The 71,608-nt window shown below is 32.4% G+C and overlaps 5 protein-coding genes and 1 pseudogene across 10 annotated transcripts in view; 2 read left to right on the top strand and 4 right to left on the bottom strand.

The window, feature by feature from the left end:
• Window positions 1–21,054: 21,054 nt before the first annotated feature.
• Window positions 21,055–34,178, bottom strand: LOC145193773 (sorting nexin-20-like). 5 transcript variants are annotated; one of them, XM_090068770.1, is made up of 6 exons: window positions 34,047–34,178; window positions 30,644–30,759; window positions 29,628–29,734; window positions 28,876–29,528; window positions 27,548–27,786; window positions 21,069–21,217 (listed from the first exon to the last, which is right to left on the bottom strand). In XM_090068770.1, exons 2-6 carry the CDS (start codon window positions 30,732–30,734, stop codon window positions 21,165–21,167), a joined length of 1,143 nt encoding a protein of 380 aa, XP_089924896.1. In that variant the 5' UTR covers window positions 30,735–30,759; window positions 34,047–34,178; the 3' UTR covers window positions 21,069–21,164. The 5 variants fall into 5 exon arrangements, with proteins under 5 accessions (XP_089924898.1, XP_089924896.1, XP_089924897.1 ...); XM_090068772.1 differs by lacking the exon at window positions 34,047–34,178 and having other exon boundaries at window positions 21,055–21,217; window positions 30,510–30,646; XM_090068771.1 differs by lacking the exons at window positions 21,069–21,217; window positions 34,047–34,178 and adding an exon at window positions 27,283–27,515 and having other exon boundaries at window positions 27,624–27,786.
• Window positions 30,955–33,789, top strand: LOC145193776 (uncharacterized). Its single transcript, XM_080071299.2, has 3 exons — window positions 30,955–31,490; window positions 31,797–32,041; window positions 32,811–33,789. The coding sequence occupies exons 2-3, from the start codon at window positions 31,909–31,911 to the stop codon at window positions 33,296–33,298; spliced, it is 621 nt and encodes a 206-aa protein (XP_079927425.2). The 5' UTR covers window positions 30,955–31,490; window positions 31,797–31,908; the 3' UTR covers window positions 33,299–33,789.
• A 12,288-nt stretch (window positions 34,179–46,466) lies between the features above and the next one.
• Window positions 46,467–48,067, bottom strand: LOC149880636 (uncharacterized). The gene is made up of 2 exons (XM_090069216.1): window positions 47,223–48,067; window positions 46,467–46,677 (listed from the first exon to the last, which is right to left on the bottom strand). The coding sequence occupies exons 1-2, from the start codon at window positions 48,065–48,067 to the stop codon at window positions 46,467–46,469; spliced, it is 1,056 nt and encodes a 351-aa protein (XP_089925342.1).
• A 13,506-nt stretch (window positions 48,068–61,573) lies between these two features.
• LOC149880635 (uncharacterized) lies at window positions 61,574–62,510 on the bottom strand (annotated as a pseudogene).
• Window positions 62,511–62,517: 7 nt separating this feature from the next.
• LOC149880634 (zinc finger MYM-type protein 1-like) lies at window positions 62,518–63,432 on the bottom strand. The gene has a single exon (XM_090069212.1). The coding sequence runs from the start codon at window positions 63,430–63,432 to the stop codon at window positions 62,518–62,520; it is 915 nt and encodes a 304-aa protein (XP_089925338.1).
• Window positions 63,433–64,703: 1,271 nt separating this feature from the next.
• LOC145195603 (trimethyllysine dioxygenase, mitochondrial-like) overlaps window positions 64,704–71,608 on the top strand; it is a 9,895-nt gene continuing 2,990 nt past the window's right edge. For both annotated transcript variants that reach the window (XR_016445564.1, XM_090068615.1), the window contains exons 1-10: window positions 64,704–65,086; window positions 65,289–65,373; window positions 65,677–65,737; window positions 66,252–66,336; window positions 66,413–66,482; window positions 66,621–66,665; window positions 70,304–70,351; window positions 70,442–70,611; window positions 70,787–70,934; window positions 71,030–71,106. Coding sequence is in view for 1 of the 2 variants with exons in the window: in XM_090068615.1 (XP_089924741.1) it covers window positions 64,896–65,086; window positions 65,289–65,373; window positions 65,677–65,737; window positions 66,252–66,336; window positions 66,413–66,482; window positions 66,621–66,665; window positions 70,304–70,351; window positions 70,442–70,611; window positions 70,787–70,934; window positions 71,030–71,106 (980 nt within the window). In the remaining variant the exon portion in view is untranslated. The remainder of the gene's footprint in view (window positions 65,087–65,288; window positions 65,374–65,676; window positions 65,738–66,251; window positions 66,337–66,412; window positions 66,483–66,620; window positions 66,666–70,303; window positions 70,352–70,441; window positions 70,612–70,786; window positions 70,935–71,029; window positions 71,107–71,608) is intronic.

Raw genomic sequence — 71,608 nt, 5'->3', positions numbered from 1 at the left:
TTACCAATTGACGTCATTTGCAAGCATCTTGGATATTTTTATCATCAGAAGATCTTCTATACGTCTCATTTACATGCCATATTAGGCGAAATGTTGACTCGACGTGTAATCAGGTTAAATTGTAACACTTCTGGTTTTGCTGTAGGATCCAGGTATCTCCATAAAATCCGTTTCTAACTTCGACCAGCTTGGGGTATTTTAAATGTTAATTATATTTCTGTTTTACTACAACCCAGCGAAACTATGTGTTAATAGATCTTGTTGAAGCTCGGGACCTTGATAAATGACGTAGATTATTGGATTACTATAGCATTTTGCAGAACTATGAAAAACGATTCAATTTTTTGTGACTGATTTGTCCAGATGGATAATTTGAAAATGTGGTCGGTACCTGCTATCGGATATGTTTCTGTTACTAGTTTTCTCATGTTATTCTTCCTCTTGATATTACATTATAATGTTATTATAGGCACTACCTAGACTTTTATTCTTCAATGAACGTTTTTCTCTGTTTTTCAAACAATTCAATGTAGTCGTATAATTATCACCTTCACTTTCACATAAACTTTTTAGGGTTTTAATCCGCCATCGCATGTTCATCTAACTGGTGCAAGACGAACATTTAGTTCGTTATGCCTCTTTTTACTTCCTTTTTTTCACAGGGTAATTTAGAATAGTATAAGTATTCGCTTGAACGGACATACGCAATTTCTTGGTAAGAGGGAAAACAATCTTTCTAAAGCTTTCATAAAAGTGAAATTGAAAAATGACTACGAGGTGACTTGAACATGCACGGTTCGGATCTAAAGTCAGACGCGCTACCAACTCACCACGTAGCCATGAGTGACAATCGAAATACGTCAATATTTGTTAAAGCTCGTTTCAAAATATGTTGTCGTTTATCACTGCAAACTTCAGATGGAAAACAACGAAAAGAAGTATTTTATTAAAAATGGAGAAAAACCTGGAGAAAAAAGGAAAAGAAAAAAAAGAAAAACGTCAATAGAATATCTACTAGCGTGCTACGGTTTAAAATGACTCGCTTTCTCACTTTACCTTCTTATCGGAGTAACAAAAAATGAGTTTACTGTGATGGTGCTCCAATAATTCCATTAAAGGGTGAAGTGGTCCAGAAAAAAATCATGGTTTACGGATGAAAACCTTTATAACCATTTCAAATGAGTCCATCCTTACAAATCTGTTTAAAGTCGAACAGGTTGTGCGAACACGCACAACCTGTTGGCAAAAGAAAGCGCTCTTTTTAAAATATTTCTGAGTGAAAATGAAAAGTGATAAACAGAGGAGTTGAACATTAGCCCATCTGATATAAAGTCAGAGGTGCTATCAACTCACCAATCAGCCACGAGTGGTAATCGAAATATCTCGAGGTTAAAATTATTTTGCTGTATTTCCTGTTTTAAAAGTTGGGAGAAAATTATTTATTAATTTTAGTAAGGAACGATTGCTTTAAAAATACGCTTTATTTTCAACTTTTTTCTAAATAATTTGTTTAAACATAAATTATTTAAAGCGTAAGTTATTATTTCTTTAGAACTCAAAGCTAAAATTTTAAATAATTTTTCTTTAAGAAAAAAATCTAAACTTTATCCGTACGTTTAAACTTGGAGATAGAACAAAATAATTCTCACCTCGCGAAATGTCAACATTTGAAAAAGCACCTATCAAAATTTGTTGACTTTTATCATTGCAAACTTTAGTCGGAAAACAGCAAAAGATGTATTTTGTTAAGGTTCGAGTTAGAATCCTGGAAAAATAAAAGTTACTTAAAGTTATGCTGCGTTATAAAACGATCATTTATCTTCCTTTGGCTTCATATTGGAGTAATAGAACTAGACTTTAGTTTGTGTGTTAAGACTGTGTTACTGTGACGGCTTTCCAATAATTTCTGTAAAATCTCGAGGATTAAATACTGATTGTTTGGAGAGACTATGCATTTAAACTAGTACAAATAAAAGAATGTGTACACTTTCAATCATTAGATAATAAATATCACTTTCAACATGCTCCTTTGCAACAATTAAACTTAAACTGTCACTTTTAACAATTCCTTTCAAAAAACGTGAAATGATCTAGGAAAAAAACTTCGCTAACGGATGAAAACGTTTATAAGTATTTCAAATGAGCTAATCTTTACTTATGTGCGTTAAGTCTAATCACTGCTTACGAAGTGACCTAAATTTCATAAACATTTTAACAGTGATTTGTGCGGATTTGGCTTTTTGTTGAGACACGAATTTCGCATTTTGAAATGTATAAAATAGAAAATCAAACTAACTGCAATCTTTTTTTTACAATGAACCAAAAGCTTATATTAAACGAAATGTAATTGAAATATATTTTATTAACTTGATTTTTTTGTTGATTGGGCTTTTGATTTTCATAGTTTCATTTGTTCGTTTTCGGCCCTGCGATACAATTATTTGATTCAAAGAGCTACTCTCTCAGGAATTTCTCTCAAAACGCAATATCACAGCATCCTAATCCCACAGTTAACGACTGCTTTCCGAATTCCAGCACCAGGTATAGTTCAAACGATATACAGGTTGACTTATGTACACTGGGTAGTGCATACTAGACTCAGAAATCAAAAGGATAATAGAGCATGTTGATCGTTGGATGCGTAGATTGTTTAATGATGAATGGTAGAAACAGAAGTTGAAAGTTCTGCAACTTTTTACAAAGTTTGTGCTGAATGATAATCCGCATGGTATTAAAAGCTAGAGGTTTAAAAAACAAACATAGAAAGACCCTGGTTATCAGTCAATAAACAATGCATATATTTTCGTCAAGTAAAATCCAACTTAACTGACTGAAGTTGAAACTTTTGCCTTACCTCGGCCGTTAAATGAATATATAACTGCATATACTTGCTTCACTGTTATCACAAATGGCCATAGTGATAACCAACCTGACCCGAGAGTTCCACTTACATGGGGTGATATTATCTAATATACGCTAGACCCCTTGATGCCTGATTTGAAATCTTGATTTTTCGTCCGCGGACAAAAGTTGCTTTTCAATCTTTCGGTACAATAAAGTTTCAACAAATTCATTTGTCACCTAAAACCTGAGCCAAATTAAGAAAATCAATAGAAGTTGGTGGCAATGCACCTATCGAGTGATACAACATGTGGGTAAAATCTCAGGTGGATCGCAACTGTATTTCTAGTTTTATGACAATTACAATTTTGGCTTTTTGCGTTTTTTGCAACAATTGCCAAGAGAGTTCTTCGTTAAAAAAAGTTTTCTTGATGTCAGTAGGTATGATGGCGGTTGAAGAACTTTATAGTAATACACCAACAATTTTCGTAAAAACACTTTCATTACCACTATAATGATAAAGGCCAAGATTGAGTTGAAACAAAAACTCTTCTTTTTTGCTGCTAAATCTTCATCTTTAACAAGCTTTCTTTTTTCATTTTTGAAACCCTAAAGGTTAAATTTGATACCATACTATGGAGAATTTAAACCATCGCAACTGAACTTGCATCACAGGTGCAAAGTATTTTCATCCATTTTAGCTCTAGCGGTGTAAGAAAAACTTTAAAAACGTATGCTTTTAACCTGGATTTATGGGTTTACTTTTATAAGCAATTAAATATACACTTCTGCACCTCAATATTGATACAAGTCATGTTCATAAAAAGCATAAAAGGCAATCTCGATCAACATATTTAGATAAATGTAATGATTCTAATGCTCTCACTGTAGTTTTATTTTATATATTATACTTGAATACTCTAATAGCATAAAAAACGCATCAACATGAACAAATAAATTGCAAATTCTTTTATTCTTATACATCTTTTTATCATGAAACGAAAACAGATTTTACGGGCTCGAAGTAGTTGAAAACTTCCGATGTTTCTTCCAATGAGCATTTCTTAAACGAACTCAACACAAAAAGAAGCTTCTTTGATCAGAGAGGATATTTTCCTGCGATTAACAACAGTCGCACAATGCTGAAGTATACGTTTTCTTTCCAATTTGATAGACTAAAAAGATCTCATTTCTTTCGCCTTTCAAAAACTAGCTTAACTTCTTAAACATAGTTTCCACAACTAGGTGGATAACCTTTGTTCCTGGAATTTTAAAGATGCTTGCTACTCAACTCCAAAATGCAGCTCTGCAACCTACTTTTAAATCATATGTTCTTTTTCACTCTTTTAAAGTAGGACCAGTGTTGATGACAGTCCTAGTGAACCGATCCCAAACTTTAGAAAGCCCTTTCCACCTTCAATATCAAACTTTACTATGTAGCTGCCTGTAACAACTTCGGACCGAACAACCTGATTTTCAAGACTCGATAACTCTTTGCATTGAACAGCCAGGTGGCTTGTGTTTAAACCTGTTTTCGCATCAAAGGTTTTACTTTCACTGGAGGTGAGAAAATCAGTCAACTGTTGTCCGTTTCTTTGAAAGTTCCTGTAAAAGTTGGGCTCACTTACCTGGCTGTTTGCTGTTTGGTTAACAGTTCTCACCGATTTATTTTGTTATTTGATATTCCAGTGTTTATTAGGACGTTGCTGAAGATTGTATAGAATTATAGCACGGATTAGACTTGTAGAAGTATTATTTATCAATAAAAACTTTGTTTTATTGCAAAAGCCTAAGCTATCCAATTTTTAACTCCGATGAAAAAAATCTTTCGTTTGTTTTTGATAATTGATAAAATTGGAATCCCTTATGTAATAAATACCTTTCAATACTAAGGTGAAATAAAATGATTACAGCTTCATCATGATTTCATGCAACTAAGATCACTTAACTGATTTTACAGAGCTACAATAAAGAACTGGCAAATAAATGACATTTTTAAAGGCTTTTGCGTTTTTCATATAATCACCAGAACATGTAAAGGCTTTATGACATGAATTCAAAGATTAAATAGTTCTAAGTGAGCCTTTAGTTTTGTCGCAACTCATCAATGAGATGACAAAACTATTCTCTTCAAATAAAAACCTATCTTAACAACTTTTAACCTTCTTTTCTACCGGTCAATATCCTTAAAAAAGTCGTAAAAAACAACACATATACAATGAACAAATGTTTACAATTATTTTTGTATCAACATCCGTATTTATTGATTCCGTAACGTTGTTAAACGTTCTAGCAATATACGCAACGGAATTACAGAGTCAGTATGACAGAGACTTTTGAACAGAACACCACACCAACAACAAGAATGCATACTTACGTATGATTGAACCCCACAAAGAATACTTGCCACTTTCATATCGCATGAGAGCATATCCTTCATGAGCTTTGATCAAGTGGAGTAAAATGGCTACATTTTCATATTTTTCAGAAAGATCTTGGCATACTGTCGTTAAAAGTTGCTTTTTTAAAGCAGAGCCTTTGAATTTGTTCTCTGTCAGGAATCGCTTTAAGGGTGTTGGATGTTTCTTTCTTTTTGACACCTAAACTGGCCTTGAGAAAACCACTTCCCCCATCAGTACCTAACTTGACAATAAAGTTAGAAACTGATTCCGTTTTTTCGACCATTTTTTAAAGAATTTCTTTAATCTCTTGCAGTGCGCAAAAAACATTCTGGCCAGAGCCATTTGAGATTGTTGTGATGAGAAAATCTTTAGAAAGTTCTTAGCCAATGTTTAAAAACATGGCAGGAAAGTTTGCCTTTGAGATATTGAGATAAACCTAATATTTGATTTGAGATGTTGTTCAGTGCAGATGCCAGTGTTCTCATTTTCAAATTATAGACACCTGTATTAACCTGCACTTGAACAAGATCTTTAGCAGTCAGCATAGATCTTTCTTTGCTTGAGTTTGAAGATGGACCAAGATGTAATTGAAAAGGGAATCCTACCTGCTGTTGTTTTAAAGGAATAGCTCCACATGGTGAAGCAAGAGTAGCTGAAAGTACACTTGACCATTGCTACAGATTCAGTTTCATCCCTGCCAGCAATTTTTCTTAAACTTTGATATAAAGATGATGTAGTGCAAGAATGTGAAATACCTCTACAAATAACGGAAAAACAAGCAGAACAACGTGTTTCAATACCTACTTTTTGACTTGATGAGTTGCTGAAACTAGTTTTAGGGGATTTAGACTTATTTAAAAACCCCTAACTCTGGATATTTAGCACACAAAACATTCACATGTGCTCCGTTCTCGAGCAAGTTTTGTTAGGGTTAACTTTATGAAATCAGTTTAAGGTGAAAAGCTTACTTCCTGACATTCTGAAGCTCTTCTTCAAGTTAACCTACGGCATTCACGAATACCTCTCGGATCTCTTGAATTACATAGGCTGACGGATCTTTGTAAAATCGAATTAATGACTTCTTTGTTGAGGTCAACAAGTTCTCTGTTAGCTTTTTTGAAACACAACCCACTCACGGCTTTTCTGCTTTGTTCGAAATCTTTTGCCATTTAATAATAGGAAAATGTCACTAAAGTTTGAAAATAATTCGATATTGAAAGCAAACAAAAACAAGTTTTGCTCGAAACTCGAGTTTCGCAAAATAATGTAAAATGGGCCAAAACTCATCATTTTTTTACTTGATGAAAATTGTTATAACCTTTTTATTTATAGATTGATTTTCAAAATTCAAAGACCTATCCATATCAGAAAGCAATTTTCAATAGTCCTAAACGCTTAAGTTTTCAGTTAACTCCGTTTTCACGAGCACCTAAACTTTAATGTAGCAATGAAAACCCATAGTTGTGAGGTGTGCAAACTTACTGATGTTGCAGATACTGATTCAACATCATAACTTGTTCACATAGTTGAACTTTTTTACTCTAAATATCTACACTTGAAATGTTGTGCTTAATATACTGTAAAAAATGCAAAATACAACTGTCAATTGTCGCTGTAAAACTTGAGTTCAGAACTAATATTTTATAACGAAGTTATCATTATTATAAAATATTAATTCTGAAATCAAGTTTCTAACTCCCGCTTTAAGATTTGTTTGGCGATATTATATTGTTGTTCCATTAAGTCTACTCTATTATGCCCCCAACGGGTTTACTCGGGTCAGCGTTGTTCAAAAGATCTCGAGAAAAGGATGTAAGCTATTTTGATTTCGAACAGCTTTATTACCATCGACTTTGAAACCTTTTTGTATAACTTAAAGTTTTATATCATTTTTAAAACTGAGAGTTTGTAAACAGGCTCATTGGAAACAAACTTGTTGAACGTATACCTCGTTAAACATGTTTTTAAAACTTTTCAATATGCAAAATCCGTGTTTCAATAAAAAGTTAACTCAAAATCTATATTAAAAACTTTGTAAAGGTTATGTCACTTCGTAACTAGTGACTAGACAATATTTGAAATGACTTTAAACGTTTTCATCCGTTAACCATGCATATTTCCTGGATCTCTTAGCCCGTTTAAAGGAATTATTAGAACGCCGTCACAGTAACACAGTCTTAACACACAAACTAAATTCAAGTTCTATTACTCCAATATGAAGCCAACGGATGATAAATGATCGTTTAATACCACAGCATGACTTTAAGTGACTTTCTTTTTTCTCCAGGTTTCTCACTCGAACTTTAACAAAATACATCTTTTGCTGCTTTCTTTCTGAAGTTTGCAGTGATAAACGACAACATATTTTGATGCGTGCTTTTTCAAATGTTGACATATTTCGATTGTCACTCGTGGCTAATTGGTGAGTTGATAGCACGTCTGGCTTTAGATCAGATGGGCTAATGTTCAACTCCTCTGTTTGTCACTTTTCATTTTCACTCATAGAAATATTTTAAAAAGAGCGCTTTCTTTTGCCAAGAAGTTGTGCGTGTTCGTTAAAACGAAAGAGCTAGGGACTGCGCACCCTCTCTTCGTCTATGAGATCTGAAAAACAGCCGAATACAACGATAAGAATGCTGCGTTAGTTTCAACATTGCTTACAACAAAATGTATTACAGTTTCATTTCATTTAAAATAAGCTTTTAGGTCATTATAAAAAAGGATTTGTAGCAAGTTTGATTTTCTATTTAAAACATTTCAAAATGCATAATCCGTGTTTCAACAAAAAGCCAAATCCGCACAAATCACTGTTAAAATGTTTATGAAGTTTATATCACTTCGTAACCAGTGATTAGTCTTTAGATACATTAGTAAAGATGGGCTATCTGAATTGATTATAAAGGTTTTCATCCGTTAACCATGCTTTATTTCCTGGAACACTTTGCCCGTTTATAGGAATTATTGGAACGCCGTCAGAGTAAAATCAATTTTTATTACTCCGATAAGAAGTCAAAGTGAGATAACAGATCATTTTAAACCGTAGCACGCTAGCATACTTTTTATGGACGTTTTTTTTTTCATTTCCTTCTTACTCCAAGTGAAAACTCGATTTTTAACAAAATGCTTCTCTTTGTTGTTTTCCATCTGAAGTTTGCAGTGATAAACGACAACATATTTTGAAACGAGCTTTAACAAATATTGACGTATTTCGATTGTCACTCATGGCTACGTGGTGAGTTGGTAGCGCGTCTGACTTTAGATCCGAATCGTGCTTGTTCAAGTCACCTCGTAGTCATTTTTCAATTTCACAAAAATTTAAAAAGATCGTTTTCTCTCTAACCAACATGTTGTGCATGTCCGTTAAAACGAGAGAGGTAGGGATTGCACAACTCTCTCTTTGCTTATGAGAGCTGCAAAACAACCAAATAAAACGATTAAAATGCTGTGTTGTTTGAAACGTTGATGAAAGTAAGTTTCAAACTTCTTATTAGTATCTCATGCCCGCGGTACTTATTTTGCAAACCCGCGGTACATATTTTGCATGTGCCACATCGCCATATGCACTTTAACGCATAGCTTATGGTTATGAATACACATAACGACGGTGATCAGCTGTTGGATGCGCGCATTAAGCTTTTGTTTTAGTCAGTTCAAAAACACACCACTTTCGCGTTATTCTAATGGAGCTTTAACACGGACACGATTCGCTTGAATTGTCCCGTTATCTGACGATACTTGCGTTGGTATTTTCCTCTTTTTATTTGCCGCTTCAAAAAGCACCGAGTAATGAACTGCTATCCATATTCTAAGCAATCTCGAGATTTTTTGCCCTTGACATTATGCTTGTTTACTAACACGAGCATCTTTTATTTTGTTTCTACTATGAGCTGCATGAAGCGTTCCTGCAATATTCTTACCATTTCTTGTAATAGCTCGCAGTGCTTAATTGAAGCGGAAAGCTGAATGAGCCTTTATAAGTATTTGTAGAAGTTATGTTTTCTTAGTTTATGTTTTTTGCATTTCGATTCTGACTAGCATGTTTTTCTCATTTTTCTATGAACCAACTTCGTTCTGATCGTTCTGATTTTTTTATACTGATAACGCGTTTGCTTTAAAGTTATTAAAGTCATTTTCGGACTTTTCTCTCTGAGAATTACGAATGCTTTCTATTTCGCTCGCTTTTTGTTCATCAGCTGTTAGTTAGCGTTCCATAAGAAGATTATTAGTACACTGTCAATAGACTTGATGCTTCTCCTTACTACAATATTCCACTGCTTTTGCTAGTATTTTTTTATTCAATTCTCTTTTGTATCTTGAAGAGAAATCTTAATACTCTGTAAACTTTCGCACACATGCTGTAAACATTTTTGAAAGGACAGTTGTTTTGGGTTATTTGAATGCGATTGATCTCCTAGATAATTTTCATGCTCTAATAACGCGCCTTTGGTTACTTATCCAACATAAATCATTTAAAAAATCACGCCATATGTTTGCATCTTTCGTCTCTACTTTCTTTGTTATTTTGCCGCTCTCATGAGCAAAGAGAGAGTGTTGCAGCTGTGTGACAATCGAAATACGTCAATATTTGTTTCGGCTCGTTTCATAATATTTTGTTGTTTATCACTGTTAACTTCAGATGGAAAGCAAAAAAGACAAGTATTTTGTTTAAAAAGGCTATTTAACATGGTTACGCGGTGAGTTGGTAGCGCGTCTGACTTTAGATCCGAAACTTGCATGTTTAAATCACCTCGTAGACATTTTTCAATTTCACTCTTATAAAAAAGTTTGAAAAGATCGTTTTCTCTCTAAACATGAAGTTGTGCATTTCCGTTAAAACGATAGAGGTAGGGACTGCATAACTCCCTCTTTGCTCATGAGAGCTGCAAAATAACCAAATACAACGATAAAAATGCTGTGTTGTTTAAGACGTTGATGAAAGCAAGTTTGTGACTTCTTATAAGTATCTTATGCTCGCGGTACATATTTTGCATGTGCCACATCGCCATATGCATTTTAACGCATAGCTTATGGTCATGAATGCACATTACGAAGGTGATCAGCTGTTGGATGCACGCATTAAGCTTTTGTTTTTGTCATTTCAAAATCGCACCACCATCGTGTTATTCTAATGGAACGTTAAAATGCACAAGACTCGCTTGATTTATCCCGTTATCTGACAATATTTGCGTTGGTATTTTCCTGTTCTTACTTACCATTTCAAAGAACAGCCCGTAGGAATGAGCGCAATCCATATTCTAAGCATCGTTGAGTACTATTGCTCTTGATGTTATCGATATTTACTAACACGAGCATCTTTTATTTTGTTTCTACTATGAGCTGCATGAAGCGTTTCAGCAATATTCTTACCATTTCTTGTAATAGCACGCAGTGCTTATTTTAAGCGAAAAAATGAAAGAGCCCCTTTAAGTGTTGGCATGGGTGACGTTTTCGTAGTAAATATTTGTTGCGTTTAGGGTCTATCTGACATGATTTTTCTCATTTTTCTATGAACTAACTTCGTAATGAATGCTCTACAAACAGTTAGTTTTTCCCATGATGTGATATTCATCTTTGTTAAACACTTAATAATTAATCTCGTTGCTTTGTGACCGGTCAGCAAAATGATTGAATAACTTGCACTTAAGGAAATGTTTTCAACTTTTTGCAATTTGCTTCTGGTGCGCCTTAAAGCAGCTTTGTTGAATTGTAGTTGTAAGGAGTTATTCTTTTTCCATACTGATAACGCATTTTCTTTAAAGTTATTAAATTCATTTTTGCCATGTAAAAGAATGAACAACAATGTAGCACCAAGATCAACCGTGGAAGGGATTTCGAGCTTGCTCATATCAGTTATATAGCTCGAGTGCAAGATCACCTTTATTTATTTACTTTCTATAAATACCTTGAAGACAATTTAGCAGTTCAGAATGTTGAGAGGCTTGTGGTTATTCATGCAGTTGGGCACTCTACAATACTTTGTTAAAAGCAACTTTTATAAAAGTGTAACAACCACTGTTGGATTAAGTAATCATAGTTTACACCATGTTAATGTTAATCACGTTTGCGTTTGAAGAAAGTGCCGATTGATTGATCAGGATCAACTAAAACATCAGAAGAGATATGGACAACGAAAGAAGTTTTAGTGAAAGCATCAAAATATTTTAGTTTTGCAGAGCCTGGTCACAAAAAGTCGTTTTCTTTCACTCCATTACGTTGTTTGAACAAATTCTTGCGAGTATTTCACGAAAGTCTGAAGAAAACGTATCGAGTTATCAGAAAACTAGAAGTGTTCCCATCTAACCTGATTACACTTGGAGTCAACATTTCGCCTTACATGGTATATAAATGTGACACATAGTATATCTTCTAATGAAAAATATATCCTAGATTCTTGCAAGTGACGTCAATTGTTAAAATCAAATTTATTCATATTTGTAAAAATGCATATGGCTAGGCGTTTGGAGTTTTTGAATACCAACAATTTCTATTCAACACGGGATAGTTGACAGGCAGAACCATATTTTCAAATGCTTCAGTCCCTTGAAATGAATCAATATCACAAAACTTTAGTTACTTAGGGCTATCCTTGGCTTGAAACTTGCTGAGAAGGATATGTGAAGCTTTGAAAGTTGAGACAAAAGGTGTAAACATATAGCGTGATGTTTTAAATGTTTTATGGTGGATCAGTAACCAAAGTCGATATTTAAAACTATTTATTGCCAACCTAAAGTATTTATTAGATTTGCATTAAAATGAGAATGGGAACATCAGGTGAAGTAAAGAAAAACGCAGCATTGACAAATGTTATGTTTCCCACCCAAAACACAAACCATTTGGTTGATATAAATAGATTCTCATGTTGTGGAAAGCTAGTCAGAGTGGCATAGGTTTTATCACTAATTTTTTATGTGGCATCGGTTTATATCACAAACTGTAGTCATATTAGTTAAAAGGGTGTCGGATTTATTACTAATTCTTGCTGACATGCCATAAGGACTTGGATTTTTACCAAAGCACTTTTATATATCAATTTTGTTTGCATTCGAATTAAAAATTAATTTAGCCTTAAACCCATTTGTTAAAACTTCAGATTTCGTTGTATTCTTCCAAATATCAGAAACTAGGACAAAATTGTTTTTGCAAGTGTGTTAGTTGGATTTTCATTCCGCCAATCAAAGAAACTATTTTCCCAGCCGCTTTCAAAGGTCTCAATGCTGCAATATTGGCAGCTTGTAAAATCCCTATGGCATTAAGATTTCAAGTATTTTACCAGTGTATCTTCTTCACTTTCAGATAGCAATTCTAAAAACCATATTAAAATTTGCTTTTCTGGATTTTTTATTTCAGTTGCAGAAATTTACGAGCAACTCCAAGTTTTTCATCAGCTGACTTTTGAGACTTGCCAACAACCAGTGTTGCTTCGATTGCAGCATCAATGTTGTTTAAATAAAAAGTTTTTTTGGTGCGTTGTCAATAAAGAGTATTGCATATTTAACAAGAATGTTGATATTTCCTTAAAGAGATGCTGATTGAAAAATAAAATGAAACGTTAACAATGTACCTATAAATATATTGCAGGTTATAGTGCAATTTAAAATAATGCCATCCCAAAGTTAATATAATTTCCAATAACGAAATATAATGAAATATTCAAAACAGGTTGTTTCATCCATTTTATTGCTTAATTAATACACAAGAGCGCATTTTGAATTACACCTTTTAAATTAAAATTACTCCTAAGATTCTAACCCAACAAAATAACATTAAACCAAACATTGTTATTGGCGAACGTTTATGTCTAAGTAAATACTTGTTTTTAAAGCAGAAAGAAGTTATGTATATTGTAGCTAATCAGTCACAAAGCACTAGTATCACGTGAGAAAACCATATATGACAGGTTTGATTATTACTTAAATAAAATCCTTTTAAAAACTCCCACCACACAATTTATTTAAAAAATCAATAAAAAATGCAAACAACAATTATCATGCCAAAAACTGCATTCTTTATCCAGTGAGTAAAAATGTTAAATTGAGAAAAATTTACCAAGGAGATCAATCGCATTCAAATAACCCAAAACAACTGTCCTTTCAAAAATGTTTACAGCATGTGTGCGAAAGTTTACAGAGTATTAAGATTTCTCTTCAAGATACAAAAGAGAATTGAATAAAAAAATACTAGCAAAAGCAGTGGAATATTGTAGTAAGGAGAAGCATCAAGTCTATTGACAGTGTACTAATAATCTTCTTATGGAACGCTAACTAACAGCTGATGAACAAAAAGCGAGCGAAATAGAAAGCATTCGTAATTCTCAGAGAGAAAAGTCCGAAAATGACTTTAATAACTTTAAAGCAAACGCGTTATCAGTATAAAAAAATCAGAACGATCAGAACGAAGTTGGTTCATAGAAAAATGAGAAAAACATGCTAGTCAGAATCGAAATGCAAAAAACATAAACTAAGAAAACATAACTTCTACAAATACTTATAAAGGCTCATTCAGCTTTCCGCTTCAATTAAGCACTGCGAGCTATTACAAGAAATGGTAAGAATATTGCAGGAACGCTTCATGCAGCTCATAGTAGAAACAAAATAAAAGATGCTCGTGTTAGTAAACAAGCATAATGTCAAGGGCAAAAAATCTCGAGATTGCTTAGAATATGGATAGCAGTTCATTACTCGGTGCTTTTTGAAGCGGCAAATAAAAAGAGGAAAATACCAACGCAAGTATCGTCAGATAACGGGACAATTCAAGCGAATCGTGTCCGTGTTAAAGCTCCATTAGAATAACGCGAAAGTGGTGTGTTTTTGAACTGACTAAAACAAAAGCTTAATGCGCGCATCCAACAGCTGATCACCGTCGTTATGTGTATTCATAACCATAAGCTATGCGTTAAAGTGCATATGGCGATGTGGCACATGCAAAATATGTACCGCGGGTTTGCAAAATAAGTACCGCGGGCATGAGATACTAATAAGAAGTTTGAAACTTACTTTCATCAACGTTTCAAACAACACAGCATTTTAATCGTTTTATTTGGTTGTTTTGCAGCTCTCATAAGCAAAGAGAGAGTTGTGCAATCCCTACCTCTCTCGTTTTAACGGACATGCACAACATGTTGGTTAGAGAGAAAACGATCTTTTTAAATTTTTGTGAAATTGAAAAATGACTACGAGGTGACTTGAACAAGCACGATTCGGATCTAAAGTCAGACGCGCTACCAACTCACCACGTAGCCATGAGTGACAATCGAAATACGTCAATATTTGTTAAAGCTCGTTTCAAAATATGTTGTCGTTTATCACTGCAAACTTCAGATGGAAAACAACAAAGAGAAGCATTTTGTTAAAAATCGAGTTTTCACTTGGAGTAAGAAGGAAATGAAAAAAAAAACGTCCATAAAAAGTATGCTAGCGTGCTACGGTTTAAAATGATCTGTTATCTCACTTTGACTTCTTATCGGAGTAATAAAAATTGATTTTACTCTGACGGCGTTCCAATAATTCCTATAAACGGGCAAAGTGTTCCAGGAAATAAAGCATGGTTAACGGATGAAAACCTTTATAATCAATTCAGATAGCCCATCTTTACTAATGTATCTAAAGACTAATCACTGGTTACGAAGTGATATAAACTTCATAAACATTTTAACAGTGATTTGTGCGGATTTGGCTTTTTGTTGAAACACGGATTATGCATTTTGAAATGTTTTAAATAGAAAATCAAACTTGCTACAAATCCTTTTTTATAATGACCTAAAAGCTTATTTTAAATGAAATGAAACTGTAATACATTTTGTTGTAAGCAATGTTGAAACTAACGCAGCATTCTTATCGTTGTATTCGGCTGTTTTTCAGATCTCATAGACGAAGAGAGGGTGCGCAGTCCCTAGCTCTTTCGTTTTAACGAACACGCACAACTTCTTGGCAAAAGAAAGCGCTCTTTTTAAAATATTTCTATGAGTGAAAATGAAAAGTGACAAACAGAGGAGTTGAACATTAGCCCATCTGATCTAAAGCCAGACGTGCTATCAACTCACCAATTAGCCACGAGTGACAATCGAAATATGTCAACATTTGAAAAAGCACGCATCAAAATATGTTGTCGTTTATCACTGCAAACTTCAGAAAGAAAGCAGCAAAAGATGTATTTTGTTAAAGTTCGAGTGAGAAACCTGGAGAAAAAAGAAAGTCACTTAAAGTCATGCTGTGGTATTAAACGATCATTTATCATCCGTTGGCTTCATATTGGAGTAATAGAACTTGAATTTAGTTTGTGTGTTAAGACTGTGTTACTGTGACGGCGTTCTAATAATTCCTTTAAACGGGCTAAGAGATCCAGGAAATATGCATGGTTAACGGATGAAAACGTTTAAAGTCATTTCAAATATTGTCTAGTCACTAGTTACGAAGTGACATAACCTTTACAAAGTTTTTAATATAGATTTTGAGTTAACTTTTTATTGAAACACGGATTTTGCATATTGAAAAGTTTTAAAAACATGTTTAACGAGGTATACGTTCAACAAGTTTGTTTCCAATGAGCCTGTTTACAAACTCTCAGTTTTAAAAATGATATAAAACTTTAAGTTATACAAAAAGGTTTCAAAGTCGATGGTAATAAAGCTGTTCGAAATCAAAATAGCTTACATCCTTTTCTCGAGATCTTTTGAACAACGCTGACCCGAGTAAACCCGTTGGGGGCATAATAGAGTAGACTTAATGGAACAACAATATAATATCGCCAAACAAATCTTAAAGCGGGAGTTAGAAACTTGATTTCAGAATTAATATTTTATAATAATGATAACTTCGTTATAAAATATTAGTTCTGAACTCAAGTTTTACAGCGACAATTGACAGTTGTATTTTGCATTTTTTACAGTATATTAAGCACAACATTTCAAGTGTAGATATTTAGAGTAAAAAAGTTCAACTATGTGAACAAGTTATGATGTTGAATCAGTATCTGCAACATCAGTAAGTTTGCACACCTCACAACTATGGGTTTTCATTGCTACATTAAAGTTTAGGTGCTCGTGAAAACGGAGTTAACTGAAAACTTAAGCGTTTAGGACTATTGAAAATTGCTTTCTGATATGGATAGGTCTTTGAATTTTGAAAATCAATCTATAAATAAAAAGGTTATAACAATTTTCATCAAGTAAAAAAATGATGAGTTTTGGCCCATTTTACATTATTTTGCGAAACTCGAGTTTCGAGCAAAACTTGTTTTTGTTTGCTTTCAATATCGAATTATTTTCAAACTTTAGTGACATTTTCCTATTATTAAATGGCAAAAGATTTCGAACAAAGCAGAAAAGCCGTGAGTGGGTTGTGTTTCAAAAAAGCTAACAGAGAACTTGTTGACCTCAACAAAGAAGTCATTAATTCGATTTTACAAAGATCCGTCAGCCTATGTAATTCAAGAGATCCGAGAGGTATTCGTGAATGCCGTAGGTTAACTTGAAGAAGAGCTTCAGAATGTCAGGAAGTAAGCTTTTCACCTTAAACTGATTTCATAAAGTTAACCCTAACAAAACTTGCTCGAGAACGGAGCACATGTGAATGTTTTGTGTGCTAAATATCCAGAGTTAGGGGTTTTTAAATAAGTCTAAATCCCCTAAAACTAGTTTCAGCAACTCATCAAGTCAAAAAGTAGGTATTGAAACACGTTGTTCTGCTTGTTTTTCCGTTATTTGTAGAGGTATTTCACATTCTTGCACTACATCATCTTTATATCAAAGTTTAAGAAAAATTGCTGGCAGGGATGAAACTGAATCTGTAGCAATGGTCAAGTGTACTTTCAGCTACTCTTGCTTCACCATGTGGAGCTATTCCTTTAAAACAACAGCAGGTAGGATTCCCTTTTCAATTACATCTTGGTCCATCTTCAAACTCAAGCAAAGAAAGATCTATGCTGACTGCTAAAGATCTTGTTCAAGTGCAGGTTAATACAGGTGTCTATAATTTGAAAATGAGAACACTGGCATCTGCACTGAACAACATCTCAAATCAAATATTAGGTTTATCTCAATATCTCAAAGGCAAACTTTCCTGCCATGTTTTTAAACATTGGCTAAGAACTTTCTAAAGATTTTCTCATCACAACAATCTCAAATGGCTCTGGCCAGAATGTTTTTTGCGCACTGCAAGAGATTAAAGAAATTCTTTAAAAAATGGTCGAAAAAACGGAATCAGTTTCTAACTTTATTGTCAAGTTAGGTACTGATGGGGGAAGTGGTTTTCTCAAGGCCAGTTTAGGTGTCAAAAAGAAAGAAACATCCAACACCCTTAAAGCGATTCCTGACAGAGAACAAATTCAAAGGCTCTGCTTTAAAAAAGCAACTTTTAACGACAGTATGCCAAGATCTTTCTGAAAAATATGAAAATGTAGCCATTTTACTCCACTTGATCAAAGCTCATGAAGGATATGCTCTCATGCGATATGAAAGTGGCAAGTATTCTTTGTGGGGTTCAATCATACGTAAGTATGCATTCTTGTTGTTGGTGTGGTGTTCTGTTCAAAAGTCTCTGTCATACTGACTCTGTAATTCCGTTGCGTATATTGCTAGAACGTTTAACAACGTTACGGAATCAATAAATACGGATGTTGATACAAAAATAATTGTAAACATTTGTTCATTGTATATGTGTTGTTTTTTACGACTTTTTTAAGGATATTGACCGGTAGAAAAGAAGGTTAAAAGTTGTTAAGATAGGTTTTTATTTGAAGAGAATAGTTTTGTCATCTCATTGATGAGTTGCGACAAAACTAAAGGCTCACTTAGAACTATTTAATCTTTGAATTCATGTCATAAAGCCTTTACATGTTCTGGTGATTATATGAAAAACGCAAAAGCCTTTAAAAATGTCATTTATTTGCCAGTTCTTTATTGTAGCTCTGTAAAATCAGTTAAGTGATCTTAGTTGCATGAAATCATGATGAAGCTGTAATCATTTTATTTCACCTTAGTATTGAAAGGTATTTATTACATAAGGGATTCCAATTTTATCAATTATCAAAAACAAACGAAAGATTTTTTTCATCGGAGTTAAAAATTGGATAGCTTAGGCTTTTGCAATAAAACAAAGTTTTTATTGATAAATAATACTTCTACAAGTCTAATCCGTGCTATAATTCTATACAATCTTCAGCAACGTCCTAATAAACACTGGAATATCAAATAACAAAATAAATCGGTGAGAACTGTTAACCAAACAGCAAACAGCCAGGTAAGTGAGCCCAACTTTTACAGGAACTTTCAAAGAAACGGACAACAGTTGACTGATTTTCTCACCTCCAGTGAAAGTAAAACCTTTGATGCGAAAACAGGTTTAAACACAAGCCACCTGGCTGTTCAATGCAAAGAGTTATCGAGTCTTGAAAATCAGGTTGTTCGGTCCGAAGTTGTTACAGGCAGCTACATAGTAAAGTTTGATATTGAAGGTGGAAAGGGCTTTCTAAAGTTTGGGATCGGTTCACTAGGACTGTCATCAACACTGGTCCTACTTTAAAAGAGTGAAAAAGAACATATGATTTAAAAGTAGGTTGCAGAGCTGCATTTTGGAGTTGAGTAGCAAGCATCTTTAAAATTCCAGGAACAAAGGTTATCCACCTAGTTGTGGAAACTATGTTTAAGAAGTTAAGCTAGTTTTTGAAAGGCGAAAGAAATGAGATCTTTTTAGTCTATCAAATTGGAAAGAAAACGTATACTTCAGCATTGTGCGACTGTTGTTAATCGCAGGAAAATATCCTCTCTGATCAAAGAAGCTTCTTTTTGTGTTGAGTTCGTTTAAGAAATGCTCATTGGAAGAAACATCGGAAGTTTTCAACTACTTCGAGCCCGTAAAATCTGTTTTCGTTTCATGATAAAAAGATGTATAAGAATAAAAGAATTTGCAATTTATTTGTTCATGTTGATGCGTTTTTTATGCTATTAGAGTATTCAAGTATAATATATAAAATAAAACTACAGTGAGAGCATTAGAATCATTACATTTATCTAAATATGTTGATCGAGATTGCCTTTTATGCTTTTTATGAACATGACTTGTATCAATATTGAGGTGCAGAAGTGTATATTTAATTGCTTATAAAAGTAAACCCATAAATCCAGGTTAAAAGCATACGTTTTTAAAGTTTTTCTTACACCGCTAGAGCTAAAATGGATGAAAATACTTTGCACCTGTGATGCAAGTTCAGTTGCGATGGTTTAAATTCTCCATAGTATGGTATCAAATTTAACCTTTAGGGTTTCAAAAATGAAAAAAGAAAGCTTGTTAAAGATGAAGATTTAGCAGCAAAAAAGAAGAGTTTTTGTTTCAACTCAATCTTGGCCTTTATCATTATAGTGGTAATGAAAGTGTTTTTACGAAAATTGTTGGTGTATTACTATAAAGTTCTTCAACCGCCATCATACCTACTGACATCAAGAAAACTTTTTTTAACGAAGAACTCTCTTGGCAATTGTTGCAAAAAACGCAAAAAGCCAAAATTGTAATTGTCATAAAACTAGAAATACAGTTGCGATCCACCTGAGATTTTACCCACATGTTGTATCACTCGATAGGTGCATTGCCACCAACTTCTATTGATTTTCTTAATTTGGCTCAGGTTTTAGGTGACAAATGAATTTGTTGAAACTTTATTGTACCGAAAGATTGAAAAGCAACTTTTGTCCGCGGACGAAAAATCAAGATTTCAAATCAGGCATCAAGGGGTCTAGCGTATATTAGATAATATCACCCCATGTAAGTGGAACTCTCGGGTCAGGTTGGTTATCACTATGGCCATTTGTGATAACAGTGAAGCAAGTATATGCAGTTATATATTCATTTAACGGCCGAGGTAAGGCAAAAGTTTCAACTTCAGTCAGTTAAGTTGGATTTTACTTGACGAAAATATATGCATTGTTTATTGACTGATAACCAGGGTCTTTCTATGTTTGTTTTTTAAACCTCTAGCTTTTAATACCATGCGGATTATCATTCAGCACAAACTTTGTAAAAAGTTGCAGAACTTTCAACTTCTGTTTCTACCATTCATCATTAAACAATCTACGCATCCAACGATCAACATGCTCTATTATCCTTTTGATTTCTGAGTCTAGTATGCACTACCCAGTGTACATAAGTCAACCCGTATATCGTTTGAACTGTACTATGTGCTGGAATTCGGAAATCAGTCTTTAAACGTGGGAGAAATAATTTTATAATTAATTTTGTCTTTTTGTGACCAGGTTGCAAAATAATTATATAAAATTTATTATAAAATATTTTCAATGTTTTGCAATATGCTACTAGAGCGCTTTAAGGCATCTTCGTCTATTTTTAGGAGATGTTTCTTCTAATAAAGGAGATAATTTTTTTTTCATACCGATACTACTTTTTCCTTTTTAATGTTTTGAATTTCTCTTTTGGATTTTTTGTTCTGAGCGTTTGTAACAATATCTTTTTCGCTCGCTTTATGTTCATCAACTGTTAATTGCGGAGATAGATTGGTGTTTGCTGGAAAGGGTGACAGTTTCAATCAAACAATCTGCGAGAACAGAGATTGTTTTTTGTTCACCCAAGTCTTGCGCTGGGGATACATCTATTTGTTCTCGAATAACATGGCGATTGATTGTTCTGGGTCAATGAAACCGTTCGGAGAGGTATGGACAACAAAATTTTATAGCCAAAGCATCAAAATTTATCGGTAATGCAGATTCTGGTCATAAAATGCTCACAACTTTTTCATTCAACCACGTTGTTAGAACAGGTTTTCGTGGGTATTGAGAAAACTATAGAAATTGTACTGAGTTGTCAAGATGATTCTGCTTCTTCATTATCAATCGAAGTTGTTACTGGTTTTCTTCCACATTTACGTGTAACTTTAAAATCGTTGCTAAGAGTGCCATGAATAACCCAACACCATAGATCAATGGAGAACAAAGAAGTAGCGGCGAGAAGAATGAAACTTACGAAAAGAATCTAGAGAGTCAAAAATAAAAAATACTGACAATCATGAAAGAACAAGTTCCCAAAGTAAAAACTAATCACAATCCAAGAAAATTTGTTTAGTATCTGGTTACAAACAAAAAATGTTTGTTGATTTCTTCAGCAGATAAAATAAATGTGCATTTATCCTTATTACCGTTGACTGAGTGAAAAAAAAACTTAATGAAAAGTGTTTCATTAAAAATACTTTTGAAAATTACAAAACATGCGCATATCAGATTTTGTAGCTTTAGGTGAAGTTTAAGCTACAAAATCTGATGTACACAGTTTTCCCGCGGAGTTGACCGTATCAAACCTAAAATGATTTAAATATTTGAATTTACAATTTAAATCTTTACAACTTAAAATTACATTAAATTTACATTTAAATCTTTGAATATACACGAGAGATGTTAGCGAAAAAGACAACTGAGGTTCATCGGAATTTTTCTCTGTCATATATTGAGAATGAAGATGATGTAACGTGTGAAGAAGATAATGTGACGTGTAATGAAGATGATGTAACGTGTAAAGAAGATGAGCCAAATCAGCTACCAGCAATTTTTGAAGTTAAACAACATCAAAAGGTAAAAATGTTGTTTGAGAAAAAAAAAAAAAAATAGGAATGCAATTAAAAAGAGAGAACAAGCAATCAGAGTAAGTTGTTTAATACATTCTTTTAAAATTAACACCCTTCAAAACTTAGAGTGTAAAGTTGGTACTTTTCATTGTACACCATTTTAACATGAAAATTGTTAACATTTTTATGGATATTTTTTTATAGAATTTACTTGTTAAAATTTGCTGTTGCTAAATTTTCCGTTTTTCTTGAAGTTTTTGGTTGCTTCTGTTTTGTTAATTTGTAACTTTTATTGGCTGAAGTGTGTTGAAACTAAAAAAACGTCAATGTGCACCTTAAAATGTTTTTCCTTTTATTTTTGCCCATAAACTGAGCAGCAATAGGGTTTAGATCTTTTTTTTAGTCAAAAATGAGGCCCTTCTATTACCGATAATTGCCACGCATAGTTTTTACATTTTAAAGTCCATTTTTAAGTTACAAAGGAGAATTTGCATTCAAACTTTTGATACTTACTTGCCAGAAGACATATTTATCTTTTCAAATTAAATTGTCTCACTGTGTTGTTTTTGTTATTTCTCTGTGTAATGTAAACTTTCTTTCAATGGATTTGAAGACACTAAAATGCAAAACTCAATACACAGCATCTTAAGATAGGCTTACATTTTAATGGTGCCAATGGTGCCCGGGTCATATTTGGAGAATGGGGTCCCTTTTCAAGTCAAGAAGTTTCAAAGTTTAAAGTTTTGTGAATGCAGCAGTTATCAATTTCTGACACAACTTTTTGTATTTCTGCATTACTGTTAATTCACTGGAAACGATTCACTAATCAAAACTAACATTTGAACCGACATATTAGTTTTAAATCAATAAATGAAAAGACAACCAACGAAAACTTTGAGAAAGGTGAATAAGGTGCTTAAAGATAAATTTTTCAAGCTTTTCTGACCATTTATTGATTATATTGTCGTAGCTCACTTTTTTCACCAAATCTTCTTTAATCAAAATAATCAAAAGATCATGAGCAAAATCCTGTTCCATGGTCGAACGGAAAGAATTTTTTACAATTTTCAATTTTCTGAACGATTGTTCACCCTCAGCAACTGACACAGGAATAGCGTTTAAAATCCTGAGTATAATGCAAATGTTCGGAAAAAGGTTTTCAAGCTTCTTCTCGAAAATTTTGGATGAAGAGCCGCATTGGACTTCCTTGCTTGAAATTTTTTTTGTGGGCAGTGTTAAAGCGTGAAACTTCTTCAATGAGATCCTCTTCGTTCACATCTCTCGGATTAAATTGTGCAAGCTTTCGAGCTTTGGTTTCTTAAATGGAAAGATCATCATCATCCAAACAGATGAATAAAAAAATATCGCCAACCATCCTGCTAGCCTAAAATCTTGAATCAGTCTTCTAGATCAGGCTATCCAAACCAATATTAAAAGTGTTCAGTTGGAATTCTCTCTTTTGGCTGTCATGGAAATGGGCTGTGTATAATGCCTCATCGTGAAAGCAATTCGGTTTGCGCTTTCTATTAGTAAAGAGTTCAGTTTCAAATCCTAGGGATCAAGCTACAGCGAGAGCTTCTTAGAAAATCTGCAACCAAGAGCCCTTAATTCGTTTAAGATCTTCCAGCGGTTTTCCAATCAAAAGCAGCTCGTCAACAAGTGTAATGGCTTCAGATTGTCGACGACGACTAACATCATTAACAGCAATAAGGACTTTGTACCAAATCGTAATCAACAATACAAACTAAAAAGTTGATAATCACTTTTCTACGAATCTCGATTAGCTGAGCTGCTCACTGGTTGGATCCAGGTTTTCCATGGATGTTTAAGAATTGCCATCACTTCTCTCAACATCTTGGAAAATGGTGTGATGGCGTTGATACGAGAACTCCATATTTCCATAGAAGTCTATAAAAGATTCGACATTACCAAATAATACTTTGATCTCAGTGGTTGATTCAGCTGAGTGCACACCAGCTAAGTTCAGACTGTGAGCGCAACAGGGAACGCTCAGAGCCTCCGAATGATTTTGCCTTGTTAAAGCTTAAGCTCCCTTTTAAGCACGTGACATTTTGGATCCATTATCGTATCCCTGACCGCAACAGTTTCGAATATATCCTGGCAATCACATCAAACCTATCCTGGCAATCACATCAATGATAAAATTAGCAATATAAACTCCTTTTATTTTGAGATAGAACTTGCCATTTCTAATCCGAAAGTGACACTTTCACGATTGCCTTTTTTTTAAAGTACAACTCAACAAGTTATACTTTAAAAAAAAAATTGTGAAAGCGTCAAATTACCTACATCCTTGACTTGAACAGAGGCATGGCTGCTTATCTACCTAAAAGATGCGACGCTATGATTCACTCTCTTGCTTCAACAGTCAAAATACAGGACTTATTGGAAAATAAATGAAAGTTACGCGAAGTACAGTTGGTGATGTTCTGAGAGGATGTTATGAAACTCTACCAATCAAAAGAGAGACTGTTACTGGACAAAAGAGTGGCTTTGTTGATAAAAATTAGTGAAAAAAATTAAGATCTTAATTGAAAAAATTCCGAGACTGGCAGATTATAATCGAGCAAAAATCTTAAAAATCCAGTAGAAACACTGAGAGACGTCCAAGAATAAAACGTGGCTTTAAAGCATATTTTGCCATTAAGCATCCTAACCGGACAGAAAAACAAAGTGTTCAAGTGAAAAAAAGTACAAAATTATTGTATAACAATAATCTTTCAAAACATGGCGGCTGAATAACTATGGATGACGAAACCAAAGTAAAATGTGATTCAATTCAATTGGCCGGTCAAAAATTTTATTCGATATGGCAATGTATTTTTAGTTGCGAACAGCATAGTGAAATTTTCGTAGCAAAGTCAGCAATAAATAGTAAATCATGTATCAAAGAGTGTCTTAAAGAAGAAAGGTAAATTTGTTAATGATCAAACAGAAATGCGTGATAATTGGAATAGAGTATAAAGATAAGTCAAAAAAGAAATTGTGCAAAAATTAATAACGGGTATTAAACGAAAAGTTCGAGAGCAACTTAACATTTAAATATCTATGTATGTCTTGAAATAATTTACTATAATAAGATAATACTGTGAAGTAAAAAAAACTTTAGCTTCCATATTTAATTTTGCAATTAAAAGTGGCCGGATTTTTTCTGATTTAGGATGGGAAAAGATCCCATATTATCCCGTTTTATAGTGTATATCAAATTATATTACATAGACGAACAATTTTTTTTCTCAGTTAATGAAGATTTAAGTAACGTTAAAGCCACAAAAACAATAAATAGCCAAAGGGATGCCCAAGGGAGCGACGTCTTGCGTCTAATTATTCATTGTGAAAAAAGTTTACAAATAAAGGTTTCTTGTTTAATTCTCAGTCGATACTAAGTTGCAATTAGTTTATTTGTCAGTTTAAAATTTTTTAAAAAAACCGAACGTTGTCTGATTTTGGTTTTACATGAAACAAATCAAATTTTTAACCAATGTTTAAAATGTTATTAATTTCAATAGTGTCACTACCCCCCAATAATCTTTTCTTTTCTACTTTTCCGAATATGTACGGGTCAACTTTTTACTGGATTATTTGCTCGCAAAATTGTATCTGGATTTTTTGAAGTTTTTATTTGAGATCTTTTTTTTTGCTGCGACTTTGAGCTCCCTCAGCTTCTTGTTCTGTTTAAATTTTTAAAAACTTTTCAATATTTTTTGGACAAAAATGTTGGAGAATGAATCCTGATCAATCCTGATTCATTATTGTTTCTGATTCCTTTTATTTATTTTCGTTATTTTTAAACATATAGTCTTTGGTTCATTTTCATTATGGTCTTTTACCTCATTTTCATGTACATCTTCTTGAGTTTGAAACCAAATTATTGGTTTGCTCTTCGTAGTGTTGCTCTTCGTACTTGCAGCATTTACGCTTTAATTTTCACTTCCGTTTGCCTTTTATTTTTATCAATTGGTTATTTTTCAATTTATTGAATATAACTTAACAGTGAGTGATAAGTTAAAATTCTGAATGAATATTTTGGTTGCATGTACATAGTGTCCCCTCTGTCCTTCCCCAAACTGCTGCCAAAGGTAGGAAAATTCTGATCCACAGATTTATTTGTTGGCTAAAGACACCCTATTTAGTGAAAGGCAGAACTTTACCCCATTCAATGAAACGCTAACTTTACCCCATTCAATGAAAGGCAGAATTGTAAGTGGGTGTCTTGAAAGCACATGAAAAGAGTTCATACAGAATTTCATTATAAAGCTATTTAATATATTTCGCAACTCTTGTGTTTCTTGATCAACTGATAAAACGTTACCAAGGCGACATTTGACAAGTATACTTGATTATTTTTTAAAATTTACTTGATGTTGAATTCTGAACGTGAAAATTTGAACGTGAGGTTTCTGCTTTATATTTTGATTTAAGTTTTGTAATTTTTCATAGTTTAGTTTTTCATTTTGTTTGGATCATTCTTGATAGTTGTTTATTGGTTAACTTTAATTTTATTGCATCTCAGTTAAACTTTTAAAATTATCATTCTTCGTAGATTTTATGCATTTTATATAAGGCGTTTTCTGGTGTGAAGAGAAGGGGGAGGGGGGGGGGGGGAATTATCTGAACATTACCAGGATTACATTTAGGCGTAGAGGAACTACTTTTTCCTATCACACGAGTATGTGGGGGTCTGGAAAAAAGATATGACAGAACGATTTTACGAGGGGAAGTCAAGGTTGTTTTTTTTGTTTAATTTGTCGGTACATAAATTTATCGTCTTCTTAAGATTAAGTTTTTTCAATTTTCTGCAGCTGTTAAAATCGTCTAAATAATTTATTTCTAAGTAGATTTTATGATTTTGTTTTTTTCAGAATCTTTATAAGATAATTTAAAAATTGTAGCTAAAGAAGTGTTTTCATTTTCCGTTGGGAGGAGATTAAGGATGCTATTTTAGATCATTTGTGATAATTTTCTTATAGTGCAGCACAGCGATGATGTGGCCATGATTTCCATAGCTCCAGTTCTTATTTTCGCCTGTTTTTGGATTTAATTGAATTATGTGATTAAACCCGCGAACAAATTAACAATAATCTTTGATTTGTTTCCATTGACTTAGTTTGGATAGTTATTTTTAAAGTTTGTCATGCATCACACTTGTCCCATTTACAGATTTACTAAATTTGAGACAAGTGTAACACTCGGTAGGAGAGTTGACATTGACGGTAATAATGCATTTTTAAAAAATTAAGCATCTGTACTAAAAGTGAGTTTTTTTGAGACTAGAAAGTTTATAATTATGTATTAGGAATTGTGGGAATTCGAATAAAAAGGATTCTGTAGTACAGTCAATAAATCTAAACTTACTGATTCTACTGCACTTTTATCGAAATTGATGTGTTTTGTGTTTTTATTAAGAAACATTTGACATTTGTTGTAAAAACTAATATTTTTGACTAGCATAATTCGTAATTCCTTGCACTTTGACACGAATTAGGAACTGTCACTCTTGTAAACTTGTACCCGTCGAAAATCAAATTGTTCGGTAACGCCTTATCCGTGTAACACAATTGATTCATGTTCTAATCGCATGTTGTACTTCATTATGGCGCACTTTCTTGTAAATATTTTCTACCCTTCTTATAAACTTTTTCTTCCTCGTCTAAAATTTTTGCTAACCCCCGACCCCTTCTCTAACTTTACCTAAAATTCAATCAACAAATATTTTTACTTACACTTATGCCTGCTTTGGTTTGTTTTAATAAGATATTTTTGCATGAAAACTATACAAGTTATAAGAGCAATCCATACTTTTGTAAACGAACAGGATGTAACCTTACACCAACGAAACTTGTATAAAATATCCCGTTTCTTTTTTAAAAAAAGTACGGATGACTCTTCAAAACCAGCAGTTTTCTCCTCTGACAGATCTTTTATCAAAACCCTCCCATCAGATAAAGAAATACTTCTTCGGCTACAATTAAATACAATTTATAAAGACTCTTTTTAAAAACATTTTTGCAATATTTAATCATTTGTTTTCGTATTTACTCGGCTTACATATAAAATGTTAGTAATTCGGAAATTCATCAAATTCCTTTCATAGACTTTTAGAATTGGTGAAACTAATTAAAAGTTCAACATAAGGCGATTACAATAACTCAATGTTAACGGAACATTTCTTTTTTTTTTTAAAAAAAAAGTATAAAACAGTATATATAAAAAAAATTTAAAAAAAAAAAACTTGAGCATTTTTGCTCATAACTTAATTTTATCATTTTTACAAAATGTTTTTATGAAAAAAAAAAAAAAAAAAAAAAGCTGAAACTATCGAGTTTAACAAAAGCAAGAAAATTTTAAATTAGGGCGGTTGGTTAAAAAATTACATTTACATCGTTATGAAACATTTTTTTTGGACAAAACTAACGCTATCAAATGCCCAAGAAGGAAAATAAGATTTAATATATTTAAAATTAGCAAAAACTGTGCATAAAATTGTAAACTATGTAAAAAGGTTATTTACATATATAAAAAAGTTTAAGAAAAGCATAAATTACAAATATGTAAAGTAAAAAAAATAAATCCTGACTGTTAAATCGTAAATTTCAGAATTTCGAAGGTACTTGTTAAAGAATGAAATCAAACTAATTTACTTTGAAATAAAAAAATTTCTTTTGAAGATACTTATAAAGTAAATAAAATGTAAATATAATAATAATAATACTAATGATGATAATAATGATGATGATGATGATGATGATGATGATGATGATGATGATAATAATAATAATAATAATAATAATAACAATAATATTAATAATAATAATAGTAATAATAATAATAACAATAATATTAATAATAATAATAGTAATAATAATAACAATAATAATAATATTGATAATAACAACAACAACAACATATATATATATATATATATATATATATATATATATATATATATATATATATATATATATATATATATATATATATATATATATATATATTCAATAGTAATATATATTTAAAATAAATTTTACTATATTATACTACTTTCTAATACCTTTTCACTGCTAACTCACGCAGAGTTTCAATTTCAGAATCATGACTTCCGTTTTTATCACATTCTCTAAGTTTCATTTGAAGTGTATCAATATCAGATTGCAAACGCTTCCTAGCATCTATAACTGAATGGAGCAAAGGAAGTAGATACGGATTAGAAGTATCATAGTTTAATAATGACAAACATTCTGTCCCGTAAAAGTCCACATTTTTAAAATCCCTCAAGTTTTTGCTTGTTTCAACTACTCCACACATTGTTGGTATAATATCTTGGGTATCACTGCCAAGCTTTTTCTGTATTTGATATGCTAGTAGATACTCCTGGTAACTTTTATTGTAGTTTTCACATTTTAACATTTTAGTAGCTTCTTTTAAATGGGGAATGAAAAAAAAATGCTGAAAAGCAACAGATTTGAGCACATTTTTTTGATGTGCAACAGACATTAAATATTTTCCTAAATGTCGAGACCGCTCTTTTGATTCATTAAGAGTTGGCCTAAATATTGTCTTCCTGGGAAGCTTCATGTTCCTAACAGCATTTGGACACTCTTTTTTAAGTCTATTGTGAAGCTCTTCAAAATCTGAAAATCGACGTTCTATGAGAGTTTGATCAAAATCACATTCTTGATCTTTCATGATAAGAATGACATACACCTATGAAAGGAAAAAAAAAATCGGTTTTGATCAAACTAAATCTAAAATATTATTAAGACATGCTCTAAAATATTTTCAAATTGGTAACATCTAACTTACATCTAACTCTTTGGTGCCAATAATTTCTAATCTTATTTTTACTTGTTCAGGAGAATGTGTTGAAATAGTGTGTAATTTGTGTGCTGTTTCACTTTGTTTTTCAAAATCTGAAGCAAATACAGTTTAAATTAAACATTGTAATGAACTTAATAACAACTTTAACCAACAAATAACTTAAAATTGAAAACAACTTTTTTAGGAGTAAAAAGTTCAAATTAACAGTACTTCAGCAAATTCAATATTTTCATTATTGTCAAGAAAAATTTGCCCTAAATCTCATCAATTACCAATCAACAAAACTGTGGCTTCTTGCAATTTCATCATTATTATGATGATAAGCAGAATGCTTACTCTACATTTCAGATTTCTACCATCATGTTTCTTTAGGAATGTAAGTTTTTTTTTTTTTTATCTAATACACTTTAAAATCAAATAAGACCTAGTGCAATATGAAATTTAAAAAACCAACAGGAACTGAGACAAAAAGATTTTTAAAAAATCACACCAAATCTAAATTTAAAACATTTTAACTGTGATTAAAGCTTTTTTCAACTAAAAGCATTTTGTAATTTTGGACTAAATCATACTTTTAAAATCAAATGTTAACCTTTTTGATATCTTAGATAATGATATATTAAGCTGGTTTATTAAGGCAGCCAGTAAAATTTAAAAAAAAGAAATTAATAGAAAATATTGTTTCTTGCTATTTTAAATATTTAGATAAGTTGAAAACTCCTGAAGAATTAAGCTGATAGAATGAACTTTCAACAATTGCTAACTGGAACATTTTAATTCTATTCTTACAGATGACTATTTTGCAGTAATCCCTATAGAAATAAGAAAAATAAAAACAATAGCCAAATAGGGAATATTACCGCTTACAATAAATATTTCAAATGATACTGCTAACCATCACCGGTAGGACTACATTACTTTTATTTTTATGCAGTTTTAAAAATTTAAAACAAACGATATATTATTATTTTAAAGCCTTTTAAACATATCAAAAGCGATACCTTGGTTGTTTTCAACAGCTTTTGCATCCTTAGTTAACTCGTTCCCAATATTACTAAAACCGTCATTAGTATTGAGTGGGCTTTGCTGCATGTTTTTAAACTATTGCACATTACCACTAAATAAAGAGGGCATTCATTAAATGCTTCAATTGAGTTAAATCAAAATCCCTTCAGTGTATTATTTAGTAAAATAGTTATTTCGTTAACCGGCTGTCTTTCTGTTATAATGAGCCTGGAAACTAAAAGTACTAATAATAAAACTTGTAACAGAATTAAAACTCTAAAAATAAATAACATGGTTTTTACATGTTAAATGGTGAGTTTACTGAAGTGAAACTATAAATATGTGTTTTTAAACAAAGCTCATTTTTATCCATGTTTAAATGTCAATTAAATGAGGGATAGACAGCACTTATAACATAAGTCAATAAAATCTGAGAAAGTATAAAGATATATAACTGATAATTTATGAGTTAGATTTGGGGAAATCTCTGGAAATTAAAGCGAGCAAGAAATATAAATTACAACACACGAAAGAAACGGTGTTTGCAATAAGCACAATTTTGCGCATTTGCCATTGGCTGTTTTTTATCTGAACTTTGGACCAACGGATTAAACACGTGATATTTGCTATTCAACTGCCATATTAGGCAACCTATTATAAAGACGAATGCTTTGATTGGTTAGACGCTTTCACTGAAAAAAAAAAGTTCAAAACATAAACAAGCTGATTTTTTATCAGAAGATAAAAAGAAAATGTACTAACACGACTAAGCCAAAAACGTAAATTTTTCAATCATCATTCGTTCATCGTCTACATAGAAATCAGTAAAGCTATCAGATAAATGTAAGTCTGTTACTGATAGAGGATTTTTTAAACACGTAATTCTGAATAACAATTTTCAAAGTAAAGTTAAATTGCTGAACGCATATTTTGAAAAATATTTTTTTGTTGAGATGCATTTTTGTTTGAGCTTTCGGTATCTTTAACGTTTAATGAAAAATAAATTAGAAAAAGTAAATCCAGTCGTATTTTAGAAATGTCTCTCTCTCTTTTTTTATTTTTTATATTGCGAGTTTTAACAACATCTGCCGTTGTGAAATTTCTGAACCTGTTAGAGCATAAAATGCAAGCTGTTTCGTTTTCTTTTAGACTCAGCGATAGAACTTCTGTTCAGTTATTGGTGTTATATAGAACTATTGAGTTTGACGACGCTGCTTTTGCATCGCGTTTCTGATTCGACCTTCTCAGGCCCGGAGTAGCAATGCTCTCTGCGATTTCTTCTTATATATGGGGTTCGAGCGAACAAACATCAGCAGAAAAAACGAGCGATGTGAAACCGACTTGTGAAGGTTCGGAAACCTTAGAAAATGATTGGGTTTTTATAAAACCAAAAGGTAGCCATATTTCATGTTATGTACACATATGAGAACAATAGTGTAATAGTGAAGATGACGATGATGATAATGATGATGATAACAATAATAATAAATAATAATAATAATAGTAATAATAATAATAGTAATAATAATAATAATAATAATAATAAAAATAATAATAATAATAATAATAATAATAATATATAATTATAATAAATCATAAATAATAATAGTATATGATAAATAAAAATAATAATAAATTATAAATCGTGGTAATACTTTAGAATATAAACATTGAGAAACAATAACGGCAATATAATAACGAAATTATTATAATAAATATTGGTAGCAGATTTGAACTCAATACGATGGTTTCCTTGATGTTACCATGACAAGTATAGAAACGTTTGGAGCGCCTATTCAACTGACAAAGCGCTGCGCGATTAAATTTTAATGTCTTTTTGCTATAGAAAATATTATAAATATGAAATATTCATTGAATTAATGAATAGATCAAGCCTTACATTGATTAAAATAAATTTTAAGCTTACGATTTTTTTAAACCGCATATTCGGACAGTTAAATTTTTTTACGCTCCTTTTTTAGCTTAAGAATGTTTAATTTATTTGTTTCCCATGTTACATCACAGAAAAAAGGCGTTATAAGTATTTGGTGCAAATACAAAGCTTCCGTTGAGCATGTCAAGACAATGTGTAGAAAGTCCACTATTTTTAATCTAAATAGCAAAAGTACTTTGTAATCACGGAATATTCTTTTATTTTATTAGATTTCAACGATACTACGGGAAGAGTCCACCGCGCTCATTTTAACGAAGATGCTCTTTCTACAGCCTCTGAGTCCAGTATGGAAGAAAGTTGGTTAGTCACTCCGCCTCAGTGCTTCAATGCCAAAATAGAGATAAATAAAAACTCTAAAATGAGCCCGATGGAAAATCTTCTGATCGAGCACCCCAGCATGTCTATTTATCACGGAAGCGAAGATGATAAAGAAATCAAAGCTTCAGAAGTCAAAGAGGTGGCTGTTACCCGACAGCATTCCGATCATCGCGCTTTGGCTGGGCGACTTCAATTGCTAGAAAGCAGAACGCCATTAAAAGATCTCAGCGATAAAATGATAAACAAAAAGCGATTTAGTGGAAACAACAACAAGCAGAAAAACATGGTTTACATTCGCAGTCGCAGCACTCGTAAGAACAAGCAATATGGTCGAATGAATAGCAAGCATACTGGAATGGTTGGAAAACGTGGCAGCTAATGAAGGCTTCATTTCGTCAAGTGCTCACTTTAACTAGCAAAATTTTAAAATACACACAAAAAAAAAATAAAAAATTTAAATCTTCCGAAAAAATAAAAAATAAAAGTCATAGACCCAATGTTGCATTTTATATTCTTGTTACAAAGAATTTAACTAATTTTCTCGCCATTAAAATTCATATATTTATAATACGAATTAAGCAAATCAGTTGAGCAGTTTGTATATTAGTTGATTTATTTTTCAGTATTTTGTTTCGTTAAGTGACATGTCTACCTTTTTTTATGGTTTATTTCATACTTCCATTTTATTTAGCTTTAATTTTACCTCTATTTTTCCCACTTTTTTCAGTTTTGTATATATAATAATATTTAATAAACATCATAGGAAAATTTATAAAAAAAAAATTAGCGCAAAAGTATATTCATATATAGACAATTATGTTAACGTCCTGGGACTGTTATCAATGAAAATTAGAAACCTTTCTAATACCACTTTCTGTGTATTTTCTTGCGCACTACCGCGTTTAACTATTTACGTAATTCACCTGAACAAATGTCAAATCAAATCACAAATCTTTTTTTTACTTATATTCTTTTTTACTTTCGTTACAAGTCTTAGCTTAAACAAAATTCAGTTTACTGAGATTTATAAAGCATTCTAAAAACTGATGAATATTACTATAACGTTTTAACTAAGTAAGGGCGACTTTGCGCTTGTTTAAAAAGAAAACTAAAATAAAATCTCTTACCTATTTTTACGGAATTTTCTCTTTGCACAGCAGAGATGTTATAATACAGAATTACACATAATTAGTCATTTTCTGAGTTTTGCGCAAGAAGCCTCGGTAAATATAAAAATTAACAAACGGAACGATTCGTAAAGAAAACATTTGAATTAAACTATCAGCATTTGATTCGTTCTTTGTTTCAAAACAAATATTTTTGTTTCGGTAAATTCGATCAATCAGGAAATGTATTTCAAAAATTTTTTTTTAAAACCAATTAATCTATTCCCGACCTAGCAATTAATGTTAACGTTTATTAAAACCCATGAAGTGATTTTACCAAATACACACAGGAGAGAGTTGAATTCGATTTATACGGAATTACAAATAATTATATGGAAATTTCGGATAAGACGATTAATACATATTAAGGTAAATTTAATGAAATCATTTCAAAAGTTGAAAACGGAAATTGACACGCTCTAGACTATCGGCGTAAAGTTAACCAAACGGTTTGGTTAACGTTGTACAGCATAATCGGAATTTTCATAAGGAACCAATCGGTATACGGAACTTTTGAAACTAAGTTTTGCGACCAAATGTTCAAATATTTCATATTTTCAAATAAGATCAACTTCGAGATTTGCAGATTTTAAAATAGGAAGCAGTATACCTATTGTCGCATGATTAACGCGTGATAAATCTGAGGGAAACTCGCCAACAGATTTTTCAAATACATCTTCTGGAAACTATTAATGGGAAAAGCAAATTTTCATCTCGCAATTTGTTTTCTTAAAAGTTAAGTAAGTGACTGAGGAAGGTCGTGTGAGCTATAAGTCCTTTTTCATTGGTTATATGGGAACGCAGCACCAATGCTAGATTTTTTTGAATGATATTATGTATATATACTCCTTTTCAGGGCCATATTTAATTTGGTACAGTGATAACAATTTTTATTTGTCCAATATATATTTTGTGTTATCAAAAGATTTGTGGTATCAAAAGATGAAAGACTTATTTAATTAATGCAAATTATGCTGTTAATAATTTCATTATCTGAAGGGGATTTCGCAACAAAGTGTATACATATTTTAAATGCTATACATTTTTCATCTCATAAATTAATGTATCAATGCATTTACCTTGTAGGAAGAGAGAAAAAAAAAAAAAACATAATAGTACCCATGGAAATATAAACAAAATTTCGATAAAGGTAAACAGTATTTAGTCTTGAATTTTTAAATAAATACTTAAAAGAAGATTTCTAAATAAACAAATAATGAATGTATCTATGGCTACAAAAAAATGTGCAATTGAACTTCTCGGAGAACTCCGATCAAGTGCACATGAGTTTCCTTTATAATGTAAATGGAGCTTAAATGAAAGTTTATACCAAAAAATTTAAAAAATGTTTTAATATATCATTAAAAAGTAAAAGAAACATAAAAAAAAAGTGATCAATTACTAGTATTCTGCATAGAGTGAAGCCAGTAAAAAATAAAAACAAAAATGATGGAAAAATAATTCGCTTCTCCTGCAGATTAGAGTGATAATTAACAAAAAAGACGTTCCACCAAAAATTAACTTTAAAGAAAGCTCTTGACTGATTGAGTTTGAGCCGAAAAGCAAAACGCGATCGATTGGAATATGACATAATCAAAGGCGAATATTTAAGATACTGAAGCACTTAACGATCATCTGAAGTATGAAGGGGACATTATCAGTTGTATATTATTAGATTATTATAAGAGTTTATTATTTGATGAAAATACTATATCGTTTGACAAGGATAAATGATTTCATCCAAAAATATTAGCACAGGTCTGAAGACAATTTACAGATTATTATACAAACAAGGGCTTAGTGAAGCGAACGATATTTTATACTCTACGATTGAGCATTAGAAAAAGGTAATAGAATTGTAAAATGAGATATTAGTTTTTTGAATTAATCAAAGTGTGTGGTAATGATCATATCGACTCCATCCAAATGTAGAGAAGTTATTTTCTTAAAGCATAGGACTTTGCTTGGTCACACCACGGTATTTTACTATGAATATTTTTTTTGAAAGCATTTTATACACACATATATACAATATGCAAAAATTAAAGAAAAGCAAATGCTAACTTTCTTCTGGTCAATTAGGAACCAATTTTAGATTAACAAAAATATATAACTGACAAGTAGAAAAGTATTTTTCTTTATGTCTTTGTACATTTTCTAATTTTTTATTTCAGCATATGTGTATATGTGCATTTATATTTGAATACATCTAATTAAATGTTTGACCTATATTTTATCTCGTTAAATTCTGTTTTATGGGTGCTACTAATAAATTTTTGTAAAGCTCTACTTATATTATATGATTCTTTTTTTTTTTCTGATATTTACTTTTGTCATTTCTTTATATTATTTAGATCATTGCGTTTTATTAGTGAGCTATGGAATTTAAACTGATTATATTTAAAAAAATACGAATATTAGCGTTTTAGTAAACTTTTTCTTTTTCATGCTAAAGTTAGAGTATTTTGCGTTTGTCAAAAGAAAAAATGGATGCCAATTTTCTTTATTTTAAACAGCGATCTTTCATTATCTGTAATAGAAAAGGAGGGTGGGAAGGACCGTGCGAAAGTGCACTCACGCGAAATGTACTTTCTTAACGTCTACCGGACGTCTAAGGACGTCCAATCTTTACTGGGAAGCGATTTGAAAAACTAACTATTTAATTCGTATTAGCGAGCCAAAATGATTATGAAAATATGTTAAAATCGACCATTTTTGTTATTTTTTTCCGATACAAAGAACTTCATTACCAAATATCGCTCTACAAAATTCACGAATACACGCATGCATGACGGATAACGATGATATTCAATACACGCAATACATACATTCAATACACACGACTTCAACTCACGGGTTTTTTTTTGTTTGTTTGTTTGTTTTTTTTTGCTATAAGAAACTGGTACCAAAATCTTAAGAAACTATTAGTAATAAGTTACTTTTCGATAATAAACTTGTTAAGAGTTCGATGAGTATTTCCTAATTTGTGTTTTGTTCAGGTAGCTGAGGATTGTATTACATTGAATAATGTTGATGGGACTCAAATATTTTTAGTTGACAAACTGTAAAGCATTTTATCTTACGCGTTGACGTGTTTTCAAATTGCTTCAAGTTTACTTTTTCTCTCTTTTGATAATCTGAAATTTAAGAAACTCTTAAGAAACTTTTTGTTGTAAGAAAGTAATCTTAAAATAAGTGACTTTCTAGTACTCGCCCCGTTTGCTTGGTTTCTTATTAAAAAAAAAAAAAAAGACAATATGTATTTCGATTCCAAGAAGAAAAAAGGTTCAAAGGAAGAAAAAATGATTAAAACTTCTGAAGGCAGAATCTGTTTCTAACAGACTTACTAAAATTTTTTTCAACAAAAGAAATTTCAAATGTAACACACTTATTTACAATGACTTTATAAAGTTAGATTTTTTGATATATGGTTACAGTAGTTATTATTTTTTTATGCTACAGCCCAATAACCATATATACACTCTATCTCAGTTCTATAGATGCACAGATAATTTTGAATTTTTAATGTGTTTCAGCATTAATTAAATATATCCACTGACACATGTTTGATGAGTTTCATAAAAGAATAACAATGAACCATATTATTTGTTTTGTAATTCTTTTAATAAATAAAAAAAATCTGGCTATTAGTTTTTTAGCTGTCTTGTTTCTATAAACGCATATCAGTTCTCCTAAAGTTTTCAGCGCTTTATGTAAGTTTTTGTAGTGATTCATAGTGATAATTGAAAATACCTCGTGGAAAGGCTCTAATCGACGTAGAAAATGGCAAAATTTTAGCCTTTCACGAAAAAAAATACTTTCAAACTGAGCAAACGCCAGGAGACTCAAACTGAGCAAATGCTATTTCTGAGTATTGTTAAAATACGGAAACTGAAGGTCTGCAAAATTTGATTGGCAGTATGCCAAGAAGAATTTATCAAATTACTAAACACAAAGGAGCTGTAACAAAGTATTAAAAATAAAAAACATCAAGTTTCAATGCTTTTTGTGTTGTAATTTAAAAGTGCGTTTACTGAAATGTGACACCAGTTGCTTGATTTTTCTCGAATTTCTTGTTAATTTCCAATAATTTTATTTTTGATGAAAAACTAAAAAATCTTAAAACTTTACTACTTTTTGGTCCATAGTGACGGGTAATTACTAGGACTCAACAACATCTGCTACCTTAATGCATTTTTGAAAAAATCAAGAATTTTCAAACGAAAAAATTAATTTCATAAAATTGAAAAGTAAATAAAAATCTTTTTTATTTTAGGAATAACATTTTGTTCGTGATATAAAAAAGATTTTTTGGTCAATCAAGATGTGTCTCACTCATTACCGTTCACCCCTTTTCTCTCTCTCCACCTGATTTTTGGTCGTTAAAAAATTGAGAATCTAGAATAGAATGAAGTTTTTTATTTTTATTTTAAAGTTTTTGTGTTTTAAGCTTTCTGTAACTTTACCGAAATAGAAAGTTTACGATTTTAATAATTTTCAAGTTTTTAATTATTTTTTTTTTACCCACCATATTTTTGATGATAATATTAAAACTTTTGACAAAAAAACAAGGATTGAAAGCTTTTAAGTTTAGATTTAATGGAATGATAAGTTTTATGTTTTTTTAAGTATCCTACTAATCATACGATAACCCTGAATAACTTTCCATACTCGTTAAAAGAATCAAACACAGTTTTTTTTTTAATCTACAAACATGAAGAATTAAGAAATTGGTGAAAATCATGTTAAAGCAAATGCTGGAATGTTATGATACTACTATAAAAGGCGGGTTCTGGCTCATTTCCATTTTTGCGCAGGATTTTTTGCGCATTTCTGGCTCATTTCCATTTTTGCGCAGGATTTTTTGCGCATTTCTGACTCATTTTCACTTTTGCGCAGGATTTTTTGCGCATTTCTGACTCATTTTCATTTTTGCGCATTTTCATAATGAGATCTCATTATGAAAAAAAATGTTGTGATTATTGCATTTTATTCTTTGTTTTGGTTGTTCTTCAAGTATGGAAAAAGGTCTCTTCGCGTTTCTCTAATTCTTTAAGCAGCAGAAGCACACACTCTATATTTATCCTTTTGAAAACCTTTAATCAACGCTTCAATCTTTAATTTATTTTTTTTCTCCTCCTCATCTTCGCTTTCATCATCTTCGATGTAAATGGTGAAGTTGTTTGCTCCCGTTTCATAGCTTTCATCACGCAGATCTTCTAACAATTCATTATATATATAATCATCATATTCATTTTGTTCTTCAATACTCATCGAATTGTAATCTAAATATACAGGATCATTCATCGCAGATTCATTGTAAGGCAAATCTTCAGGATCATTCATCGCAGATTCATTGTAAGGCAAATCTTCAGGATCAACATCTTCAGGATCATCATCTTCAGATTCTTCTGAACTATCATCTTCTGAGCTAGACCAACTAAATATATTAGCTTCGTCTAAAACATTAACATCATCTTCGCTTTCATAATCTTCTAACCATTCATTTTGTTCTGACATACTCATTGTTATTTTTTATATAATAAGAAATTTATTTAAGCCATTTCAAAAAAATTTTTTTCATCTGTGCATTAGATCCTTTGTATCCATGGAATTTCACAAGTGAAATTTTTAGATCCTTCGGATCCATGGAAATTCTTCGAATTTTTAGGCATAATAATAGACTTGTCCTAGAAGAAGGTAAAAGCTTCCGGATTGACCGACTTGAGCATCACCAGAGTTGAGCGTGACAACGAGTCTTCTACCAGCTGCGACAGTAGGCATAGAATCTGCTTCTCCGAAATTTCTGTAAAAGGAGATGGTAGATGTAGAGTTGATGGATGAAGTGGATTGATACAGAAGTAAAGTCGATTTGTTGTTGAATGAAGTCACATTTGATCCGTTCCATGAGGATAAGTAAAAATCTTCTAATCCAGAAGAGGAAAAGAAGCACCGTCATATCCTGGAAAATACGTGTAATTGTTGGTGTTGTACGGTGTCCAAGGAGTGAGAACAGTGCCGTTACCTGGAGGTAAATTCCCATCGTACATTCGGACTCTAGATTCCCACCAGTTTCCAGAGGCGCCAATGATGTGCATCCTGATGTATTTCAACGACACACCATTTCCTTTCCCGTTGGTGTTCATCAAAACGTATTCGCTGCCGTAAGTGGTATTCAAATATCGAAACGTTCTGCAGTACAGCTTGAAAAGAGGGATGGTTGCAGGAATGGAAGCAAGTGTGGAAATGAACGGTTGAATCCAATACGTGATGGCAGTAGCATTTCTGTTGACGAGTTGAATGGAGACGTCGTTTCTGAAAGGCATGTCCAACGTGAAATATCCTCCCAAGGAAGTGGTGTTAAACATGTTGCATCCCTGCAAAGAATTGGTGTAAAAAGCTCCTCCTAAAGGAGAGAAAAGCAAATCAGTGGCGAGACCAGTTACGTCTACGCCGACTCCTTCTGTTGTTTCTGCATAATTCCCAACGTTAATTTCTCCGTCAGTGAAGATTCGAATAAAAACTTGGCCTGGAATATTCGTACCAGAGGAGCTGTATAAAGCCAGCCACAATCTTCTCAGCACTCCTGATTTTCCGGAAAACGCAAACACAGGAGAAGTCGTTAACGCTGCTACCGTCTGAGACTTGAACCCCAAACTGGTAAAGCTAGAGCTTGGAACGACACTGGTCAAACTCGATTTTTGCAACAGCAAGTCCACGTAATTTTTTGTCGATCCATCTTGCGCGTTGGTTGGATCAGTCACGTTGATCAATTTGTGCGAATTCAAATCCAAATCTGCAGTTCCCACAGTCGTTCCTGACGCATGCGTGTCTACGTAATTTTTCGTAGCTGAATCCGAAGCTGATGTAGGTTCAGCTAAATTAGTCAATTTGTGCGACGTCATGTTGATGTCGGTGTATGAAATAGTGTTGTAAGAGACTTTGGTGTCTACATAGCCTTTTGTTGCAGCGTCTTTTAAAGCGGTAGGATCGCTCACATTAATCAACTTGTGTGAGTTCATGTCGATGATCCCTGTGATGGTGCTGGATCCGTCTGTTTTAACACATAGACTCGAACTCACATCGACATAATTTTTTGTGGCGGCGTCATGAAGATTGGTCGGTTCGTTCAAATTGATTGCCTTGTGAAAGTTCAAATCCAAATCTGCAGTTCCAACTACAGTTCCAGTACCACCTGAAGCATGCGTGTCCACGTAATATTTTGTGGCGGCGTCGTGTGCGTTGGTAGGTTCACCCAAGTTGATGATTTTATGAGAGTTGTAATCCAAATCTGCAGTGATGGTGCTCGATCCGTCCGTTTTAATATAAACGTTGCTGGTTGAGTCTGATGCAAGATTATCAAAATAAACACTGAATTCGCTTCTGTTGAATTTGTCAATCATTTTTTAATAAGGTTAAATTTTTTTTAAATCCTTCGGATTCATGGAATTTCACAAGTGAAATTTTTAAATCCTTCAGATCACCAAAGGGTGTTGACAACGTCTTGAAAGCTGTCTCCCTCTTCGCATTTTTTCAAGACGTAAAGACACAAGTGTCCACAATAAGACGTGTTTCCAAATTGAACCCTTTCACTGTTGTAAAAGACAGGGTTTTTCAAATAGTCAACGAGCTCGACGAGAGGTGGCTGAGCGTAAGAGTCAAAGCTGTATTTTTTGTCTCCGTCTTTGAACCAACACACCCAATGAAATCCATCTGTGCTCGAATCCCCCGTGTTGACAATTCCACATTCTTTTTTTCTTGGCTTTTTTGGCAACGCGTCTCTGACAAAAACTCCTCGAAAGTTTTTTATTTTCAGTTTTTTTGCTGCTTCCATCAACTGAATAGTGGATAAAGCCTCGTTTGGTAAAACAATTCCCTCCACATTTATTTTTTTGTTTCTCATTTTTTTTATTTTGTTATTTTTTTTAGATCTTTCAGATCCGTGAAAAATTCTTCGAATTTTTTTAAATTTGTTTTTTCTTCATTTTTGTTACTCGTCTTTATCACTTACCTTTTTTAATTTGTAGTGACCATAAGCCAACGTGTGTATTCCATCTTCCAAAATGACTCTTTTGTCATCGTTAGCGCTGAGTGCGACTTTGTTAATTTCTTCGGTGTAAACATCGTGAAGATGGGAACGGATAACATTCATGGTTGCAAGTTTTTCTTTCTTTTTCATTAAGCATTCTTTATAATCTTGATGAGTGATGTGCTTTTCAACTACACATTTCTGAATTCCTTTGCATTTTTTGTGTTCTTTTTTTTCATTAAAGACCTCATAAGAGTAGAGCTTAGGACGAAGCCCAACAAACTCTTTAATTTGCTTACCACCGGTTTCATCCTTAAACTTACCGATAACCTTTTTATTTTTAAACCCAACGTCAAATGCAAAGTTTTGAATGGCAGGATGATCTTTAGGAAATTCGCTCGTGTCAAACTTGCTTTCAACGTCATCAGCAATGTCTTTGTAAAAGTCTTCCGTTTCTATTTCATAAAAGAGCGAGTCAGTATCAGTCATGAGTAATTTCAGCTTATCCCCGTATTTAGGTTTCATGTAGTCGTAGTGATGTTCATACATGAGTGTTTTGCTGATGTCTAGGATGCTCATTCCCAAGAAAACAGGTTTGTCGTAAAAAACAAATGTCTTTTCCATGTGAACCGCGATTAAGTTTTCATCAAAAATGGTGTTTCGTTTATATTTAGTTTTTTTAGATAATTTTATAGCTTCTTTTCTCGTGGTAATGAGTCTAACGTCAACGCGTTTTAGAATATTCTCCATGGTTTTCCCAAAGACAGAGTTGTTCATGAGTTTGAAAAATTCTTTATCAGATTCGTTTGTAGCTTTTGCTCTTTCAGTGGTGTTGAGATCAATGTACTTTTTCATGAAAGGTTCTTCTTCAAAGGTGATACCTCGATGAATTTTAGTAGTGATCAACCCCATTCGTTCATAGAGTTTTAGGTTTTCATGGTGAATGACATATTTTTCTTTGTTGTTTAAATTGGGAACTAACTTTTCCACTTTTCCAACGAGCATTCTTTCAGGAGCTAAAGGGTAATCATTGTGTAAATCGTGAAGACTTTCAGGATAATCTAAATCGACTTCGAGAATGCAAGGCATGGATTTCCAATTTAAAAGTTCATCCTCAGTCATCCATCTAAATCCTCTAACTGGAAGAGGTTTACTCATAGCATATCCATAAAGATTATTGGCGTCTAAATATTGAAGGAATTTCGAAGGTTCTGAAGTTTTATAATCATCACTCATGTATTTGTTGTTAGCAGTTCCATGTCGATTGGAGATCATGCAGATTCCACCGCGTATTCCTTTTCGAATCATGTTGAGCTTATCAATATCGGTTATAAGCTCTATTACAACTTCAGTTTTCTTTAGCATAGCATCCCAAGCCAAACCAGGGGAGGTGTAATACCAAGCAGGATCAAGACCGTAATGTTTCATGCAAGTGTCTCTAAAAGTTTCAAAGACATCTGCCAGTATCAACACATCCGACACGTTGTACAAATCGTGATAATCTCTGAACGTTTTGCATTGAAACGTGCTCCAAACCTTTTGCGCATGCGAGTATTCTTCGTCGCTTATTTTCTCGTGTTTAAGTTTTGAGAAAAACGCTTTTTTTGGTGGTAATTGCGTTTCTTGAAATTTATCGAATCCGTCCACCCAATCGTAAGGATACACGCCTTTTTTAAAAAGCAAATTAAATTTTTCACCTTCAAAATGTAATGCAAGGCTTTTAAACTGCTCTGGCTTTAAATTTTTAGACAAAGTATCCAATCTGGAGGAAAGGAATTTAAAGCTGTCGATAAATCTCAATTCAATTTTTTTGTTTTTTGGTTTTCCATCTTTTCCAATGTACTCTCCCACTTTGATTTTTTTCGAGAAGCTGATATATTTTTCTTCATTGTTGGGTATACAAGTGATCTTTCCACCTAATCTCTTAATGAACAAATGAGTGTCGTAACCAGACAAGTTATGAAAGACAACAGGAATGAATTTTGGAACTTGATATTTTTTATTAAAATCGTCGTGAGCCGCTCCTCGATATTTTCCAGTAAAATGACAGTGATCGCGTACTTTGTCGTCGTTGAGATTTTTATTGCAAATGTGGCAAACTGTTGCGGATTTGAAATTATTTTCGTCCTCTTTTGTCAAAACCATCTTTTTTTTCTCGATTTTTCCAAAAAGTTCTTTTATTGCGCTTTCCAAATTTTCAACAAAAAATTGACCAACATCGATGTTCTCGCTAAACGATACGGAAATGGCTGGATCGTGCTCGAAAACGGTTTCATCAAAACATTTGATGTAATAGGAAAAGGAACATGGAATGTGTCTTTGAAACTTTTTTGTGTAAGACTGGTTTGGGTTGGGAGCGCACGAGTCTATCAGCTTGATAAAGCTTTCAAAGTCAGCATATACGATAAATGGAACCCTCATTGACTTTCCGATGCCTTTAAACTGAAGAGTTGCACCCTTTTTAGGAAGTTCAATTCTCATTGGCGCGTTTTTATAACAATCTTCTCGATGTTTTTGAAGCTTTTCTTCTTGATCATAACATTGAAGACACCTTCTGCAAAAATGTTGTTTTCTTTTACCTTTTGATGCTGAGGAGCCGGCAAATCGACTGAAACTATTAATGAGGCAGTAATGTTCTGTGTCTTCGTTTTTAATATACAGCAAATCAACATTATGCTTTCGATCGAGAAAGTCAGATACTTTCAAAGGGTTGGGTTTTTCATTTTCATACTCAAAAACGTTGATGCTAATAGTTGGATTATTTTTTTCAAACTTGTCAATATTATGGTAATTCACAGAAAATTCAATTCCTTCCCAATTCAGCTCTTTTGACTTTTCAATCAAGTCTTCATCAATTCTTCCGTTGTTTTTATTTTTCAGATTCAACGCTCTGGTAACTGACCATTTAAAGCATTGGTTGTCGTTGTTTTTCATGTTGATGATTGCCTTTTTGTCTTTTAGATCGTCAGTCAGCTCAATATAGGAAGAAGCGCTGAGAGGTGTGTAATCGATAAAGTTTATATCCATTCTTAAAATCTTAGATAGGGTGCTATTGGAACCTAAAGCATTGTATTTGACACTACTTTCCAAGACTTTTTCTTCCATTTCGCTCATTAACTCTCTTACATCTGTAGCTGCTCGAATAATTTCCGAGCTGGATGAAAAGCTTGCTTCCCGAGTCACTTCTTCACCAGTCATGATGCTTACAGATTTCATTTCGCACGTTAAAATAATTCTTACTTTTGTATTCCTTTCTCCTTCCATGGTTTGAATGGCAGACTCTCTTACCAAATTAAAAAAGGATGCAATGTCTTGATATTGAGAAGAAGGCTCGTAAGAATATAACCTAACAGTATTACCCAACGCGTGTTCAGTCAACTTGAATTTTATTTTATAAGGCTTTGGCACGGGCTGTTTATACACTGTTTTTAATACAAGTGATTTGATAGACTGTATCTTTTTATCGATTTGTTCCGCTGATTCGTTTACCTTCTCCTTGACTACTTCAGGAACGTAGGGTTCTATCCAATCTTTAACATCATCAAACTTAGTTTTAACATAGGACGCCACACTTTTTGCAGCTGCCTTCAGACTTGAAAAAAATGAAGGTCTTGGTGGAATGACTGGTTTTGGTGTTATGGCAGGTGTTAAATCTGAAACAGGCTCATCAAGGATGTGAATTGGTCTTTGCAAATGAATTGGTTTCGGAGCAATAGGAGGTTTTACTACAGTAGGTCTTGGTGGGATGATCGCTGGTTTTGGAGCGATGACTGGTTTTATCACTGCGGAAGGAACAAACCTTACTTTTGTCGGCTTTATTGAAACTTTTGTCGGCTTTATTGAAACTTTTACAGCTGGTTGAACAAACCTAACCACGGTAGCATTAACAGGCAAAGGTCTTGCCTCAGTCGTTCGCCTACGAAGAGCAGCAGGAGCAGAGACAACTCTAGGAGGAACAGTAGGCTGCAAAGTCATTATAAGTTCACCCTTTCTCATTTTAGAATACCCTTTTATTTTTTGCTCTTTAGCAATTTCTCGCAATTCTTTCAACGTTTTGTTTTCCATTTTTATTATAGCAAGAAATTTATTTAACCCAAAATCATTTTTCTAATATTTTTTATTTCTTTTCAATTCTCTGAAAAAAGAATTGAAAAATTTTTTACATTTCTCACGGACTTTTTCTTTCTAGCTTTTCCGAATTTAAAATTTCAATCTTTATTCCATCTTCCACTTTTCCATTTCGACGTTCCAAATATCTCCATCCATGTCCTGTCTTTTTCATTGCTTTGTAAAGGGATTTGTATTCAGCCACTTCCCCGGTTTCCATATTGGTTGTTTTCACAAACACAGGCTTATTTCGAATTGAAGCAAGTCTCGTATTTTGGATCGATCGGGTTTTTTTCCGTTTTCTCATTTTTCATTTTTATTTCTTTTTTTGGTCGACCCACTGGTCTGTGTTCTTTTACACCTTTCAAAAGCGAATCTTTACTTATTATATTGTTCTCAACCGCAATCAGCATCAAAGGCAACAATTTGTTTGAGGTTAATGTGATTCCATTTTCACTAAGCAAATTTTTCAGATAATTTTTTGTATATCTCATGTTTTATTTTTAAAAAGAAAAAAATTTTTTTAAATCATTTTTGTTAAGAATCTCATGACGGTCTTTCAAACCTAATAAACAACGTTCATGCTGGTTCCGTTGGAAACGAAATTGAGCAATTTGTCGGAAATGATCACTGCAAAAATAACGGTGTTTTCTGGTATTGCTGTTCGAAATTTGAGGTTGACCACCAATTCTGCCGTTTCAGAAACAACTCTTTCTTTTTGCTTGCTAATGTCTACAAAAAACAACGGAAACAAATTTTTATATTCGAGCAGAGACAAACCAGATTGACAAACAAGTTCGTTTGTACCATAATATTTATCGTCAAAAGAGAACGCATCAGAATGAGCCATGGTAATTTTCTTTTCTCCAAAATTCAAGTCGTAATTGTAATTTGGATATTTTATTCCATTGACGGTTACGAAAAAATTGCTGACATCACAATGGTTGAAAATGGCTGGATTTACGATTTGACTGGAATTCTTGTTTGTCTGAAGCCCAAACACGATATATCTCGGAACGCTTTTGTCTGTGATTCTTCCAAGGGTCCAAGTAAATTCTGTGAGACCGGCAGGAATGGCTTGTCTTTCGACTTTGTTTGACTTATAGGCTACTGGGACGGAAATTTTACTCGCCATTAATTTCAAGAATTCGGCTTTCTTCGAAACATCCAACTCTATTCTAGGCATAAAAAGTCTGAATTTTTTAATGTCGATCATTCCTGCGGCAACAGTCTCAGCTCTGTAAATGGCGTCGTCGTATTCTTTTTTTGTAAAGGTAATGGTGTGTCTGAATCCATAAACGACTTTGTCGTAAGTTTCGCAAAAACCAAAAATGTGTTTTAATGGTATCTTGAACGAAAATGCGCCAACGGATGTCGTGTCTGCAAACAAGTGGTCTCGTCTTACAACAAATCCTGAATTTCCGGTGGCGTTTGAAGTGTCTTTATACCACATTTGCTTCAAACCATCTGCAAGCTGAAAACCAAAAGGGTATTTCAACAATCCAAGCATGGTTGTTCCTTGACCTGGATACATGACCCTTTCCACTTGTTGTCCTGATAAATCATAGGTGGCATCGCTGAACAAATACATGATGGCGTTGTTTATCAGAGCAATGTTGTCTGTTGCTGTGTATGCAGTTCCATCCGCTTTTTTGAGAACCCCTTCGACGAGGATGTAAGCATCAGACGGAACTGTTTGCACAGATTGACAATCAATCTCAAAAACGATCGATCCTGAAGAATTTAAATCGAGGTTTGTTGGGAGGTACTCGAAAAAATCAACTTTTTCAATTCCAGTGTCATACTCTGGCATTTCATCAACTCTTAATCTATCGGTGTTTATCATTTTTAAAATGAGAAAAAAAAATTTATGTCATTTTTGATTTGTTAAAAAAATCAAGCAATCAAAAGCCCGCTCCCCATTTTAACGAGATCTTGGATTCTAGCCGCATTCTTTTTCGTCATTTTCTTTTTCACTTGAATGGAAGAACCAAACATTTTTTTATGCAGCTCTTCCATTGGATTAATATACGGATCAGCCTTTGCCGCTTCGTTTACATTCGTGGTGAGTAATTGGTTTGGATTCACTGTTCCTGTCTTGGCGTAAACTTTTTCAAGCGCTTTTTTTCCTTTGTCGATGGCAACGTCTTTAGCAGTTGATATAGCTGAAGAGGCTAATTCTTTTCCAGCTGATTTGGCGGCTGTGATTGCTTCTCTTCCAATTTCGCTTGCTGCTGCTTTTCTCAATAAATGAAGAGACGATCGTGAAGCATTTGTGGCTGCCATTCTCCTCAAAAAATTTTTAATCGCGTCCATGATTCCACCACCTCCAACGACGTTCTTTTTAAAATATCTTCTGTTGTTCACAATGAGCATTTTTTTAAAATGAGAAAATATTTTTTTAAATCCGTTCTCACGACTCGATGTATTTTTGAATCGCTCTGTATTCTTCTTTGTTAATTTCACCCTGTCTCAAAAGCTCGTCATAAATGGCAACGGCTTCGTTTCTCGATGCTATATTTCCAGCATGTCCTGCGGCGATGCTCAAGTTAAGCCTTTGCGTAAGCACATTTGGATCGCTCGGAAGAATGATCACTCCTCGACCTTTTCTTCCACTCGTTTTTGTGTAATTTTTTTCCCAAATTTTTGAAACAATCGTTCCCCACTTTTCACTTCTCGAAGCTTTTGGCAGGGTTGGTCTCCCTTCCTTCTCCATTGCATGCGTTTCAACGAGTATTTTTTCATAATTTTTCATGTCTTCGTCTGTTACCTTTGTTGTATCAGGCTTGGATCTTGTGATCAATTCCCAAATACCTGTCGTCCCCTCGTACTTTTCTCTATCAATAATGATGTCGTTATTATCGATAAAAATTTCTTTGTTTCCAATAAACATTTTTCCGCGTTCTTTTGAGTGAATTCCAAACACTCTGTCTGCATAAAATTTTTTGGCTGCATATTTTGACTTATATTCCAAAGCAGTATTTCCAACATTCATTTTTCCAAAAGTTTTATCACTTTTTGAACTTTCAAAAGACGTCTCATTTTCTGGATAAGTCAAAGCCAGTGGAGTGTTTTCAACCTCTCTGTATGCGATGCTTTTTAGTTCGTTTTTTATATTTTCATTGCTCTCAATCAGAGGTTTAAAAAACTTGCTCAAATCAGTCTGATAATTTGCATCTGAAATGTTGGTGTTGAGACTCTCATTATAAAGCTTTTCTCTATTAGCTCTATATTCTCTCAAAATCTCATCTCGCTTTTCAGGATCTTGTATTCTAAAAAAAGATATTTTTAGAATACGGAGAAAAAAACTTAAAACAAAAACTCGATTGCGTTTACGATTTCTTAAATCCGCACGCGGATTCATGGAAAAATCTTTAATTTTTCTTAAACAGGTTGTTGAATGCTTTTATCGCATCCTCTCTTCCTTTTTGGATTAACGACTCTTTAGTCAATTCGTCAATGACGCTTTTTGTCTTGGTTCGGATTTCTTCAGTCATAGTTTTGAATTTTTGAAGCTCGCTGAGAATGAGTTCGTACTCGGAATCACTTACAAATCCATCCATGAGAGATTTTGAAATGTGGTCGCTAATCGTATTCAATTTTGACTCGGAAAGAACTTTCAATTTTTCGTGCTTTTCAGCCTTTAGCATCATTTTTTTGTTCTGATGATTTCCGAAAATGGATAAAGCTCCCAATACAACAGCAACCCCTTCACACGCAATCGAAACTGGAGTGGCAACAACGGTTGATAAAAGTGCAATCCCTGTAACCCCTAAACCAATGCATACCGTTTGCAATCCGTCGTCGGTGAAACGAATTATTTTTGCCGCTCGATGGTATTTTTTACTCAAAGCCATTCGTTTCACTTTTTCATCCTCTATTTCTTTTTGGATCTCGCTTATTTTTTGAAGTCGATATAAATGTCCTCCATCTGATGAGGCTGTTGGAAGAACTGGATAAATTTTTTCAGTGTTTTTTATTATTTCCATCTTTTTAACAAAGACACATTTTTTTTAATTCGAATCGATGTAGTTTATTTTACAAAGCTTTTCACCTTTTTTAACGGTGACTTCCTGGTTGCTGTAATTGTGTATGGTCATGACTATGTCATCCACAGACTCGGAAAAAATAGCATCGTTTTTGAAATAATTCAATTGATTGCTTATTTTATTCATCAAAGTAACGACAGCAATTCCTTTGTCTAATTGTAAACCTACGGACAACGATATCTGCTTGTGAGATACAGGAGGAAATTTAATGTCTTGTTGAGCAAAAATCTCGTGCTGTTTGTTGATATTAAAATAGGTAGGATAATCCAACTTTTTCTTTGTTATAATAATGTTTTTTGTATTTTTTCGTTCAAACTCTTTGATTCTATCCTCTAAATGACTCAGATGGAAATTAAAATTGTGAATCTCTGCTGAGGCGCTGTTTTTAAACAACTTGTGTGGGGCATGCATTTTTAATATGAAAATAAAATGTTTTAAGTCGTTTTATTTTCAGTTTTTTTTGCTTTTACATTTCCTCGTCTGATTCTTTTACCTCTAAATCCAAGTTTTCACACATCATGAGGCTATGAGGTAAAGATGCATTTTTTACGATGATGGCTTCGGACAGTTTAACTTGAATAGACACAATCGAATAGCCAATATACACCCCCTCAATTCTAAGTCCTCCAATAGCATCTTTGGTTGATAAAATCATGTCCAGAAGATATGACCAAATTTTTATTACTACGTTCACCTTTGACTCCATTTTTTATATCAAGAGCTGTTTTCTTTCTATGAAATATAGAAGTAATGAGTATTTCGTCTTCATTTTTAGTTATAAACATTTTAGCATAAAACACTGGCGCTGCATCAGCATGGTCAGCTTTATATTTTAAAATACTCAATTCGTTAGAGTTAATTTGCTTTCTTCTTCCTCCTTTTTTAAGTTTGGATGACAATTTATCTACTTCACCTCTAATAAACAAAGTAATCTTTTCCATTGTGCTAATAACTTTGCTTCTTCTTCAGTTTTACCCTTTTTAGCATCAAAGCAAACAAAGGATATGGAATATCCAGTCAATTTTTGTGTTACCGGATCTTTATTCTCACACACACCATACAAAAATAATGTAGGTGTTCGTAATACAAGAGGACCATCTCCAGTTGGATAAGAATATTTTACTGGCACTTTTTGATAGACTACTGGTTTTGTTGCTGCGTAAATTTCTCCAACTGATAATTTGCTCTCATCAAAATTTTCAATTGTAATAAAATTCATTTCTTTTATATAGAAAAGAAAATTATTTAACTCATTTTTTCAGAGAAATCAATTCTTTATGATCTACCCAAGAGTTGAATGAATCTGGATATCCAAACCATTTGACTAAAGATCTGTTCTTTTGCTTTCGAATGACTTTTTCAATTCTAAATATGTCTTGATTGGTCTTTTGCATTTCTTGTTCATAAAATGTACCTTTAATTTCTTCACCGTTAGCATCAGCGATTTTATACGTGGGTGGATTCGTATGCTGAACATTTAACACGGTAAAAACCTCTTCAGTCCATCTCGGTGTATACCCCTTTTCAAAATGAGACTTCTTTTTTACGATCCTCACTTTGTCACCCATTAAGAATTTTGGTCCTGCTCTTTCTGTTTGCGTCTTTCCATTCAGGTTCATCCAAACCCTATATTTATTCTTTTTATCGCTAGCTTCCACTGGAGTCATTTTGATGGAAGAGTGCTTTGTGTTGTTGTAATTTTTCACCATTTCATCTAATACGTCAATGTATTTATGAGTGTTGTTGGCTGAAAAATATTTAAACATTCTCTCTTTCATCGTTCTATTCCATCGTTCAACAACAGAACTTTTTTCCTCGTTTTCAGTGGAATACAATTGTACTCCCAACGCTTTCACATGCTTGTTATAAAACTCTTTACCTTTGTCTACCCACATCTTTGTACACCTTCTCTCCTCAAATATTTTGCTTAGAGCGTTAGCTACATCAACTCCAGTTTTACTCTTTAACGGTACAATCCATCCATACTTTGAAAACACGTCGATCACCATGAGCAAATATTTTACCCCGTTGTTGAATTTTGAAAACGATTGCATATCAACCAAATCTGCAGCCCATATTTCATCCATGTCGTTCACAAACACTTTTCTTCTTTTAAAATGATGAATGACTGGTTTATGAAGCTCGTTTGCAAGTTGATCAGTCCATTTCAGGTTCTCCGGTGCTTTTTTTTTAAACCTAGACCGAATTTAGCTTTGGCTTTGATGATGGGTGTGATCAGTTTTCTTTCGTTTATCTCTTTTTGAGTAGGGTTTGGAATGGAGTTCTTTTCTTCAAGCATCATTTGATCTGCCAAATTTCTGCTTTGAACGTCGTTTAAATAGTTATAAGCTAAATCGTGATGGTATGCTGCATTGTCCACTCGGTCTACTGGTTTGCTCCACTCTTGATACATATCGGTGGATGTGAGCCTTTTGTCCAAGTTTGTGCCAGATCCTGCAAAATTCATTCCTGGAATGTGCATTTCTCCTGGAAATTTTGCCCATGGAAGCTTTATTTTTTTTGAAAAATTGTTGATCGATTCCACCAAGTCTCCTCCTTTTGTCGTATGCGAAGATGATCCTTTGAGCGCATGCGAAGAAACAAACTTACATTTGGTCGTTCCGCAAACGTTGCAAGTCCCTTTGACTATATGCTTGTTGTTTTTTGTGATTTCGTTTCTCAAATGATTCGTTTCTGTTTTCCTTTTGCATTTAACACAATACATTTTATTTAAAAAAAATATTTTTAAACTAAAAATGGAAGTGTCTGATTTGTCATGGAATATTGGAAAAATCAAAAGAAACAACAACAAGCTTTTACCGAGAAGCATTCGAGGAATCATCCTTGGAAAATCCGGATGTGGAAAAACAACGTTGCTTCTCAATTTATTGCTCAGACCTGGATGGTTGGATTATAACCATTTGCAAGTTTTTGGAAAATCTCTTTTCCAACCCGAGTACAAAATACTAAAAAGTTCGTTCGAAAAAAAATTACCAAAAAAAATAATTCTTGACTTGTTCAAGGTACAAACCGAAATTGAAAAATTAAAACTAGACCCTGAATGCGTTATCAACGACCTTTCAAAAAATTTTTCCGAAACTGAAGGCATGGAGTGCCAATTTTTTGAAACGGCTGACGATGTGCCTAATCCTGAAGATCTTGATTCATCCAAAAACAATTTAATGATCTTTGACGATTTGCAACTAACCAAACAAAACAAGTGTGAAAAATATTACATCCGAGGAAGACACTCTAACGTCGACTGCTTTTACCTCGCTCAAAATTATTTCATGCTCCCAAGACAAACGATTAGAGAAAACACCAATTTTATCTGTCTCTTTCCTCAAGACTTAAAAAACATTAACCACATTTATCAAGACCACGTTTCTAGCGATATGGAAAAAAAAGAGTTTGAAAAGTTTTGTAGACATTGTTGGTCTGAACCTCACGGATTTGCGGTGATTGATTTGTCGTCAAAAAAGGACAATGGAAAATATCGAAGCGGATTTGACACTTTTTATTTTCCAAAAGAAGCCATTTAAATTTGCAAGCCTAGATTCGCAAACGGATTTAAAATTTCACTTGTGAAATTCCATGAATCTGAAGGATCTAAAAAAAATGTTACATAATAAAAAAATGTCAGGCATAATCATCGACGTGGATGGAAATTCCAACGTAATCATAACAGAATTTTTAGACAAAATTGTTTTTGAAAAAGGAAAAACTTACGAAATGGCTTTTCTAGGACTTGAGACGTACAACAGCTTTCCAAACATCACCAGCAAAAACAATTCTTTCCGGTATAGCATGAACAACGGAACCAATTGGGAAAACGTCGTCATTCCAGACGGGAGCTATGACATCATCGACATTAACAATTATTTACAAAAGACAGTCTCAAACACAATAAAAAATTATGCAACTCAAAGCCCTAGCTTCGTCACAACAAATAAAATCAGCTACTCTCCTGATAACATAAAAATAGGATCCAATTTAAACACTTTAAAATCAACCATCACACTTGGATTGAATTATTTGATGAATTTGAACGTGGATAACAGCATCGCTTCACTTTTAGGATTCAAAAAAAGACAATTGGACTCTAATTCCGAATATGAGTCTGACGATGTTGTCAGAATTTCAAGCATCAATACGATCAGAATCCTCAACAACGTCATCGGATCGGCTTACATCAACGGCTCACAACTCAATTGCATCTACTCTTTTTATCCAGCTGTTGGTCCTGGGTTTAAAATCATCGAAAGACCTACCCATTTGGTTTACCTCCCTGTCAAAGTCCCAGAAATTTCCACAATGATCACTCGCGTTGTCGACCAAAATGGAAATTTGGTTGATTTTCGTGGAGAGGACATTACGATCCGTTATCACATTCGAGAAGTGAAATAAATATTTTTTCCCACATTTAAAAATGAGCAAATATGTTAGTGTTAAATTAAATGTGTCTCAGGGACAGATTGAAAAAATAAAAAAATCAATGATAGCAGGTAAACCCGTGAGCATCCGTATTTCAAAAGATGATTTTAACGGAAACGACGTTTTACTTGTAACACAAAATCAACATCGAAAACTTTTAGACGCTCTCCATCGAGGAGTTGGAGTCACCATTAAAATGAGCAAAACCCAATTGGAACATAACGCAAATGTGAAAGGAGGATTTATTGGAGCTCTTCTACCTTTATTGGGTATGTTAGGTAGCACTCTTGCAACAAGAGTAGTTCCAGCTCTTGCCACCGGATTGTTAGCAGGTGTAGGATCTTCTGCTGGCTCTGCTATGGTTGATAAAATTGCAGGAAGAGGCGTCGTTTATTTGAAAAAGAATGGAAATGGAATGAAAATGGGAACGCACAGAGGAAACGGATTATTTTTAACACCCTGGCCTAAAGGAGGATCATTCAAAGACGGAGTTTATGTTAAAAGCGGAAGAGGATATGAATCTATCGGCGCTGGTTTGCTTCTCGGACCAAACTCTCCATTCTCAAACATCCCTTTTTTAAATTTAATTTTGTAAAATATACAGTGAAAAAAACTTTTTTTTAAAATGACTTAAATAAATTTTTTCTTGTTATAAAAAAATGTCAATGAGTATTACAGAACAAGAAGAATATGAGGAATTCTGTTACAGTGAACTACAGCAACCCACTTTTGATCCAGAATTACACAGAATTGCTATACAATTCCACTATGATAATCACAAAAACAAAATTGATGAAAATTATCTTAATAAAATTAAAAAATTAAATACCTTACCCATTCATCACAAAACTAAACTCTTACTACAACATGGATTTGAAGAACAACGACAAAAAGAACATAATCAATTAATAAGAGATGCGCGAAGAGAAAAATATAAACACCTTTTTCCATACTTGAAGAACAACCAAAACAAAGAATAAAATGCAATAATCACAACATTTTTTTTCATAATGAGATCTCATTATGAAAATGCGCAAAAATGAAAATGAGTCAGAAATGCGCAAAAAATCCTGCGCAAAAATGAAAATGAGTCAGAAATGCGCAAAAAATCCTGCGCAAAAATGGAAATGAGCCAGAAATGCGCAAAAAATCCTGCGCAAAAATGGAAATGAGCCAGAAATGCGCAAAAAATCCTGCGCAAAAATGGAAATGAGCCAGAACCCGCCTTTTATAGTAGTTATGATGTTTCAAAAAGTATATTAGTAGATATAGATTTTTTAACTACACAGGTTCTTAAAATCTTTAAAACTGTTAAGCATGTTAAGCATCACACCAAAGTTAATTAATATTTCGAAGTTTTCAGATACCTTTATGGTATATTTACCATATACCTCACAACATCTTTAAAAATTAAACAACTTTTTTAAAACCTCGTCAAATTTTAGACAAAAAACTTTCAAAAAGTGCCACTACCTGTCGATGCTGGTAATATCTCCATGTTGAGTTTTAATGCTTACATGCCCGTGTTTTAAATACATTTAGGCGCTGAATCACTTGCTAAGCGTTAAAAGACATAACTTTAAACTTGATATGATATTTAACCGTATTAACTGTCAAATTACTTTAAGATGTACGGTTAATTAACTAAAATTCGCCTCGATTTTTAACAAAAGAACGTCTGTAGCACATTTCTACCTTACATTTGGTTATATGATATAACAATTTAAAAATCGTACTTTATACCATTAAAAAAAATTAAGAAGATATTTAGCAAAAAGGATTTTTTAACAAGGTATAAAATAAACAGTATTATTAAAAATCAAGTAAAATTTAACAATGGTTATGTTTGAGTTACCGGGAAGGGGGGAGCAAACTTAAAAATAACTTTTGCGGACCTTCACCTATACTAATTGTGTTGCTCGTCTTTCTCACATTTAAAATTTAAAAAAAAGTATTATGTTTTTGATGCAATGTCAAATGTTGCAAAGTTCTAGTAAAAAAAATGAAATACAAAACCATTTGTCAGCAAGGTTTAAAGCATGGTAAATTAAACTGGGCTCGATAAGAAATTTTTCCGAACACTCAAAATACAGTAATTATTATTTGCAATTACTTTATTTCTTTACTCCATGACTTATACCGTCAACAGGGTTACTTGGGACTGCAAGGGTAACTTTGGACGAAATTCTTAGTTTTGTTTTAGCAAGATTAGCAAGTTTAGCAAGATTAGCAAGATGGTAGTCCTTATATTTAATCACTATTTTAAAAAAATTATTAGATTAAATGATAACAGCAATAAACCTGCCTATCTCAATGAAAATCAGCATCTTCACCATTATACACCATATACCTTGATAAAAGGCTACGATAAAACATATATTCGCGTATTTTTGGGTCCTTTCTTGGTTTATAATAATCCCTGAGATGTGGTGCTTGCTGTTCCAGCGTTGCGGAAAGATTTCGTAAATTTTCATCTGATTACCGTCTTTTATTAATTATAATATCTATGTAAAGTCGACTAACTTCAACATAGCCAAATTCTCGCTATTTCAAATAGTTGTCGTAGTCAAAGAGTATGAGTGACAACTCAGCATTATGCAGCCATTCCACGAGTTGTTTGCAACTAACGTGATGCAGTTGTCATTCTCCCACTCAAAGACAGAGCTTTCTTCGACTTACTAATTGAGGAGAATGTAGATTCATTAGATATAAATATCAATGAAAAAATCAGGAAGAATTTCAATTTGAAACCATAAGCAACTGTTATTATATATTTTGGTCGTAAAAACGCCTCAATTATTTAGTCTTACAAGCACAACTACGGCCCGTCTCGCAGAGATAAATGCTGATTTATATTTATATTTTTTTAGTTTTAGTTTTAAAGTAATTTGTATTGCCACTACAATCTAGTGGAGGTGCCGATCATTTGCATATTGAAAAAAATACTTTATTAGATTTACAAAACGAGGCTGGAAACTTCAATGCGACTGGTAAACGGATGGAACGAAGTTGCTGATTGTGATATACCGGGTATAAAGCTCTATAGAGATTGTCTCAATGCAACCATCTTGTGAGGAAACAATCTGGGCACAATTCTACTATTATTGAGCCTACTGTTGACACAAGAACTCCGCAAACTAAAATCACTGCATGTGTGAATTCCAACTCTGGAATGAGAGTTTTAAATACTAAAATGTGGTTTAAAGTGTATGTCTCTGTTTTCACCACCATGCAACATTTGAAAAGAAAACACTTCTGGAAACTGTTTTTAAAATAAACTATACGTTGTCATTGATATAAGAGCTTTACATTCAATACCAGTTATACCTCAGACAGAACCAAAGTATATGCCCTCATAAGTGCTAGTAGAGTGTGCAAGTTGACAATAAGTCTAGGCAGAAAACATCCATAAAAGTTATGGCCTGGTGTTGGCAAGAATTTGTGCAAGTCATGTTAATTTAATACTGATGATATATTTAATTGTATGGCCTAAGATTACAAGCGTTAACCAACCTTTGACAACCACTATCGATTTGTCTCTATGATTAACACTTCACCAAACTTATTGTTTTTTAGTTACCGTTGCCTTACCAGCCATGGTACTCATTGTTCTTCCTCCAATGGTACTTCTTGTGGCACCTAATAGCTTATCAGTCTTATTGGCTGTCAAGCTAGCAGTTTCCGGGATTGATCCTTTTTTAACACTAATAAATTCAACTATTGCCAAATGCACTTGGTGGCTCGTAGTTATATTTGAGAGTCAACTCTGTCTTGAAGAACAAATCCTGTGGGATAAGATATAAACCCAATGGGAGAGCAAAGTTCATATATAATGAGACGTTTGATAAAATGCTTTGATATGAGCAATGTAAGCAGAAAGATCTATTAGTCGTTTTATGTGTACCTCGAGAATATTTACAAGCTCAGTCTAAGCATATAAAGCTTTAGCACTAGCACTTACAATTGGACTCCTTGCAGGCTTTTGTATCAAGAGTACATAAATAACATATGTGCAAATAGCCCTGCTGCAGTGATGCCATTGATTAGCTCTGGTATTTGCCCTGCAAACTGATGTATGAAATAATAGTCACCAGTTTTTCAATCTTGTACTAAGCATCGCAGATCATAATTTAAAGACCAAGGTAAAATCTCTACAAAGTTTGTCTCATAGTACAGTAAATATGAAAACGATATAAAGCACGCATGAATACATTTCAGCATAAAGATGTTCTACCTCGACACCTCATGTTGCTCTAGCTAGACTTACAGCGAAGGATAACACCTCAGTGTAAGGAATACTAATTTTTGTGAAAACATATGAAAGTGGTACGCTCAGATAAAGCATGCGAAATTAAAATCCTGCTTTACATCATTGATCTTACGTAGGTAATTTGATAAAGTTAGCTACGTAAGATCAATGATGAAAATTTCTATATTTTCCAGAGTTAGATGATAATGTTCCAGCTGGGATTGTGTTTGTGAGATTTGGATTACCTGCGTATGATTTAATTTCACTATTTAAAAGTGGTGGAGCCCTTTTTAAGCGAGTAATTTAATAGGCGTTATTTTGGGTTCTAAACTTTGTTCCGTTAACCTAAATAAATAATTAGTATCTCTCAGTTACACCACTTTACTGTATGTCCAAAACATAAATTTTGCTTAGAAGAGCACAATAGCACAATTGAAATCTTTATTTTAAACTTGGGTTTTTATTACGTTCTCCCAAGAAAAAAACCGAAGACATTGGCAAGTATCAAATACTGAAAACTAAGTAAGTAAAGACTTCCTCCACTGCGCATGATACTTTTAGACTAAAGTAATAAAAATTCATTTAAGCTGGTTAAGTTCATTTGTTTAAAATAAAATTTTTAAATTTGAACCTAGGTCCTCAAAACTGCGGGACACGGTGTTATAGTCTCACCAAAACCCTCTCCCTGAATTCTCTATAATCCAGAACTGAGAACATACAGTTCGCTGCTTAACCAGTTACAAAAACTGTCTTATTGAAATTGATTATGCTTGAATTGCTTGCTAAATTAATTGAAACTGAAATGCACGGCTCAGTTTGTTAAAACTGTAGGCAATGGTGGTAAAAAAAACTAATGAAAACTATTATAAAATTTTCTTGTCAATTATTTTAACTTCCTAACAGTCAGAAGCTATTAAAATCTTTTTTGAAATCGCAAATTTCTGTTCGCGATATAAAGTTAATTAGATGTTAATAATTGTTCATTAGTTTATCAATTTTTTTTTCCAGAAAACATTAAAGTGAGATGACGAGATTTAACAATCATATTTAACAAAATGTTTGCTAAAAAAGATCAATCTGTTGGTAATAACGGAAGATTTTATCATAGAGCCGTTCAAACATCTTCATAAATCCAAAGAGCGACGCATCAATAATGAGCACTAATTTGTATGTTAAAAATGTTTACTAAAGAAATACTGCCCCTTTTGATCGTAATATCCTTATGAAATTAACTTTGCAAAATTTGTATTTTTACTGAAGAAACAAGATTTTTTTAAAGAAAATTTTGTTTAAATTCAGCGTAAATGACAATTCAACGATAAATATCGTTTTATTGCTTTTATTTACTGCGTTTCTGCGCTGCACATTTAGATTTTTAGTAAAGCATACAAAGAAAGAGAATTCTATATAATTTCATTGAAACATCAATGTAAAAACATAAGTTGAGAGTAAATAAAATATGTTTGGTTAAAATTCCGAAACTATTACAAACCAAAATTGAAAAACTCGACTCAGAAAAATTCAAGATAAAAATCAGTAGTTTAGTATACACAAATCGAGTTTAAAAAAAAGCAATAGAAGCATTAAAAAAGCTAAGCAGTTTTCTTGCGTTCTTTCGCGGCTTTTTCACTTCAGCAAAGCTCGATACTTAAACCCTACTATTAAGATGGGGCCCAAACGGACCCCACGAGTAGTTTATTTTTGCATTATATATTTATGTAGTAAGTATTTTTTTTTCAAAATTTTATGCATCTGTTAAATATCAGAAGATGTACAAAGACCAAAAAAATGTTTTTTTAGCATTACTTCCTTTTTTTAGTTATTTTCAAAATATACATCAATGATTTTTTAAAAATATATATCAATAGTTTTTCTTATAAACTTAATTGTGTTTCATAACTTATGATTTTAAAAACTGTTTTTATTTTTTTATTTGTAATTCAATCTTTTTCTTTGATAAGTTGAAGTCAAAAACAGAATCTAAAAGAAATATTACAATGGACAACTTTTTCACATCAGTAACACTTGCACAAGAACTTTTGGAGAAAAAACTAAGTCTAGTTGGAACGATGCGCAAAAATAAAAAAGAAATTCCTACAAAATTTTTACCTGGTCGAACTTGAGAAGTCTACTCTTCATTGTTTGGTCACCTAGAACAAATAACTTTACTCTCATATGTCCCAAAGAAAGGAAAGTCAGCCATTCTGCTGAGTAGCAATCATCGTGATGCAGAGTTATCGAGCCGCCCTATTAAAGAACCACAGATAATTCAGGACTATAATTCAACGAAGAGGGGAGTAGGTACTCTTGACCAAATGGTCTCTACTTTTTCTACAAAGAGAATGACCCGCAGGTATTAATAAATATAACAATACTCTATATAAGTTTATGAAATCTAATATTTATTTGTCTATTTTTTTTAATTCAGGTAGCCTATGGTAATCTCTTACAACATCCTAGACATATCTGCTGTTAATGCTTTTGTAATTTGGATGCATTTAAATTCTACATGGAATAAACAGAAGACGCATCGCTGAAGATTGTTTTTAAAAGAACTCGGTAAATCTCTGGTGGCAAACCAACTCCAGTCAAGACTGTTACTTCCAAATTTCTCTTTAAACTAACACAACTCCATTTGCAAGTCACATGCAAATATTCCATCACAAAATGTTGAACTAAGTTCTTCAATGTCGTTCAACGCACCACAAAATAACACAAAAAGAAGCAATAATGAAAATAAAGCGAAAGATGATAGTAATTTTGATGTGAAAATAAAACGAGGTAGATGCAAGCTTTGTGTTAGATCACTTGATAAAAAAGTTCGAAGTACTTGTGATAAATGGAACAATTTTGTATCCTGTACACTCAGCAAAATTTCTTCAATCGAATATATATTTCTTTGTGAACACTGTACAAAGTAAACCATACATGCATATATATATATAAATGCATATATATATATATATATATATATATATATACAGTGCCGGCTTTAGCATTTATTTTTTAAACCTTGGTCTGATAGAAACTTCAAATGAAAATGATGGCTTCAAATTTAATTCAACTGCAATTAATTCTGCATCAGAAATAACTTTTTCAAAAGCTTTATCTGAGCGATATAACTTTAAGAAGTTAACAGTTTTGTTCAAAGCTTATTTGGCTTCAGAAATGTAAATTTCAATATTCTGAATAAATTTGCTTGCTAAGTTTACTTGGTTCAAAGTATTGAACCGTATCACAGCACAGCAACAAAATTTAAAGTTTTTTATCTTTTGAGCTAATATCTCTGCTTCATGACGTGAAGATGGATCATAAGAAATGTCCTGACTGATTTCAAAAAAGAGCATCAAGTATTTCTCCAGCACAGTATCATAAAGGCCTCACAGCTTCAATTCTGCTTTCCCATCTTCTTGCACTCAAAGGTTTTTGAAAGATTTTTTTACGAAGATGATTTTTCAAAACTGTCCATCTACGAGATGATCCACTAAGAATGTTATAAATGACTTGAACCATTCCAAATTAATTCACAGCCTCTCCAGATGATTTTGCAGCATCATTAAAGACCTAGTTTATTGAATGAGCATGACATGGTACAAAGAAGGTTCTGCTGTTCTTTTCCAATATTCTTTTCTGCGCTCCTGACTGATGTCCTCTCATACTCGCACCGTTGTCGTAGCCCTGTCCACGCATACCTTCAATTTGAATCCCAGTTTGAGTCAACATTTGTAGAATAACATTTGTGGGTGCTGCACCAGTTGTCTGCTCTACAGGTATGAAATGGATGAAATGTTCACAGACTTTAACTTCAGCATTTTCCATTTGAACAAAACGAAGCACAATTGACATTTGTTCCACTTTACTCACATCTTGGGTACAATCCACTATAATGGAAAAATATTTGGCCATTTTCAGCTTTGACAAAATTTCTTCACGAATTCGTTTTTCAATTATTTGAATGAGTTCTTTTTGTATATTTTTCCCCAAGTAATTGGTGTTAATCTCCTCATTATTTATTCGGTGAACGTGACCTGCCATAACTGCATCAAACTGTGCTAGCAGTTCAACTAGTTTCAGGAAGTTTCCATTACTTTTCTCATGTAAAACATCAGAATTTCCACGAAAGGCAAGACATTGTTCTCCTAAAAATGTCTCTATTGCAAATAATCTTTCCAGAACTAACTGCCAACGGTGTATCTCTGCACTGAGAAATCGTTGTTGTAATGCATCAATTGTTTTGTTGGTATCTATTCGGTTTGCTAATTCCATCCATTTGCTTAATGAAGCGATGTGATTTTTAGAACTGTCATGTTCCTTCAGCTGTCTGTGCAAATTTTTCCAGTCTCCAAAACCGATTGTCTTTAAATGTTTGTCCATGTCCCCAAACAACTTACATAAGAAACAAAACACAACATCTTTTCTTATAGAGTATATAAGCCAGGATCTTTTAACAACTTCACCATTCCTGAGAACTTTTTGCATTCATAAAGGATTAAATCTTCTGTTGTTGGCATTGACAGAAAATAGAAAAGATGGATTAGGTGCTGATGGACCATTTTTAACAAGAGTCACTCGATGATCATCTGGAATTCGATCAGGCCAATTGGCAGGCCCTGTCCGGTCTATAGTTGGTTAAGTTTGAAAACTCTGTTCTTCTTCTGGCTATCCAATTTACTAAGTCGTAGATAAACTTGCTTAATCTCCCAATTTAGATTTTTCACCTTTCGGCTCATTTTTCACTTCCAAGTTTGAACTTGTTGTTGTATCTTGAATGTTATGGATTTCATAACAAACACTAACATTACAAGGATCTCTCATAGCCGTTAGCTTGCTTTCGGTGTTATTAAAAGAGTTGCTTAAAGATTCAGACATTTGTTCATCCTCTTCTCTTCATTTATCTTTTTGCTTTCTGTAGAAATCACAAGACTTCTTTCTTTTATGTCCTACCATTTTTATCTATGGATGTCAGAAAAAAGTTAATACTCAAAATATTTCCACACTTTTAACAATACTCTTTACCTTCGGAATTGGCTGTAATTTGGTCAAAATATGTTTTAGGTCAGGAAATAACTTGTTGGCCTTTCAGAAACCTGAACTGAAACAAATCCAAATTAAAATAAATCTAAATTGAAAGTCAGAACCAAAATTTGAACTCACTCAAGATAAAAAACTTGTTAGTCAAGTCTTCTTTATTGAATTTACTTGATTCAAAACTAGTTTTAAAATAAAAAGTACCAGCACAATTTTTTTATTGATTGTACCTTAAACTCTTACAACCTTCTTCTTTTAAAACTGGTTAAAAATATAAAAAAAAAATAAAAATGTTGAGAAAATCAACAAATGTGTAAACGTTGAAGACTGACCCCAAATAAATGATTTCGCAAACTGAACATTTTAAAAAATAAGATAAAATTTTTTATATAATCAAAACTCAAAATGCCGCCCTAGGAAAGTGCCGCCCGAGGCAGCTGCCTCTCTTGCCTGTGCCTAGAGCCGGCACTGTATATATATATATATATATATATATATATATATATATATATATATATATATATATATATATATATATATATATATTATATATATATATATATATATATATATAAATAGTTTAGATTTTTTTTTTTGTTGATAACAAAGTAATGTATTATTTTTGGTAAAACAGAATAAAATTATCTTTGTTAATCTTTTTAAACAACGAATTATTTTATTAAAAACATGGTTATTTAGTTGGGGTCCGTATGGACCCCGACGTAACAATTAGCGACGGCATAGAAGGGTTAAACATATTTTGCGTAATTCTACAAGCGTTACTTTTGAAAGTCAAATTTGCAAGTGGACTTTGATCACTTTTTGATTAATACTTTACCTGCGAGTCGTCAGAAACGAGCTATGCCGACATCATAGTAAATAACCTGTGAAAGCACCTGTTTTTCCTATACAGCATGCCTACCCTTAGGTTATTTCGGAAGTTACTAGAAAATCAATTACTACAGCTAAATAGAGATTCAAACAAAGTTTCTAAAAGATGGACTAGCAATACTTATAGTACACAAGTTCAGGCGTCTGTCATTACTTGGGAGTCATCAAAAAAATATCTACAAATAAATTTCTCTAACAACGAAGAGCACAAATAGTAAATCAGTTGTTTCATTTTCATTTTACAGTTTATGGTTGATAACTATTAACCGTAGACCATAAAAGTTAGTAAATGTAAAACTAGTAGTAGCTAATACAAACAAGCTATCTCTTGTGTTATGTTAACTTAAGAGTTTGTTAAAATGAAACCCATGTTATAATATCTGTTATAAGTTGCTTTAAAAATGTTTATTTCAAAGCCATTTTATGTGGTTGCGAGATCATTGTAGATGCTCAAAGTGTTACAGTAAATCAACTCAAGCAAGAACTCAGTTAACACATCAAGTATGTGAAAAAAAGCATTTTTGATTGAGCATAGCATAAAGATATTAACAATTTATGAAATAAAGACATGTTTTTAATGAAATTCTGAAAGAAAACATTTAAATTGATTGTTCTGAAAATTGGTAGCATTTTGATATTGTTAATTTTTTGCATGCATAGATTTCATAAGCATTTAAAATGACCTTTTGGCTTTAAGATCAACTCAAACTGATGTTGTGGTGAATTATATAAAAAGTGAATCCAATACTTACTACCAGTTTGACTGTAATTTTTGAAAAGAAAATCTTCTGTTATTTTCAATAGGTACTACCCATTGTTTTGCCATTGCATGTTTCACTTGATGAAGGAAACCTAATTGTAGAGTGTAAGTCATAACAAAAAGAATGCTATCTTTAGAGTTAAAATCTTTTTTTGTTTTTAAAAAGTGAAAAAACTTTAGTAAGAAACTTTTTAAGTTCTGATTTTTAGTGTTTTTAAGTTTTCAAGCATTTGTTTATCTTATTTTATTTATGACTTATTAATAATCAAGCATTTAATATTTGTTAAACCCATAAGTTTTAAATAGGAATTTTTATTTTGAAAATAAAAGAAAAAACCATCAAACTTTTTTATGGTGTAATGTGTTTATAACAAAAAGGTTTTTCTTGAATTCTACTAATGGAAGTTAAATAATAAATAGAGAACTTTTTTTTTTTGATTTAAATATAAAGATTAGTTACCTTATCATTAGTAAAATGTGCAGTAATTGCTGGTATTTCCAAAAATGCATGTTCTATATACACAAAAGACATTTTTTTTGGAAACATTTTAAATGACACTAAAGTCAATTTGTTTTAATAACCAAACTAAAATGATGTGTGTTTTTCATTTTTTTGCAGGGAATGACAACCATTTATCAACATACAGTGGAAGTTGGTTGTTCCAGAATCATTATGGTAAACCAAATGAAACATTTCTTCTCAGGTAGATTTGGCATATTGTTTTTTATTGTAAATGTTAAAACTTTAAAACAACAGTTAATACTAGGTCTGTTTTTTAGTGATATAAAACGTAAATATTGGGGAAAAGAAATACAAAACAATGTTCCTGAATCAATTCATTTTGATAATGTGCGTTAGACTTTTTTTGTTATTGTTGTTATAAATGTGTTCTTTTATGTCCTCATCTTTTGTGCGTTTTATTGTTGTAGTCATTAATATTATTAGTATCTTAGAATATGTAATATTTATAAAAAATATATACTTTAGGTACTTAGGGAAAAGGAATCTCTCCTGAGGCTGTTGGAATATATTGTAAGTAGATTAATAAAAAGATAATCTTGTTACAAGCTTTTATAATATTTCTGATTTGATAAAAACTAATAATCTTTTTGCTGTTGTATTTTTTCTAAGACTGGAACCACCCATCATATTTTTTATCTCCCACTTAATTGTCTTACTTTCTTCTCAAAATTTGATGAAAATAAAAAAATGACTCTTACTATAATAATTATTATATTCTCTGATTATCTAAACCTTTTATCTCAATATTTTTGAATATAGATAATATCCTAAAGTTTACTTACATCACTATAATATTTTATATAATGAATTTTAAAAAATCGATAAAATTTTTCTATAACATTTTTGTCTTAAAATTATGCCGCTAATATGCATTAGAACTGAAAAGTTTTTGAGTTTTTGACTTTGATATAAAAATTGTGCTTGCCAACTACTATTCACAACATCATTACATGTATTGCATGCATCATTACATATTATGTTATTACAATACCAACACACATTATGTATGTGTGTTATGGGCAAGTTATAAGGGTTCTTGTTTTTAAGGAAATTACTGAATCTTAGGCTACTCCTGGAAATCTATTTAATTGGTGTCAAAACTGATCAAAGAAAAAAATTTGCCAATTGAGTCACTCTAGTGTCTCTCTTAGAGCCAATTTAGAAACCTAAAAAATGGCTGAAGTCCTAAAGCTAGCATGAATGCTCATATTAAAACTTTTTAACTGATTTTTTTTTATTGTTTAAGTAAATATCTATTTTTTCATATAAAAGCAATGGTTAATCAAGTTTTTGTCATGTTTTTCTGTTTTATTATGTTTTGTAGCATTCAAAATTTTGCAGTAAAATTTTGTGAGGCTGATGAAATTTTATGTTTAACACTTTTTGTGAATTCATAAATAATTTTTTTTTCTTTATTTATTACATTGTTTGTTAAAGTTACAAAAAATCATATTTTGGTTTATATTTTATTTTAAAGTATATACAAGTAAATAGACAAACAGATTTTGTAATGTTTCTAGTGCCATCATTTTTAAAATCTTTTTTTTTGTACGCAGAGAGTCCATCTGCTAACCTTTTCTTTGACAAGTTTGAAGAATTTTTGTTAAGTTTTTTTACTGCAAACCTGGTTTTATCAACAGTAAATAATCAATTCATTTTTTTTTACTGTATATGTGCACAAACTGCTGCATCATTCCCACAGATTTTTCAGCAGGATCATTTACCACTACTAGGGATTAAGCAAAATCCTGAATGATCTTAAGGCTTGATTAGGTACACAAATACAAGAGTGGTTCTTAACACTAAGAAAAAAATAATTTATTTTGTATTCAGTGGGGTACTTTTAAGTTGCTGACTTCAATAAAGAAAAACCAAAAAGTTTATAGTTTTAGTTAAAGTTTAAAGTTTATAGTAAATAATTTTATTTTAGGGGTCCTTAACTTGGAATTTAGATTTACCTACTTTTTAAAGCATAAAATTCATTTTCATATCTTTGTTGAGAAAAGTTGACAGTAATCCTGTGATGGTGAAGAATCTATGGCTGCTCTCAGTGACTAAGTCTTGCAAATTCTTGTAGGGTCAACAATAGTTCTTTTTAGTGGATGTTCTATACCTGGTGTTTACAGGGTTCTCATCATTAGATGTTTTGTGTTGCCTGTAACACAATCTTCAAAGAATGCTATTGCAAGCAGCTCCTCAGACAAATACAATAAATTTCCGAGTGTATTTTTCATTTCAATATTATATTATAGCCATCACAAGGCTGGAATTTTTGTAGTTGATTTCTGCTAATGCAATATCATTAGAAACCACATGCAGTATCTGAGGTTGATAATTAAAAGCTCTAGAACTTTTTAAAAATCATTACTTCTGGACCCTTTGAAGGACCAAATGAGATAAGAACCATGGCATCAAAGATATTTTCCAGGATGTGATGACAGCAGGTAAACCAAATCATATCTTTATCTAGTTTCTCTTCCAGAAGTATACAGGTACTATCTCTGGGACTTCTGCGTACAAATGTGGTGTCAAAGCACAAGCAACTCACATTCTCTCTAATGTTCCAAGTCATATTTACCTCATAAGCTGCTGCAGATAAAGTTTCTCCTGTTCCAGATGGGAGCTTTGGAACACAAAAAAGCTAGTCAACTCCTAGATGGTTATGTGGTTTACTAACTTCTTGCTGCTGATGTCTTCCCATAATATATCATCCAGTGAATATTTACCCGAAATGTTGGTTTGAATTTAACTCTCAAATTTTCTGCAATCTTCTTCTGTTTTTTTATTCTTTCTTAGCAAATAGCAGGCTGAGATTCTGCAATGCTGGAGTCAAGACAAGTGTAGGATATCTGTCACTGATTTTAGCCGAGCCAAAGTATATGGCTAATTTGCTGCATTACAATTTGCTGATAATCACTCCCAGACTTATTGACAATAGATCTTTTTAAAGCACTACAGGTGATATATCATTGATTGATGCTACAACAGCCAGAAAGCCACCATAAATATCTTTGAAAATTTATTGTAGAGTTGTTTTCTTTTACATGGTTACCATCATCTTATCATACTCAACCCATCATACTCAACCCATCCTTTTTGTTAAAAAAAGAAAAGACTTCCCTAACAATTATTTCTAGTTATTTGTAATTGTAATTAGTTTTCATTTCTATGCTGCACATTGCTTTGTAGCATATAAAATATACATTGCAGCACAAATATTCGTTGCAGTATATAAAATTACAGTTGCAATTAAACTAATAAAAGTAATACAAAGTTTTTTTGTGTAAAAATATGAAATAGAACAAGAAAATATTGAAGATACTTTCAATTAAAAAAAAATTCTTTTGTTCTTGACCTGAGATCCCTCACTCTGCTTGTAGCTTTTTTCATTTTGAACAATTTCTTTCATTTTCCATCATAATCTGTGTATAAATGTTAATATGTTTTCTTAAAAAACGAATGACAAATGATTTATTCAGATTTAGTGCAAACTTCAAAGATATTAAAGTTTATTTTGCTGCCTGCTATACATTCATTAAACATTTATATAATTGTTAGTAAAGTATACAGTTTAAATATATTTTAATGGAACATGCATAATGTGTTGAGTTTATTTTGTTCTTATGGCTATTTTCAAAGTTTCTCTCATTTTGACTGCTATCAAATGTAATAAAACAGACAAACTAAGGCAAAGACTCAATTAACTAACAATTTTATGTGGCAATAGAGATATCTACATGGGCTATAAAAAATAAAATCAGTTTAAAAACTTCATGTTATCACTCCATTTTAACTGTTGGAGTATAGCCAATTTGGTGTTTTTTGCAGGTTTTTTTAAAATGATTCTAAGGGAAAGAATTGAAGTGATCTAATTGGCCTGATTTTTTTTATAGGTCAGATTGGGCTCATGACGCATTTGTAGGGGTAGTATAATAAAGTTCAAGAATTTCTTTCAAAAACAAGATTCAAGAATTTCTGATACATTCACAGATGTAATACATGAATCTTTTTGTGTATTGCATGTGCATTTTTACATGTATTTTACATATATTTATTTGATGTTAAAAATTTATATTATCATGCATTATAAATTTACCTTTTCTTATGCATAAATATATTTTTGAAATTAAATTTACTACTTATTATAGGCAATCTATGGCTTTGTTATTGTCAAAAACACTCCAACAACATTAGAGGTTTTAATTTTAATATTCCAGTTTTAACAACTTATGGCAATAATAAAAAAATTACTCATTCATTTTGATTGATAATTATTTTTTAAATAGGCTGTTAGAAACATAGCAAATCTTATTGGATCCCCTCGTAAAAACCTCTATGGGGATGTATGGCTAACAACTAACCAATCTGAAGAAAGTATGGAGCATGCTGACTTGGCATATTCAAATGTAGCCCTTCCTGGTCATACTGATGGCACTTATTTCCTTGATTCTCCAGGGTAATTTAAAGTTTAGGAATTAGATGAGAGTAAACTTATGACATAGGCCATTGAGAAATGGCATATTCATTGAAATGAGATTAAGGTTAAGGCCATTGAGAAATGGCATATTCATTGAAATGAGATTAAGGTTTTATTTATTTCTTAGTTAATATTTTGTTTTCCTTGCCCTTAGTCTACAAATGTTCCATTGTCACGAACATACAGGAAGTGGTGGAGAGACTCTGCTTATTGATGCTATAAATGCTGCTAAAAAGCTGAGAGAAAATGATCCATCTGCATTTGAATTTTTAGCAAAAACACACATTCCTGCTAAATACTATGTAGACGCAAATTATTAAATTCTTTTTTTTTTTTTTTTTTGAAGTCAGTTTTTTGTTTTTAGTTAGCATTTTTTTAAATTTTACTTATTTTGTAGGAAAAAGGTCATAACTTAAAAGCTTTAGGGCCTATTATTAAGACGAACCCGTATTCTGAAGAGATATACCAAGTCAGGTATGAATTTCAGTTTTTGTTCTCAAAGTTTGAAAGACCAAAAAATTTTATAACATTAATTTTTAATCTTCATTTGAAGTAATACGTCCTTACGAGTGTTGTATGTTAAAAGCTTAACTATCAATTAATGGTTATTTGGAGCCATAATGACACATCTAAGTTTTAGTTTATTAAGCCACTTTTAGATCTTTTTGAAGCAGAAAAAGCAATACCTCCAATATCAATTCTTTTAATTTTGATGTGGTATATAAAATCCAGTAGTAATAAATTTTGTAAGACGTGAAAATGTGATATGTAGTAGTTAAATTGTAATCAAACTACTTTTACCGCAATTGTTTGTAAAGAAAAGTTTTTTTTTGAATATTGTTTTACGTGAAAAAAAAACAATTAATGCGAAAGGTTTGAAAGAAATATAAATAGCTATAAAGAAAAATAAATAACTATAAACAATGGAAAAGCAATTGCAGGACAGCTTGATTATCTTGAAACTACAGTGTGACGA

Source organism: Hydra viridissima, unplaced genomic scaffold (assembly GCF_058129835.1).
Source record: "Hydra viridissima isolate aposymbiotic clone 2 unplaced genomic scaffold, HvirCarnegie_v1 scaffold_12, whole genome shotgun sequence".
Classification (NCBI taxonomy): domain Eukaryota; kingdom Metazoa; phylum Cnidaria; class Hydrozoa; order Anthoathecata; family Hydridae; genus Hydra; species Hydra viridissima.
This window is presented reverse-complemented; position numbering and strand designations above follow the sequence as displayed.

Excerpts from the sequence above, each read along its gene's own strand:
- LOC145193776 (XM_080071299.2), top strand. The coding sequence starts at position 31,909 with ATGCTCTCTGCGATTTCTTCTTATATATGGGGTTCGAGCGAACAAACA. Across the intron at positions 32,042-32,810 it reads GGTTTTTATAAAACCAAAAG|ATTTCAACGATACTACGGGA; the intron begins GTAGCCATATTT and ends TTATTTTATTAG.
- LOC149880634 (XM_090069212.1), bottom strand. The coding sequence starts at position 63,432 with ATGCAAAAAGTTCTCAGGAATGGTGAAGTTGTTAAAAGATCCTGGCTT.
- LOC145193773 (XM_090068770.1), bottom strand. The coding sequence starts at position 30,734 with ATGCAGCAAAGCCCACTCAATACTAATGACGGTTTTAGTAATATTGGG. Across the intron at positions 29,735-30,643 it reads AGCTGTTGAAAACAACCAAG|ATTTTGAAAAACAAAGTGAA; the intron begins GTATCGCTTTTG and ends TATTTGCTTCAG. Across the intron at positions 29,529-29,627 it reads TTGGCACCAAAGAGTTAGAT|GTGTATGTCATTCTTATCAT; the intron begins GTAAGTTAGATG and ends TTCCTTTCATAG.
- LOC149880636 (XM_090069216.1), bottom strand. The coding sequence starts at position 48,067 with ATGATAAACACCGATAGATTAAGAGTTGATGAAATGCCAGAGTATGAC. Across the intron at positions 46,678-47,222 it reads AGCGTTCCGAGATATATCGT|TGAAAATGGAATCACATTAA; the intron begins GTTTGGGCTTCA and ends AAATTTGCTTAG.